Source organism: Glycine max, chromosome 1 (assembly GCF_000004515.6).
Source record: "Glycine max cultivar Williams 82 chromosome 1, Glycine_max_v4.0, whole genome shotgun sequence".
Taxonomy (NCBI): Eukaryota; Viridiplantae; Streptophyta; class Magnoliopsida; order Fabales; family Fabaceae; genus Glycine; species Glycine max.
This window is the reverse complement of record NC_016088.4, coordinates 52,698,283-52,770,371: the sequence shown is the minus strand read 5'-3', so window position 1 is coordinate 52,770,371 and position 72,089 is coordinate 52,698,283. Positions and strand designations below refer to the sequence as shown.

At 32.4% G+C, this 72,089-nt stretch overlaps 4 protein-coding genes across 7 annotated transcripts; 2 read left to right on the top strand and 2 right to left on the bottom strand.

Moving 5' to 3' along the window:
- Positions 1 to 3: 3 nt before the first annotated feature.
- On the bottom strand, positions 4 to 5,184 carry LOC100787311 (uncharacterized). The gene is made up of 12 exons (XM_006573549.4): positions 4,693 to 5,184; positions 4,500 to 4,575; positions 4,172 to 4,241; positions 3,683 to 3,766; positions 3,270 to 3,386; positions 2,641 to 3,105; positions 2,050 to 2,453; positions 1,847 to 1,946; positions 1,688 to 1,747; positions 1,522 to 1,608; positions 1,231 to 1,359; positions 4 to 537 (listed from the first exon to the last, which is right to left on the bottom strand). The coding sequence occupies exons 2-12, from the start codon at positions 4,571 to 4,573 to the stop codon at positions 235 to 237; spliced, it is 1,893 nt and encodes a 630-aa protein (XP_006573612.1). The 5' UTR covers positions 4,574 to 4,575; positions 4,693 to 5,184; the 3' UTR covers positions 4 to 234.
- Positions 5,185 to 11,823: 6,639 nt separating this feature from the next.
- LOC100786757 (histone-lysine N-methyltransferase SUVR5) lies at positions 11,824 to 26,052 on the top strand. Of its 3 annotated transcripts, none has more exons than XM_041016389.1 (12): positions 11,824 to 12,140; positions 15,758 to 16,271; positions 16,588 to 16,890; positions 17,010 to 17,120; positions 18,082 to 18,192; positions 20,199 to 22,991; positions 23,212 to 23,373; positions 23,832 to 23,948; positions 24,029 to 24,132; positions 24,215 to 24,352; positions 24,715 to 24,802; positions 25,249 to 26,052. In XM_041016389.1, exons 2-12 carry the CDS (start codon positions 15,828 to 15,830, stop codon positions 25,354 to 25,356), a joined length of 4,479 nt encoding a protein of 1,492 aa, XP_040872323.1. In that variant the 5' UTR covers positions 11,824 to 12,140; positions 15,758 to 15,827; the 3' UTR covers positions 25,357 to 26,052. The 3 variants fall into 3 exon arrangements, with proteins under 3 accessions (XP_040872323.1, XP_006573611.1, XP_003516586.1); XM_006573548.4 differs by lacking the exon at positions 11,824 to 12,140 and adding an exon at positions 12,153 to 12,582; XM_003516538.5 differs by lacking the exon at positions 11,824 to 12,140 and adding an exon at positions 12,679 to 12,874.
- An 8,974-nt stretch (positions 26,053 to 35,026) lies between these two features.
- On the top strand, positions 35,027 to 39,452 carry LOC100818853 (BTB/POZ domain-containing protein At3g50780). The gene is made up of 3 exons (XM_006573547.4): positions 35,027 to 35,568; positions 35,886 to 36,711; positions 38,269 to 39,452. The coding sequence occupies exons 2-3, from the start codon at positions 36,079 to 36,081 to the stop codon at positions 39,202 to 39,204; spliced, it is 1,569 nt and encodes a 522-aa protein (XP_006573610.1). The 5' UTR covers positions 35,027 to 35,568; positions 35,886 to 36,078; the 3' UTR covers positions 39,205 to 39,452.
- An 11,710-nt stretch (positions 39,453 to 51,162) lies between these two features.
- LOC100786231 (BEL1-like homeodomain protein 4) lies at positions 51,163 to 58,541 on the bottom strand. 2 transcript variants are annotated; one of them, XM_014776036.3, is made up of 5 exons: positions 58,136 to 58,541; positions 56,712 to 58,034; positions 55,058 to 55,446; positions 53,790 to 53,850; positions 51,163 to 52,131 (listed from the first exon to the last, which is right to left on the bottom strand). In XM_014776036.3, exons 2-5 carry the CDS (start codon positions 57,765 to 57,767, stop codon positions 51,505 to 51,507), a joined length of 2,133 nt encoding a protein of 710 aa, XP_014631522.1. In that variant the 5' UTR covers positions 57,768 to 58,034; positions 58,136 to 58,541; the 3' UTR covers positions 51,163 to 51,504. The 2 variants fall into 2 exon arrangements, with proteins under 2 accessions (XP_014631522.1, XP_014631523.1); XM_014776037.3 differs by having other exon boundaries at positions 56,712 to 57,967.
- Positions 58,542 to 72,089: the final 13,548 nt, after the last annotated feature.

Below are 72,089 nucleotides of genomic sequence, written 5' to 3'. Positions count from 1 at the left end.
ATGTTAGACAATCACCAAACATATGCATGTGCTGTGGGATTAGCGAGTGCAAGCACAGTAGCAACAAAGATTATTTACAGAGTTGCAATTACAGGTACCACAATGACATAACAATAATGTATCACTCTGCAATATTGTATTTCGCCGTACCGTTTCTACTTTGTACAAAAAGAATTACATAGATCAAACAAATGCACATCACTTGCCACAGTAAGAAGTAACGCTGCAAAGTAATCATTTTACCATATCCTTAGATATGAGGTATCGAAAAGTAAAGTTGTGTGGAATCCATTCTATGCACTTCCGGGATTTTGCAAGCCGACATTTCTTAACATTCTTTCTCAGGTATTCGGGTAGAGATTCTAGGATCATATCCATGACACCAATGGGGCACAAACCTGAGTCCTTGCTGAATGACTCAACAAGCTTTGGTAAGAGTATTTTTTGGTCCTTGCGTACGCCTAAGTTAGCTCGAATGTATTCGTCCTTTGCAACTTCTAGCTCTTGAAACACCCTCTTTGGTGTATATACACGTACCTGTCAAGGGTCATGTAAACAAATTAGTAGAGTTAAGCAAGTGAAAATTGAAAAATGATTATCGTACCTTAATCTGTTTGTCCATATATTTATTTCTTAATCCCCTGTGGACAACTTGTTTGATTAACATAACTAGTATATGGTGTTGTGTTTTACAACTAACATGAAATGGTCCATTTTATCTTCTTATAGAAAGCAAGGCATGTTTGAAATAAAATCTTTTGTCCTTTTTTTCACGCCTTTTCCACCCAAAAATAGTCTAATTAACGAGGGAAGTTATTGGCAATTAAGAAAGAGATCATTTTTCACTTGATTGTCAGATTTTAAATGGGGGATAACAAGAGGGGAGCATGAGGTGTGAAACCTGTGAGAACAGTTCACTTGTCAAAGTACATTCCATGTTAATTGTTAAACTCAGTTAAAAGTAATTTTCTTCCATGGATAGTAACACCTCCAAGGCAAGCATTACACATGGCACTGTCAAATGGTTGTGCAAGTGACACCTCCAAGTAACTCCTCCAAGGCATGGAAACAACTTTTGCAAGTGATTTAATTTCCATGCTATCCAAATGGTTGTGCTTGACTACTAGCCAATGTATAAGGAATTGCCCAAACAAATATAAATTATTCATATAATCAAGCTTTGCGAAAATGAGTAACGAAATTGCTCGCCAATGAGAATTGAGGGAATACCGCAGGATCAGAATGGTTTCCTGAACAGAGTGCAAAGTGTGAAAGAGGTTCAGCTTGCTCCAGTGCATAGGCTTGTCGTCTATCTCCAGCTTTGAATTTTGACCTTTGAGAAAATAACAAGCGCAGCCACTACAAGAGGAAGCAAGTTTAAAGAAGCAACCATGTAAATCACCAATGTCTAGAATGAAAAAAACAACAAATGCTTTGCATGAAAAAAGGTATATTTGAATGGCACTTCAAATGTATTTTTCTGTTTTTTTTAAGGGAAGTAATTGGGAACATAGGATTCACCTGTCCCGGGCGAGACATCCGGCACTTTAGTATTGTATTCTGTATTGTGTCTGCACTAATTGTATGACCCCCAACATTATATGCAGCCTGCATGAACCAAGCAAATATGGTTAAGAGTTTCATTCTTTAATTAATGACTTTATACTACTATTCTCTCAATGTTTACCTTCAATAGAAGAAAGACTCTTTTCACATTGTTTTGTGGAATCCCATAAGCCAAAAATGCCTATTAGAAACAAAAGAACAAATTATAACCCAACTAATCAAATGGGAATGGGAAAGTATTATACAGAAGCATATTCTTGATAGTAAAATAATAAATTACATGCATCACTAAAGCATTGTGTATGTTGATCCAAAAAGCTATCTTCTCCTCGTGTTTCAACCTGCCGGGGTCTACTTCTTCTAATCGACAAATAAGTGACCTAAAACAACATAAAAGGACAAGCTCATTAAAACTCCACATAGAACCAAAGAATTAATTCAACTCTACTATCTCAAACAAATATAAGTATATAGCAGCCTCACCTGAAATTCTGGAGCAGCTTCTCAGTATCAGCCGACTTCTGACTCTCTCTATAAAGCCATGATACTTCAACCATGGTGCTATATGGCCCACTAAACTCCTTAAGTCCTTCCACGTGGAAAGGATTATCTAAGCGCACTTCAAAAGAGGAATTATTCCTGAACCTTGGACTCCACATTTCACCTTGATCTCCAATGGAAAAGGCACTTGCCGAGGACAAGGATGAACTTGGAGATGAAAGTCCTGGTTGTGCCATAGGAGGGTCTGCAAGCTTGCAATATATAGCTGATATGCATTTGACCATATCCTCAGAAAGTTTATTAGGTGCCACTGGAACATGATCAGATATTCGTGTACCAAGATGTTCGGCGAGACTGATTATGTTTGATGAGGAGCTTTGAGCATACTGCATACAATCATGTACTCAGTCAAAATCCAATGAATGTCCATAGTATTTTATGATTGTTATGCAGCAACTCAATGCATAAGCTAATTTTAAGTTGAAAGAAACTTATTTCATTTTATATTCTTATTTTTTTTTCTCTTACAAGTGTTTATTGAAAAGTTTATCCAAATAAGACCTAGATAATTACCTCTAACATGGACAACGGCTGGGAATGACAGGCACGCAGAGATTTAGCTAAAGAATCTGCTGGAGGAGATTCTCTTGTAAATGCTGGACAATGGGATAAAGAGGAATGACAACGGTAAACTCCAGAATCTAAATGCTTTTCTTCTAGCAGATCTCTACTCTGTTCTTTCCTAAAAGTCTCAGGCTCATATCTGTCATACTCCTTTCTCAAAGTCTCAAGCTTATTATGCTCATTAGATTGTACTGTAGAACATTCTCTCTTGGTTAAGACCTCAGGCATAGAAAAATTGATGAATCGTGCGCTATGTGTTGTTAGAGGGAACTTTACACTTTCCTCCTTAGAAGTCGGAGATACAGAAGATAATTGTTGATCAAAAGCTTTACGGTACAAGGAGAGAAGGTGTTGCTCCAAATACACAACTTCCAACTCTAACACTGCAATTTCCCTAATTAATTCTGTGGCTGGCTGGAATACAAAAAGTAACAATTTTTTTTAAGACTAACAGAAATGTATAACAGTGTATAATCATGTATAGGCTGCACAAAAATCTTCTGATCCAAGACACATATATGACACTGTTTTTTCATATGCATATTTATTGGCCTGAAGTTTATTGAACTTGTTGCTACCTTGGGTATCATCATCTCATTTGAATTAACGAGAGATGAAGATCTGAATCCAAGTGCCTTTTCTAACGTGGATCTGACCTGAAATTGGTCTTGTAATCTTCTCTCAAGCTGTAGAATCTGTCACAGGGTAGTTTAACAATAAATAAATAGCTATTATGAACGAAATATACATAGTAATTTGGCAGAAGTATGATGAGTCACTATGCAAAGCAGAAGCATGATTAAAAGAATATGGTCCAAGTCACACTCGCGGGATGCATAAACTCAATAATAGATGTAATGTACCGAAAAAGAAAAAGAAAACAACCAAAAAGGACATGAATAAACGGGCCACAGTGCAATTAATATGATTGCAGCAAAATATATAGCAAAAGAATTATGATGGTTGATGAGCAGAAGTTCTGGTATTGTACCTCTTGCTTCGGAGTACTGTGGACTTCATTTGTAGGGCTTCGGTTTTTCCTAGCTTTATCACATTCCGCGAGGTATCCCATGTCCTGGAACCAAATCAAACCCAAACTTAGGCATAAAAGTTAATGAATTTTGTTGTGCGTGGGGGACTACAGGGAATAAAATCAAAATAGTCATCAATGTCCCAACAGTATGGATGTGATTAATGAAATCAAGCATACACTGTTGGCCAAAAACCAATTCTCTGTTTGTCCATTTTACATTAAACTTTTGGAAATATAGTTAGTTGCTATTAAATTTTGGGCCACCATTGACATCATTCATGATAAAGATTTGTCTGAAAAGTCAAAAGAAAAATGATGAAATTTCTTTTCAGCATCATACAAGCCTCTTCATGCCTAACTCCTAAGAATGTACTTTATCCACATGTAGTGTCTTCAATTTCTAAGCTTATTAAAAAGAAGAAGGAAGAAGTGATTTGAGTATACCACCTTAATTCGACCTGAGGCCTGAATGCGATTATCTGGTTTATCCTCCTCAATTCTTTTCTTATCAGGAAAACTGCCATGTAATACACAGTAAAGATAAGAAAAACAAGTCCTCTTGTATGGTTCCAAATCTGGATACTATAGATATACATGATTACGAATAACCAAAGAAGCCCTGTTTAAGCATGACCCTGTTGGATAAGTTTCTCCACAAACACTTACAGAAGAAAAAAAAGAAATAAGTTTCTCCCATAAACTAAAAATAGTTTTATACATAAGTTAAAAATCTGTTTTTTCTAGAGAAGCATAAGCATGAGAAAGAGATAGAAACCTCTTTGAACGTTTGTGCCTTGGAGTAAATTTCAGTCTCAGCATTCTATTTTCTCCTACGCCTTCAACCGCCATACCTGAAAGCCACCCAAATCAGAGTTGTTGACACAGTAAAGCAGATACAATTGACAATTCACAGAAACAACAACTGCAACTGTGGAAAAACCAAGCAACAATACCATGAACCATCCTACCTTGGAACTTCACAAGTCAGAACTCAGATGAAGCACACTTGAGAAATGATCCAAAAGCACTAGTCTAGACTCCAGAGTCCAAATACTTCACATCACATCACATGTCCCTTTGCATTTCAGCAGAGTAGAGCTTCCTTCCTGGAAGTTACCACAAAGTGATCATTGGCTGTTAAGTGTCTATGACATGAGCATGAATGTGGAGAAGATTAGTCTTCTCTATCAAGACACTCCTGCTAGTGCTAAGCCACTACTGGCCTTTGTAAAGGATGGCCTTTTTGCATTTGCATGAAAAGGAGTTGTTGGAGTGTGCTTTAACTCAAGAAGAAAGTCTTTATAGAATAACTTTGACACTGGTGAACGAGGGGAAAATGTCAAAGCATCAAAAAGTGGAGAAATCTCACTCTTAAAATCTCTTGAGATCCAAGGTGTGACCAACGAGAAGAAGAAAATAAATAGTGGCTGGAGTACTGTCAACTATGAAGTCCTGAGTGGAAATTATATATATGAATAGATATAAGATTGATTAGTAATTAGTTCGGGGTGAAGGGAGAAGAAAGGAAGAATAAGTCATTTGTTTAAATTATCCAATTATATTTTTAATAAAAATTAATAAATTAATATTTGCCTGTAAAAAAAAAAAGTGTGAACAGAAGCCTATTTATTTTCAACATTCTCTTCTCTTGTTAGAAAAAACAAGTGGGAGTTGGTGACCGTCCGTCCACCCTTTTGTCTCATTTTGCACCCTTCATTTAATTAAACCTTAGACATTAAGCCAGTTGATTTGATAGAACACAATGGAGACAAAAAAAATATAATGGGACTAATATTAGATAGTAGTTTATTTTTGGTTGAAAAGATAAATTATGATCTAAGTAAAATGGCTATTATTTATTTTTTAGGTGCATTGGAGCAATCTGTGTACAGTGTTAGGAAGCCTTAGTTAAATCTTCATACTTAGAGCGGTACTATTTTACTATAATTACTATATCATGTAAATTCCATGTGTATCACGAATCAAGCATTTTGTATAATAATTGTTTTTTCCTGCTTAAGTGCTTAATCATTGTCTTTTTCTTTTAATTTCATTTACGTACTTCTCTTGTTTTTAGGCCTACGGTCTTGGTTAAACTATACTCAAGTTTTACAGATTATAATCAATGATGAGAAAACAAGTGAGCGTAACAAAAATACTGGATTGCAAAAAAGAAAAGGCAAAGATTTACCTCAAAAGGGATGAAAGGTAAGGGATAAAAAACATTGGATGCTTGAAAGGAATAGAGGTTATACTGTGGGGTTTCTCTTTGTCTAAATGGCTTTTTGAGGGACGATGACTTGGGAGATACCCATATTGTCCTTCAGTATCAAAGAGACTAACGTTTGTCAACGAATCTACAAATGTAGTAAATATACTAATATACTAATGGGGCTTGACCTTTTTGGTTCCAAAACCAATACAAAAAATAAAAGTTTCTTGCTTATTGTAATCATACAGACCTATTGACAAAAAAAAGTTTATTTTTTAGCTGCACACTTGTTTAGACAGTTAGACGAAAGAAAAGGTAAAAAAAGAAAGGAAAAAAAAAAGGAGTTTATTGGTAGGAGACTCAAAAGAAGCTGAAGCTGGGAAAAGTTTAAAAAAAAATAACCATTGTTAAGAAATGTTCACATGCTATATTAATTATTATATCTAATGAAAATATTTTATATATTGACAATTGAGGAAAGGAGGGTAATTAACCGTGTTGATATTCAGTGCACAGAATTATCTTAACTTCTTTTATTTTTTGGCATAGAGGGTAGGTGGAAAGCAGAGAAAGCTACAGAAAAAGACTAGTAAACTTCTTTGATAGGCTAGTGAACAAACGTTTTGCTCAAACAACGTTATCTATTTTCCTGATGAAGGAGATCATGTCAAAACATATGGCATTACATGTAGGGAAAATGAATATTAACGTTTGAACTTTAATTTAATTTTTGCATATAATAAAAGTAAGTGACAAATTTGACATAAGCCTTCGGGAGCCATTCTCCCTATAGACTGAGTAACATCAAAACAAAATGCGGGGGTTCTTTTTTGGACGCATCATATATTATAAGCTTCACTGCAGAGTGGACATTTTCATTTCAGGTCCAAACAAATAAACAAATGAAACTTCTATTTTATCTTATTACGGAAATTGTATACATGTCAGAGGGACGATTTTCAATGCCAGAAAACACCAATATAACAAGAGAAATGTGTAGTGTAGTATATGGTTTTAGATCAAGTGATGGGTAAAATTTCAAATTAATCTGACAGACATGCTTCCTTGATCCATGTAATCATCGAAAAACATATATAGCAGCCTCTTTAATTGAGGAATAGGATTACAAAAGTACAAATTATGCCATCCCTATAATAAGGATCTAAGTTCACATATTTCTATATCACCGAGATTCTCCTTAGAAAAACCAGTTTATAAACACAAGATAAGGTTAGGTGAACATGCTTAAATGATAAAATTGTTGTTTTTACATAAACATCTTCAAATGATTTGGCTGTATTTTATGCATAGACGGTCAAACACTTATTTTAACACAAGAGGACGGTTATTTTTAGCTGAACCGGTAAAAGAAGACAAATTAGAAGTTTTTCCTAAGCAAGTTAATTCAAAAACAGCTCTGAGGGCTTCTAAGCTAGTGTGTAGAATGGTACTTGTTATTTGTGATCTTTTGTCTTTGTTGCCAGCTATATTATATTAGCTAGTGTTTGTTTGTTTTCTTATGAGAACCAAAATAATTTTGAACACACATAATTTAAAATAGAATTAAAGTTGGTCTTCATATGAACTTGCTACAGAAGCACATAGCGTACGTACCATGCCTGGCCCTAGCTAGTGGAACGATGGCATATTCATTATGTTAGTGATAATTTTGTATTTAGTCTTTAGTTTTTGACAAGGCTTTTCACTTGGCAAGTGATGGCACTCCATGATTGAACTTGGTATAGGAGAAAGGAAATTATAGATAAAATGAAAGTGACTTCTCCAACAAAGTTTACATATAATGAGACCACTAAGTGACCAAAACAAATCACAGGTGCTGTTTCCAAAATGTGAGTCATAAATTTGGCTAATGCAGCATCATGTATCTTCTAGGAGAGGGGTTTCTGATCTGATAAGCATGCTTCAAGTTAAAACATGTGGGAAAAGGGTGAAAGAGACAGTGAATAACTGTTTGTGTATTGCCTAGAGGGAAAGTGAAAAAGAGGCTAATATGGACACATACTGGTTTTGGTTTTGGGCTTGGGGAGGCCTAGTAGACTAGAATGTAGAATCCCATTTGTGGGTCAGAACAAGTGAACTTTCCAAATAGGTTTGGACGAACTAGTCAATTCCAATCATATACATCCATCAAAAGGCATATTCTCTCTCTCTCCCTCTCCCTCCCTCCCTCCCTAACTCGCTAGAAAACAAAAAAAATAATCAATATTTTGTAATAATTCTTTGAATCCAGATAACAAGTGGTTTAAGATGATGTTTAGAGACCTAATAAATAGAGTATTTTATTAAAAAAGCATAAGTACATTAATAATATTAGATATATTTTTCTATAATCTTTTCGCTTTTAATTCCTTTTATTAATGTTCTCATGGTGTTCCTTAGCATTCTCCCTAATATCTACAGCAAGTATCAAGGCATGTTGATCACTCTAAAACCAATTATTTCCTTACAGTACAGCTTATTTAACTTTATCAAATTAAAGTTTTTATTTTTAGATCACAAGTATTTTTTGCAAAAAATAATTTTATTTGCGTTAATATTTAACGTAATTAAATTTTAAATTTAAGATCACTAATTAAAATAAAAGAATTATATGTGCATCGGTTTATCCATGGACTTAATAGTATTAAAACTTATACTTTAGAATGGATATTAAACTTAAATTGTACTTTTGCTGAATGCCAACTCGTTCCTCTGCATGAACAAACTGCTCCAACATGGAGTTGGTATAGGCAAATGAATTTGCAGGCATGAGATCACATGTGAAGCAAGAAAAATTGGCAGAAAGGCCTTTTGCATATGGAGATTTTTGATAGAAGGGACTGACATCCTCCACAGGCTTTATCTTTAGTCTAATCCTATTGAAGAATTGAAGATCGATGGCGCATAACATCATCCAGGAACCACCTCATTGTCTTCACGTCCTTTTTCCTTTTCCTCTTTGCTTTTCTTAATTTCCATAACACTTCACTCCAAATTTTCCGGGTGCTTTGCCTACCCACATAACTTTAGTTCTTACATTGACACCATGCATTCATGCACATTCCCTATAAGCTATGATAATAATGTATTTATTTATCCGTGCAGTGAAGTTTTTAACTTCTACAGCTACCATCCTTCACATCAAAATATTAACTAGACTCATATATACAACTAAAAAAAAGTGATTTTGTATGTTGGAATTAAATATAAGTAAATATAATTTATTTTATTTTATTTTATTTTATTTAATGTTATCATTTATAAAATATTCTTAATTTAATTTTTTACTTTACATTAATAAAATTAAATAATGTCAACTAACTTTCTTAATTAGTTTAAATTTAATTATTTTTACTTATATATGAGTCTAAAGTGATTAGTCTATTACTAAAACTTAGAAATACATGATTTTTGAAGTTTTTACCCCAATCAATCACAGTGAAAAATAATAATTCATCTAATACAAAATATAAGAAATTTTGAACTAATTTTACTTTTTTTAACGCTAATATATCTTAAATATCCTTCATTTGATTGATGTTTTAGTTCCCATGACTCATTTTTATTCCTTGTACAAAGTTTTAATGAAGGATATGTTAAAAAATTAATTTTTAATTAAAATTTGTGCAATTAAATATGGTTAATTAACTTTTTTTAGTTAGTGTAAATCATTATTTTTCCATATATTTGAGACTAAGGGAGTGTTTGTTAAGTTAACGGCTTAAGATAGGGGAAACAACATTCATTCAACCAACTTTTTAAAAAAAAATTTAAACAAAAATGCTATCTAGAAAAGTAAAAATCATGTCTAAGAATATTATTCTCATTAATATTTTTTTTATTTGTATAAATTGAACTCAAATATAAGTTTATACACACACTATTCAATCAATTAAATTAGAGTCCTTAGTTTAGTTTCCATTTATATGTTTGGTTAACATTTAGTAATCAGGAAAAAATAACTAAAAATGAAATAAAAATAATAGAATGAAATAGAGGCATGTAATTATTGTAGAAAGTATCTTGTATTCTCATCAAAATGTAAAATATTCACCTTACACTAGTAACACTACTACTGAAAAATAAGAAGTACAACAAATATGAATATTTGATCATTTTTACTTGTCTTTTCAAAACTTGTACCAAATAAGATATGTGATATTCCTAAGTTTCCTTTATTCTTATAAGTAAAATCGTTCCATAATCCTTGGTTTCGAATGATAATAAAAATGACAAACATTAAACATCTTATAATAAATTTTTATATGCAATTGAGAAAATATAATATAGTAAAGTTGTAATAGTAAATTTCTTCTGTGTACTCAAATATTTACTTAATTTGTTCTTTCCACGATCAAATAAGTCTTAACCAAATTATCGGAATACGTTTTTCACAGGGTTTTTTTTCTCCATAAATATGCTTGGAAGGTTTGTTTTGCAATATTTGTTGAAAACAAATAGAGAGAAATAAAATTAACATTGACGTATGAAAGTGTAGTTTAATCATTCCAAGCAAATTTGTATTATGGATTTTCCAATTGTCTTAATATTCGAATGGTGTCACGCAATGTGTGGAGGTTTGTGGGTTGCATGGCAGTGGTTGAGTGAGGACACAATGGTGGGTATGGTGCGGTGTGAAGGTGGCATTAGGTGGTTACAAAGATGATGTTTGGGTGCGGTGATCATGGAGGTTTGGAGGAGAATGATAAGAAGGAAATATTAAGAATTTTGGATTATACAAAAAACAAAATGGAATGCCTTAAGTAATTTGTTTGAAGGAGATTCCTTTTGGGCTTAATTGTGTCCAGCTCAGTTGCACGCAGGAAGAGCAGGCTGACCAAACATACTAGGACCCGTGAAGGCCATTGCTTCCTGTAACTCATTTTTTACTTCCAACACCTCTATGATTTTTAATATTGCCAAATTACTTTTTTTTAATCCATGAAAATCAAAGATAGTATGGAGGTTTATAATAATTGAGGATTATTACCTTTTCTTTATTATAACTTCTTCTCTGCTCAAGTCTTGCGACTTCTTCCTCCGTCACTCTATATTATATGCAGTAAATAAAATAAAATCAACTATATTATATTTATAAAAAAATTTAAAAATTAAAATATGATTAGAGGAAATTAATTATTAACGTACAAAAAAATTAAGTAATTTTAAAATTACATCATATGTTTTTTAATTAATTTTTTATTTCTAAAAACAGTAATTAAAAATAATGATTTCTTAATTAAAGGGATTTTTTTTAAATTCCTTATAATTTATTTAAAAGAAAAATTAAAAATAGAATTAAGGAGTAAAATATTATTATATATTTTATCAATTTCTATATATTAGTATTAAAATACATTTAAATTTTTGTTTTTTAAGATGCTCTTTATAAGCTAATTTTTAAAATATTAATTAAATAACAATATTGTGTCACATTATACAAGAACAATTTATTTATTTATACATTTCTATAAATATTAAATAACATATTAATATATTTTAAAGTCTAATTTATTTATATATATATATATATATTAATAATATATGCTGAATGATATAAAAAGATTTGAGTAATACTTACTCCTCTTAAATAAGATATCAATCAAATGACTAGTTAAATTTATCCATATGATTAAAAAAATATATGCAAAATGATGCACAACTTTACAAGTCCACACGTAATCTAAAACTTTTTTATTTTTTTTGAATGCTAATCTAAATATACTGGCCCACGGTCCATGCCACAACTAATCCAAATCTAGTGGCCACAATACGACATCGTTTGGTTTGCGATGGCCATCGTTACAAACAAAGTCAAAGTGCATTGTTTTGGTGTGACCTTTCTCTTTAACCGAAAATTCAGCAAATTACCGCTCGCATCTCGATGCCCTCGATGCCCCAGCTTGCCCTTCCCTTCTCCGTCCAGATCTATTTTTTTTTTCTTTTTTTCATTTCTTTTCCTTATTTTGTTATTTGCTCAATTTATTATTTCCTAAATTCGCACATAAATAATCAAATCTAAAAACGGAAAATATCCATAGATCTTAGAAAAATAAAATTAGCGTGAAGAGTCGTGTCTCGTGACCATAGAGTATAGAGTCGTAGACACTTATCAGTTGTTATGTCTAATATAGAAAAACGCAGTTCCAGAAGGTGAAGGTCTTAAACTCACAACCCCAGCCCTTATTCATAGGACCCATCTTTGTAAGCTCTCAGTTGCTTTCTTCTACTTATATCCAATCATTCCTTATAACCTCCTCTATTCTGCCCTTTGATTTAATTTTAGCCCAAACCCAACCCTTTCCCTTATTTTTTTAAATTTAATTTAATATCCTTTTTGCTTGTTATTTAATTTGGGCACGGGACCTGACCCCATCATCCCCTCTTTCTTCCAATGTCTAAAACCTAGAGCCGCACTTGGTATAAATATATAATTATCAATATCAATATCATCTATCTAGCGATCACTAAGCAATAGCCCCAGTAAGTGTGTGCGAGGCATCGATTAGGGAAAAAGAAGGCACAACATTTTTCACATAAAAAAACCAAAAAACCAATTTCACCCACCCACCCACCTCCACCCCTCTAATAGACCCAGCAAAATACTCACCTTCGTGCGTAAACTTCCCCCACTCCTATTATTAAGGTACATTACCACTGCCACCCCTTTCCTAGTTCTCTTTTATTTTCTGAATTTTGCCTTAGCCAATGTCTATTCTATTTTATGTCACATTTTTTGCAGTCAAATTAGTTGTGCTCTCTGACCTAGCTCATCCCTTATATGTATATATATTTTTGTACCTTATGTATAATATAGCAAAAATAAATAAATAAAATCGCTATAGGTAACAGAAAAAAGACTTACTAGTAATGGCAGGAGGGGAGATCTTACCCCCTTTCCTTCAACGTTTTAAGGAGCACCTCTATTAAGTGTCAAGGTTATAACTGATTGATGTCCGTTATTTTTTTTTTTTTACTTCTATGATTCTGCACATCTTTTTCATTCTCGAGACATGCAGTTACATGTTCATCATATTATAGACTTTGGATTTGGTTAGGGTTTATTAATATCATCGTGTTACTACCATACCCACAATAATAATGCAGGGATTTAGGCTAATTTTACTATTGGGTCTTCGTCATTAAGGGTTTTGGTGGTGAATGTGATTTCATAAAGATCTAGAACCTTAATCGGGATGTGCCTGTGCTGTTTTGTGCTTGTGAAATTTGACAACTTCAAAGATTTTTTTGAACATTTTTATGCTGCTGTGGATTTACACTGCTGGGGACTGAGATCATTTGATTTCTACCCTAACTGGTTGAATAAATTTAAAAAAAAAAAAATTTTTGGGGGTGGGGCTTTAAGAGTTGGAGTTGGAAGGATGAACTAACGTTGTCAGATACAAATGATGCAATTGGCAATTGCTAGCTCTCTGTTTTGATTCTCGCAACTGCCATCGCAAAATCACCATCTTTACTGTTTCTCTCTGCTTGGATTTGTTTTTGGGAATCTTTTTTTGACATGAATTTTACGATGAAGATATTCAATTTTGGGCTTTAATTATTTCGTGAAGTCTTGATATAAAAATATTAATTTCTCTAATGCTAATATAGCATGAATCTACCTGAACTCAGCGTACTTACTTGGATTCATGTCATTTATGGCAGTGCGTGTATTAATTCAAATTTCCATAAAAAGGAATTCGTTATGGAGTTACGCATGAACTATTATTTGTCTTTTCAAAATTCATAAAAAATGCTGATTTTTTTTTAAACGATGCTTAACTTATTAAAGCCTCTTATTCATTAAACGGTTTCTGTCATTGGGGCATTAATAAAGAAACTATGGATTCTTCTGGTAGTTCACACTGAACTGATTGAAGCAGGGGTTAGATAAGCCAATTCAGAAAGTTAAGTGCCAACCCCCCGACCCGCACCCCCCAAGGGTCGGGGAGGATGGTGGAACATATTATATTATTTATGAAAAAGTTTATGCTGTTGATTCTCATTATAATTCTTTGCATTCACATTTTTATATGATGATAGTACTTTTTTTTTAGAAGTATCTTGGATATGGTTCTGTTTAACTAATTTGAACTTGTTCATTTTTGTTTTATAACTCATTAATGCCATTGCCTTATGCAGTCATAAAAAGAATCCATAAACAAGAATTGTAATTGATGAACAAATAATCTTTTATTGTACTTACTACTAGTTACATGAAACTCCGTCAAGAAATTTAAACAATCTAGAATGAAATGGAATTGAATTAAATCCTGGACTAAATGTGATGCATTTATTAAGCTCACTTTTAAAGCGTTTGTGCTGCATATTTTAACATCAATGATTTTTTTAAAAAAAATAATTATTAACAATTATAAAATATTATGACTATGAGGTTTCTTTCTCGACTTTAACTCTTTTTTCGTTAACAGTGTTATTCATGGCAGAATATTTATTTAGTCATAAGTTCAAATAATCTTGCTACTCCACCCTAGAATTAGGGATAGTGATGAATACACATACATGCGCACACTTGTCCATTGGACATTCAATTCCTTGATGCACTATTAGTACTACCAAAATTTGATTCTCCTTCAAAACTAAGAAATTTTATCAAGTTCTCCATGGCCCCTGATTTTAGTATGAGGTAGCAAGGTTATCCGAACTCTGATAAAAAAAAGGCAAGGTATTTTTATTTGTGTTCCTGAATAGACATCAGCAACAACAAGTAACCTGCAGAAACACTTGTCAACAGATTAAACTAATAATTGCAAACCTAATATAGTTTTAAATTTGCATTATTGGCAAGGTCTTCATGGTCCCTGATTCTAGTATGGACTGCTATGGAGAAGCAAGGTTATAACCTCTAGAAATATCTGTCAATAGGTGAAACTAATAATTAGTGATTTAATATAATTCTTGTTGAATTTAGAGGAATTGGGTGCTACTTCCTAAAATTCAATTCCTATGAAAACTAAATGCATCTAAATGTGATGTATGAACTCATTTAGTGTGTGATATGAACTGCACCTTATCCTACAACTATACTTGCATTCTTGACAAGGTAATCATGGCTGTCTCCCTGGTTCTACTATGAAGTAGCAAGGTTATTTGAACTTCGATTGAAAAATAAGGCATTTTGATTTATGTGCTCCAGAATAAACAAAAAAAATTAACATCCATACATTCGAGTCAGCAATCAACCTTTTCCTAGAAATGGTTATAATGACAAAGATTCATTGCTTCCATGCTACCAATTCATTAAGTCCATAATTTAATAAGGGAACTTGAATATGTTAATTCTTGTTTCTGTTTCCATCATGTTTACATTCCAATTCCATCATATGTATTCCGAAAGCACCGAAATCCTGAAATGGAATTTAAGCTCCGATGGTTTTTTTCTACTTTCTTTTTCCTGGAATTTTGGACTAATCTATATGAGTTTTAGTTTGGTTTTCTTCATGTCAAAGGACTTATACGGTGTTTTTACAAATTCTACAACATATTGTCTGAATATGTAATTTTTCTGTAATATCAAGGTTTGAGGGTGAGCCTTGGTGCAACTAAGGTTACTGTCTTGTCAGAACTAGATTCTAGTAGTAGAAACATTCTCTGTTTTTTGTGGGGTAAGGTTATGTACATCTAAGCTTCCTAGATCCCAAAAATTTATGAGTTTTGTGAACTGAGTTATCTTGTTTTTTAAAATAAATCTGACATGCTTGTACCATGAAGTTTCAATAGTCCTCTTTTTTTTTTTTCTTTTCTGAACTTAAAACTTTGTTGTCTGACTTTTCATGTAATGACATTTTCTTTAACAGGGTGGTGAGATACAGCGTCATCAGTCATAGCATGCATATCATATACCAAACTCTATTTTAGATTAGTCTCATGGAAGTGCTGCCTTGTTCTGGTGTTCAATATGCTGGGGAATCTGATTGCCCTCAGCAGAGTTCAGGAACAGCATTTGTATACCAGGAACAACCTAATTGCCCCGAAAATGGTGAACATGTCAACTTTGTAGCTGCTCAACTGAATGAATCATCACATAAGATGCAAGGGCCTCAGATAGAAAGACATTTGTCGACTAATTCAGATTGCCAATGCATTGGAACTTCATGTTGTGATTGTCAAGTGGATGACCAACATGAATATTGTGGTTTTCATGATTTTGAAGAAGACATGATTAATGAACCTTGCTTGACATCTGAGAACTTTATCTCTGTTGTGGATACAATTGAAATTGAATCACCAAACAACAGTAGGGAAGGAGACTTGTCATGTTCCGAACCCAAGTGGCTAGAGGGAGATGAATCTGTGGCATTGTGGGTCAAGGTAACCATAATTCTTTTAATGATGAATGTTTGCTATTCTCCCTACATTGGGATTTTTGGTTGCTCATGACTCTACCCTAGCTTCTTTAATGTTGTCTATGTATTAAACTCTGAATTCACTACTCTAACTGATCTGGAATGTGTGATCATGAGAAATTATTCATTAATATCTAGGATTACATTTTTCTTTATGCCGGAAACCTCTTCAGACATATTTCATTTAGAAACTTAGAAGGTTTCACTCTGTTAAAAAATGTAAAATCAAAATGAAAGCTTTTCTAATTTTCTATTCTTTGTGACTTCTCTGTCTTTTTTAGTGGAGAGGGAAGTGGCAGGCTGGTATCCGGTGTGCAAGGGCTGACTGGCCATTATCAACTTTGAAAGCAAAACCAACTCATGACAGAAAGAAATATTTTGTTATATTTTTTCCACACACAAGAATTTATTCTTGGGCAAACATGCTGCTTGTTAGATCAATTAATGAGTATCCCCATCCTATTGCATATAAGACTCATCAGGTGGGATTGAAAATGGTAAAAGACTTAACTGTTGCACGGCGCTTTATAATGCAAAAGCTAGTTGTTGGTTTGCTGAACATGGTCGATCAGTTTCATTTTAATGTATGTGGTGACTCTATTTCCTTTTCTCCACTGCTTTTCTTGCAGTTTCTCTCTCTCTCTCTCCACACACACACACACACATATTTACTTTTAACTAGAGACTTTTTCAATACATACAGGCTTTGACAGAAACTGCACGTGATGTGAAGGTCTGGAAGGAATTTGCCATGGAGGCTTCTCGTTGTAAGGGTTATTCCAATTTTGGAAGAATCCTTCTAAAGCTGCATAAAGTAAATTCCAATTCCTGATGATAGTTTATGGAGTAGGGAGTATCTTTTTGGTCTTTAACTTGGTGACTTCTCAATACTTGTTTTATTAATTTATGCAGTTGCTGAATATAGTTGTCTGTGTAGATTTTTCTGACCCTTGGCATTGTTTTGCTAAAACTGTAAGGAATTATAATTTTGCTAGGAAACTTAAATTGCTAAAATTTGTTTTGTCATAATGTTTGAACCCCTTGTAGCTATCTTTCTCTGTTGGGTTCATACACCAAGTGTCAGAAATATCCAAAAAATTGTCCAAGATTTCAACTAACATAATCAAATAATGAAATGTTTGTGATTGATTTGCAATAAGTTTGTCCATTATTATATATTTTAGATTCAATTAAAAGTGAAAAACTACTTGATGATATTGTAGTTTTGGAACTTTATGTACAAATAATTAATTGTGAACTGAAAACATTAATTGATACAGTTCCAATTCATTGAAAGTTGCTTTACTGGTTAAGATTTGGAGATATGTTGGAAATTGTAAGAATGAAAACTAAGCATTAATCATCCTCTTAATAGCAAAGATTGTTTCTGCAAGCTTCTGATTATTTTTCTCAAATAGTATTGTTTCTTGATTTGGTATGTTAGAGGATATCAGACCACTTTCCTCCTCTCCTTTGTATGATGTGCTTCGTCGGTCTAAGAGGCTAAGAGCACTTTTATTATCATGTCATACAACTAGTCATGACTTAATTTCTACTTTGCTTGGTATATTATATTTTTCATTATACCATTGTCAAATAAGGAGTATTTTAGTTTTTTGCCTCTGTTCTTATATTAGATATGCTTGGCCTTTTCTTACTATATTAACACTAAAGCCCATTATCCATTCTTATGGATAGATAGATTGTTTCCATGAATTTTTGTTTATGACTTTCTCCATGTGACTGAAGTAGTTCAACATTTTTTCTCCTTGCAGAGCATACTGCAGCACCATATAAATGCTGACTGGTTACAGCATTCTTATCTCTCTTGGGCTGAAAGATGTCAGAGTTCAAATAGCGCTGAATCAGTGGAGCTGCTGAAGGAGGTACCTTGTGATTTTGACTACCAATTCATTACAGCATTCTTATCCCTCTTGGTCTATAGTTTTCTCTTTGTGATTGGGATGCTGAAGGAGGTACCTTGTGATTTTGACTACCAATTCATTACAGCATTCTTATCCCTCTTGGTCTATAGTTTTCTTTTTGTGGTTGGGAATCTAGTTACATTCAGATCTATGGCTTCCTAATTCTTGCACTACAGCTTGTATTAGGACACCATAGCTCTACACATAGTCAATCAAGGATGTAAATACACCAGTACCACTTGTACTGATTTTACTATTATAATATACATTACTATTTTGCTGATAAAAAAAATAGAATAATGAAATGCTTAAAATTTCTGAGTGGGCAGAGTAGCTAAAGGACATTTCAGATTTTTTTTGCTTGTGTTATCTTGCTCCCTTTGTTTCATTAAGTGCTTTTGATGAAACGACATTCAAGCCCAGCTGCTTACCCAGTCCATAACCCATATTATCAATGGAGTTAACAGAAATAGATCTACAAATTTGGCATTAAAAGGTTTTGATCATTATTTATTTCTGTTGACATTTTGAATTTAGTAGTATTTTGACCTCCCCTAGCTGCCGCTATAAGCCAAAATGACTTTAGTGGATTTTGGATCTTTTCCTACTTCAACTAATAGGGTATGGTTATGTGTGTGTGTGTGAGAGAGAGAGAGAGATAGGCCTCAAATAAGGACCAACCGTGATTGGTTGTATGTCCTACTAATTAGCATAATGATCATATCCTATTATTCCTCTATAGGAGAGGATCCAAATCCAAATTCTTTCGTTCTGCTTCATTTCTACTGAAAATAAAAAGTTTCTCATTACTGTAGAATGTGCCTAGGTCATTGTCCTCTGCTTCTTTTGTATACATTTCACTAAATTATCTGAGCTCTAACTTATAAGTTATAACAAATAAAGAAAAGAAAATTGAAGTCTTCAACCTAACGAACCCAATAGACTGATGCCCTATAAAAAAATAATGTAATTAAATCATAAGACAAATACAATTTTCACAATGGTTTGTCTCCTAGGTTTCAACAAATCTCCATAAAATATACTTGCTCTGTTTCAAAATATTCGTCATTTCCCAGAATAAATTGTTTGATTTTATCTTTTGATATAGAAAGCCAAACTAATTATTTTTTTTCCAACTATATCCTACTCTATTGTTATCTCCACTAAATGGAGACGTTAATGAAGTGATAATGTTATGTTGAGTATTTCAATAGAGGTTAATTTTGTCAGATACAGTTATATTTTACTCCAATTGAGATTATTTAATAACTTTCTCAGTATGTCTGCAATGACCTTGAATGGCATATATTTTGAAATAGAGGTAGTATCATGTTAGCAAAAATATTTAAAGAAGGCATGAGATTTAAAGGGAGTGAAGTAGCAGTTTGTTTCATTCATTACCAAACCAAACCAAACAATTAGCAATAGAACTTGGTGTATTGCATGGAGTGACTTGTAATTTAGTGATATTTGGTACGGTACTACCCCAAAATTTTTTAAAATGAAAATATCCATACTGCTCTCCAAGGTCCATGTGGTTTTGCTTTTTTCCTCTCCTATCTTTCCCCTGCCTTATCACTAGCAGTACCTGTCCTTTGGATTCCTCTTTGATAAAAAAATTATGTAGTCTTGATGGTTTGTCTGGTTAGATTCAGTGAAAAATAAATTCTGTATACTCAGTTTCCTTGTTAGATTGACTGAGACTATCCCCTGCCATCTGGGGATTTCAGTTTGAATTCCTTCTTGAAATACTGTACTTAGCAGATATAGCCTCATTTATTTTTAGTGCTTTGTAATAATAGATGACATGCTAATGTGGTGCTTCTTTCAAGGTGCTTAGATTGAAATCACATGTCAAATTTTGAATACATGCAATGCAACAATGAATGCACATGCCCTGTTTCAAACAATGATCACTATCTTTTGGCTCAATATGTTTGGTTGATTTTATTCCTTTTCTTTTTCAGGAATTGTTTGATTCTATTTTGTGGAATGGGGTCAATACTCTCTGGGATGCAGTTGCACCAATGCAATCAACATTAGGTTCTGAATGGAAAACCTGGAAGCAGGATGTGATGAAATGGTTTTCTGCACCACCTTCCTTATCGAGCAGCAAAGACACCCAGCAACAGAGTTCTGATGATTTGTACCAAGCAAACCTTCAGGTTTGTAGAAAAAGGCCCAAACTTGAAGTTCGTCGTGCAGATACACATGCTTCACAAGTGGAAATCAAGGACCAAACTATTGCTCTTGAAGCTGACCCTGGCTTCTTTAAGAATCAGGACACGTTGAGCACAATAGCAGCTCAGTCTTGCAAACAGGAAGGTGTTAGGGAGGTGTCTATGACAACTTCACCTAGTAATTTGGCAAATAAATGGAATGAAATTGTAGTTGAGGCTACCGCTTCGGATTTCTTACATATCAAAGAAATGGAATCAACACCTACAAATGAAATGAGTGTTGCAAAATCTGTAGAACCTGGTAGTAAGAATCGACAATGTATAGCTTATATTGAAGCAAAGGGAAGACAGTGTGTGAGATGGGCAAATGATGGTGATGTATACTGTTGTGTACATTTGTCCTCTCGATTTTTGGGCAGCTCAACAAAATCCGAAAAGCCTGTTCCAGTTGATACTCCAATGTGTGAAGGTACAACTGTTCTGGGTACTAGATGTAAGCATCGTGCCCTACCTGACTCTTTATTCTGTAAGAAACACAGGCCACATGCTGAAACAGTGCAGACCTCAAATTTACCCCAGAATACACTAAAGAGGAAGCATGAAGAAAATTATACTGGTTCAAAGGACATGTATGCATTGGTAAATGTTGAGAGTCCACTGCAAGTGGATCCAGTGTCATCCATTGGTGGTGATTCTGTACATGTAGAAAGCAACTTTAATGAGAAGCCCAAGCATTCTGAAAATGATCATAATGCAGTGGTGTCAATGCACTGTATAGGTTCTCCTCCCTATGATTACAAGAATCCTTGTAGGGAAGGTCCTAAAAGGTATTGCTTGTACTGTGAAAGACACCTTCCAAGCTGGCTTAAGCGTGCTAGAAATGGGAAGAGTAGAATAGTATCAAAAGAAGTGTTCACAGAACTTTTGGGGGAATGTAGCTCGTGGGAGCAAAAGGTACATCTTCATAAAGCATGTGAACTTTTTTACAGGCTGTTCAAAAGCATTTTATCATTAAGAAATCCTGTTCCTAAGGATGTCCAATTCCAGTGGGCTTTGACTGAAGCCTCTAAAGATTCCAATGTAGGAGAGTTTTTTACAAAGTTAGTTCATAGTGAAAAGGCGAGAATCAAGTCAATATGGGGATTCAATGATGACATGGATATATCCTCTATCATGGAAGAACCACCTCTCTTGCCATCCACTATTAATGATAACTATGATGAGGAAAATGCCATCAAGTGTAAGATATGCTCTGCAGAATTTCCTGATGACCAAGCACTTGGTAACCATTGGATGGACAGTCATAAAAAGGAAGCACAGTGGCTGTTTAGAGGCTATGCATGTGCCATTTGTCTGGATTCATTTACTAACAAAAAACTATTGGAAACTCATGTTCAGGAGAGGCATCATGTGCAATTTGTTGAACAATGCATGCTTCTCCAATGCATTCCTTGTGGGAGTCATTTTGGAAATACTGAACAATTATGGCAGCATGTTTTACTAGTTCACCCTGTTGATTTTAAACCATCAACAGCTCCTAAGCAGCAAAATTTTTCTACTGGCGAAGATTCTCCTGTAAAACATGATCAGGGAAATTTAGCCCCCTTGGAGAATAATTCCGAGAATACGGGTGGTTTACGGAAATTTGTTTGCAGGTTTTGTGGATTGAAATTTGATTTACTACCTGACCTAGGTCGACATCACCAAGCTGCTCATATGGGGCCGAATCTGGCTAGCAGTCGCCCTGCAAAGAGGGGAGTTCGCTATTATGCATATAGATTAAAATCTGGCAGACTTAGCCGCCCTAAATTTAAAAAAACTTTGGCAGCAGCATCATACAGGCTCAGAAATAAGGCTAATGCTAATTTAAAGCGAGGCATTCAGGCATCAAACTCACTTGGCATGGGAGGAATAACCATACAACCTCATGTTACTGAAAGTGAAACAACAAATATTGGTAGATTGGCAGAACATCAATGCTCAGCTGTTTCAAAGATTTTGTTTTCAGAGATTCAGAAAATGAAACCTCGGCCTAACAATCTTGATATTTTATCAATTGCTCAGTCTGCTTGCTGCAAAGTTAGTCTTGCAGCCTCACTAGAGGAGAAATATGGAATCTTGCCTGAAAAGCTCTATTTGAAGGCAGCAAAACTTTGCAGTGAGAATAGTATTTTGGTAAATTGGCATCAGGAGGGGTTTATTTGTCCTAGAGCTTGTAATGTATCAAAGGATCAAGCTTTGCTCTCTCCTTTAGCTTCTCTTCCTAATAGTTCTGTAAGGCCCAAATCTGTGAATTTATCTGATCCTGCAAGTGATGAGTGGGAGGTGGATGAATTTCACTGCATCATCAATTCGCATACTTTAAAAATAGGTTCACTGCCAAAAGCTGTTATCTTGTACGATGACATTAGCTTTGGGAAGGAATCAGTTCCAGTGAGTTGTGTGGTAGATCAAGAACTTATGCATTCTCTTCATATGAATGGGTGTAACAGACAAAATATAAGCCCTTCTATGCCTTGGGAGACCTTTACCTATGTTACAAAGCCAATGCTTGATCAATCCCTTAGTCTTGACTCAGAGGTAGTTCACTGTGACTTAATTTGTTCTGTGATCATTCTACCAAGTTCTTGTAAAAGCTATATAGAGTCTAGACTGTTAAGTACTCAGGCACACACAATTGTTACTTTTCTAAATAATATCTTTTTCTTTTTTGAAATTGAAGGTATAAATATTTCTGTAAAATACACCCTTACTTTTAATTGATTTTTTAATATTCTGTAGCCTATATGTTTATTGACAGAGCCTGCAACTGGGATGTGCCTGCTTATGCAGTACTTGCTGTCCGGAAACTTGTGATCATGTATACCTTTTTGGCAATGACTATGATGATGCAAAAGACATATTTGGGAAACCAATGCGTGGCAGGTTCCCATATGATGAGAATGGCCGAATAATCTTAGAGGTAAATTAATTTTTATCAATCAAACTGTTCTATACAAAATCTGAGCTAAGAATTAGTTTTGGATTTGTTAGGCTTTACTTGGTGATGGTATATCTAGTACTAAAATATTGAATACTTATATCTCTTTCTGCTTACTTTCACTTGTATGCTTCTGTTTTCTTTGTTCCTTATTTTTATCATTGCAATTTTCAAAATATTTTGGTTAGTGTTATAGCTACTTTGAATGTGTTGACGTAGCTCTGTTGGCAATACCATGATGTAGGATCTTGTCGTGATTTTGGAGAATTACTTATATAGGATATTTTTAAACATCGTTATTACATGATGTTGCCTTTGAGTTCCCTTTATAAATCAGTGTCATATACAGAAGATTTCTGCCTTTATTCATTCAGATTTCTTTTATTTATTTACAAATTTTAATTTTGTTCCACTCCGGGAATTGTCCTAAAAAACTGCAGGAAGGTTATCTTGTCTATGAGTGTAATCATATGTGCAGATGCAATAAATCCTGTCCAAACAGAGTATTGCAGAATGGAGTACGAGTCAAATTGGAAGTCTTTAAAACAGAGAAAAAGGTTACTCTTTTTTTTTATTAACTTGATTGGTTCTCAAATCACAAGGCTTACTACATTGACTTTTATGATGTGATTTATAGGGATGGGCAGTAAGGGCTGGTGAAGCTATTCTACGTGGCACATTTGTGTGTGAATACATTGGAGAAGTTTTAGATGTGCAGGAGGCACGTGATAGGCGCAAGAGGTTTACATTTCTTCTGGATGTAATTTCTTTTAAATTAGCTAATTTCCCCCCTTTATACTGACTTGGTCTATATCAATACCAGATATGGCGCAGAGCATTGTAGTTATTTGTATGACATCGATGCTCGTGTTAATGATATGGGCAGATTGATTGAAGAACAAGCTCAATATGTAATTGATGCTACTAAGTTTGGAAATGTCTCAAGATTCATCAATCATAGGTGAGCATTTTGCTCCTTAGTTTGACATAGTTTTGGTTGCAACATGGTTCTTTAATCGATTTTTTGCTACACTAACTGTTTTAAAATGCCAGTTGGTAAAATTTTATGATTTCCTTCCAAGGAATGTTCTTCAACCAAACTTGCATTACTGCACAGCAATTGTATGTTCCAAGTTAGTTTTTGGCAACGGATTTTGCCTATTCCACCATCCATGAATCCATGCTAATAATGAGCTGTTCAAAATGCCCAGGACAGACAAATGCATAAACTTTTGTGACTAGCAACTATACTACATTCTGATTTTTACATCCTAAGTGTATGTTATGTTGGCTTCCTCTTACAATTTGTTGTTGTTGTTGTAGCTGCTCACCAAATCTTGTCAATCACCAAGTTCTTGTAGAGAGCATGGATTGTGAACGTGCACATATTGGTTTTTATGCAAGTCGAGATGTAAGTATTCTCCTCTTTAGGACTATTTCCCTTAAAATAACCCAACATCTATGATGCTTGGCAATTTCTATATGCAAACTTTTTTCTTGATTTGTTATATGATATATCCGAGAGGTATGGAAGGATACTCACAAGCCAGAGAAAGAAACATGAGATGTGAAAAGAGTGTTTCATAAAATATTGATGGCACAGCTCTATTAGATTGTTGCCCTGCTATGACAAAGAAAGAAACATTTGGAAAGAAAGGCTGCCTGCTTGTTGGCAAATATGTTGTTAGAAATTTGCTTTCCATATTATGGTTGATGGAAGTTTTATGGTATGCATGGATATAATGAACATTGCACGACACTCCAATGTCCTTTGTTTGTGAAGAACATTCAGTCCTGCATGTTATGTTGTGAACATTGCACGACACTCCAATGTTACATTTTGTTTCTTGTTGACAGATTGCTTTGGGTGAAGAGCTAACATATGACTATCAGTACGAGCTTATGCCTGGAGAAGGATCTCCTTGTCTTTGCGAATCCTTGAAGTGCAGGGGACGCCTTTATTAGAACCTAAATCTGTGTGTTGTTGCAACCATATTTTCTGATTTTCAATTTGGAACACAAATGATCTGCTCAACATTAAAAGATTCCAACATGGAATGGCCCAACTCTGAAGGATTCCATTAGCCTTGATGTCTTCCAACAGATGATAACAAATCAATCACATGAGGCAGGCAACTTGTGAGGGAGTCAGCTGTAATTTGTTGGCTGTCTGGTAAATTCACTGGATTCAAGTGATTTGGATTGTTTGCCATGTACAATCTGCCGTTATCCCCATCTGGTAGAGTAGGCATGTTTTTTGCAGCTTACTGCACAAATGTTCTCCTTTCTCTTTTGCTTTATTCTCCAATTTTTCACTTTAGTGCCTGATGTCATGAAATAATTTGGCAATCCCCCACTCCTTTTCTTCCGCCTTCACCCTTCCACCCACTACCAAAGAAAGAAATCCCCAAGAGAAGTTCAGCAAAAAAACATATATGCAATTAAAGCTGTCTGGATTAGCAATTGTTACGATTTTCCAAAATTTTTTTCCTCCGGATCATGGTTCTCAATTTCTTTCGCCAGTGTTTCGGGAATGTAAATATGTTAAGTTTTAACTTATTCGTTCCTCCTTTTCTATGTTAAGTAACTTATTCATAGAAATAGCTTCCTTGTAAATTGTGTCATTTAAAGATGAGTGCAGCTTTTGCTCCTTTTAATTTATACTAGTAGTGCCTTTTATGATGAGATGCCTGAATTAATCACCTTTTATAATATGAATGCATGATTAAATCGGACATGTACATAGTATCAATCGAATGTAAACCTTCGAACTTAATTCCCATGGTGAATAAATAAAGTGGATACCCTCCAAAAAAATTATTTATTTTCCTACTTATAATTTATATAATTCTAATCCTTTATACTAAATACTAATGTTATTCATATACTTTTGTATCACTTTACTATTTACATTTATAAAGTTTCCACCATTTTTTCGTAACTTATACACTTCTGCAATTTGATGGTGCCATCGATGTTGAATGTATGAAACCCCATGTAATGTGCTGCTAACATTATTCTAATAGAAAATGAAGAACGAATTCTCAAGTAGGCAATGCCTACATTTATTTCATTCAGTAGTTAACAAGAAATAATTTTAATATTGTTGTATTCTTAACTATACATATGTTTGATATTAAATGGAGTGTACATGATAGACAAACCTGACGGAAGTTTGCTTCTATTCTAGCCTTTTAACAAAAATTTGAATGTTAAACTAAGAGGAAATTTAGTTTTGATTGAAGTAAAAGCTCTTAAAAATATTAAGGTCCACAATTCACTTACATGTTAACTTGAGTTGATAACTTAACCATACTTACGGTACATTTGGATCTGCTGTGAATGTACTTTAAGGTGCTAAATGCACTTTTGAAGGACTCCCTTTATATCGTTTTATCGTATTTTTGGAAGAAATTGAACAATAATCTAAACATATCCTTAGTTGTTAGGATCAGCATTTATTTGCTCTCAACTTGAAATTCAAATTAAATGTATATGATGTGTACTAATCACGAGGAGTTATGACGTATGACTGACATATTAACATCACTTTTGCCTAGATTTAAGAATAAAAAATGGAATTTTTTTGAACATGGTGCTTCTATATGTAATATCATGGAATTTACATTTAATATGCTTCCAGTTTTCTCCCTTACAACTGTCTCTTAGATTCCGTGTCCAATACTCTGCTATACCATATATCAAGTCTTCGAGTACAACTTTGAAATACAATACTAATATCTCACCCACCCAGTAGACCAATTATGCCAATTTGTCGGTTCAGTTTGGATGGGATGATGCAGTTAGTGAGATTAATGATGATAGGCATGTGAATATTGTGAAAAGCAAAAATATCAATAACTGCTGCTTAGTAAAAATGACTGACATCCAGAAAAGTTAGCTTGGAAATTCCATAAGAGGAGAAACAGATACAATTTGATACAGTATCAAGGTCACTTAACTGAACAGAATGGGAAGGCCATTAGTGGGGACACAAACTGAGTAACCATGTGGCTGATGCTGCCATTATCTATTCCTTGACCGTGAGAGCCTAAAGACGAGTCCAAGTGCGCGAGGGCCTTTCCAAATCGTAATTCAAGTAAAAGGAAGAAAATTATAACATTCAACTGCTATTAAAACAACATAATGATGATATATTCTCTGTATAATTAAAATATAGTATTATACTTCAACTCGAGGTATATGATATGTGACTGATGTCATGGCATGTCCATTAGGTTTAGTAGTAACTAGCACACTAAACTATTGCAAGTGTACAAATTATTAGAGAAATCTATATTTAGAGATTCTTCATCATGGGTGCCAAAGTTCATTTGCTGAATTTACCTCTTAAAATACATAAAGATAAAATGAGAAAAAAAAACAGATTTTGAATTCCATACATGAGTCTAAAATTTATAAATGTAAAGCAAATTAATTACAATTCATGTCAGACTTTTAAGTTATTTATTATAAAAATTAACAAGATGATCATATATGACGATCTTTGATTGATTAACACTATAAAAATTTTTTACATTATCGGTATATATTTTATTTTTTCTTAAGCCTTTATGAAATAGTACCATATAAAGCAAAAAAATAAGGTCACTCATTAGTTTTATTTCTATGGTTTTATTTGATTTAAAATATTTTTTTGGTAAAAAGAGGGGGCATCATGCAATCTAGCTTCCTGAGGTGCTGCTTTCAAAGGTGCAACATATGCAGAGGAAAGGAACCCATCCAAAATGGAAAAACAGGAGGTCGGTCAGGACAGGGATTGGGGCCCACATGGACCTCTAGTTGATAGACAATATTGAGAGAGATTACAGGCAAGGTGCATGTCAATACCAAACCAATATGTCGGTCACTCTTCTTTCATTCATGTACTCAAAAAATTTATAACCAATACCTTGTCTCCTTAGGCCATAGCTCCATGTTTCTCCAATTGTTTCTCATGGAGGAGAGCTTCTTATAGATTATTATGATTGATGAATGGCCTAGATTCTCATCTATCTTTGTTGGACATATTTCACTTATATATATATTTTTTAAATTACGATTTATATGATTCATGGTATCCCCTAATTAGCTTGTGAGCTGTGCTTAACCTACAAATATTTGTTGGTACTAATAATAGGTTAGGTGCATATAATTAACTGTAATCTCTATAATAAAATGGCGTGTTAGTTGGGCTAAAAAAACTTTAGAGCACATGGCGGAAGGTTTATTAGTAACATCAAATTTTGGGAGCACTGAATCTTGGGTGGGCCAAAAAGCCAACAATTCCAGGCCAGCAGAGGCCACTTATCATGTGATTGGAATTTCTGATTTCTGATGACGAAAACACGTTTCTATCTTTCTATCCTCTCTTGAATAGAAATTAGATGGAATCATTGCAAAGCTCTATGATTGCACTAAAGTCACGGCACGCACAGCTATGTTTAATTGCATAAAAGATATCAAAAGAACGAAAAAAAAATGTTAATATCACCTTATGGAAATTGCTAGAGCTGTGAATTTGCTCACTTTTGCACCCAAAACAAAAGTAAACAGCATCTTCACAATGAAATGTTTCACCATGGAGCGGCATGGGAAAAGTTTATAACTAAGACATTTCTGTCATACCTTACATTATAAAGGGCCCAAGAAAAATCGAGAAATGGCATGTTAATAATGCTTGAGGATAAACTCGTATTGTAAATTAAGGGTTTCGAGAATGAAAATATGTCCTTGCCTTAATTCAATTAAAATAAAAGTTAATAGATTCATCTAAATTCTAATACTAAATAAGTTTTCGTATATATAATAAATTGTATATTAATGTAATTAAAAGGAGATGCCAGTTAACCATTTTTCTTTGTTTTTTAAAAGTTGTAGTGCTAAAAAGAAGAGGTAGTAGTACCAATATAAGGTGACAAAACTATTCTTTTTTGGTCACTGGATCCCATGAACATAGAAACCCTGCAAACTTGAGACTATCGAATTATTACAAAAGAATAAATAACATTGTCATAAATTTAGCTCAGGTCTGTCACTATGTGAAAATCTTCTTAAAATTTCAAGTTGACTTGTAGAACGCCTTTGACAACGTTGATGTAATTACATTAGTCATTCATCTTATTACAATTTTAGTTATTTGACGTCCAAAACGTTCTCAAAGGTGTTCTAAAATACTAACATAATCACTTTTTTGATATACAACCGTTCCTTTACCATCAAAAGTGGACCAAACTTTTACTTTGTACGGTGGTGATCCAAGGCTGCATTTATGAGGCCAAAATCCATAGAACAAGAGGGATTAACCAAAGACAAAGTAATTCAGAAGCATTCATGGAGGTGATCGGTCCCATCACACCCCAAAAAAATCATGCTGCATGCATGTGATGATGAAGTACTAGTTTCATGTGGTTTCACACTAAAGGCACAAAAAAGAGAAATCTACTGCTCTAGGTAGTGTTGGAGCACCATTCTTTTGCGATTTCAGTATTGGAAAATGATCCGTGGACATCTAGAAGGAGAAAGAGAGCGAAGTATGATAAGTGATAATGGTATGATTGAAAGAAAGAAATAGAAAAAAAAAATAATATATGTTAATGAATTGTTAGCATTGGTAAATAAGAATGTTATATCATTACCCTTCATTATTTATTGGTAGCATCAGTTTTTGGGTCTCTCGCTACAATAGTGTAAAACTGGATATTTTCAATAATGATAATTAAAAAAAATTCTGGACCTCTTTGTAGAGAGTTTGAGCTCAATTTTACAAATTAACTCACTTCGTTGACTCCATAACCAAAATCTAATAACTTTTTTTTTTATCAGTAACCAAAATCTAATAACTAGGTCTCGAAAAACATGTGTATAGAGAATCTTTCGATAGTGGTTGAACCTCGATATATGTGTGAATCACTAAAGCATAACAAAAATATTGTTAGAAGTAGCGATTCTTGTAAGGTTTTGCTTAAAGAGACATTTCTTACGCACCACCTTACGTAAGGAAGGCCAAAATAATCAAACCACGAATAATATAAATTGATCCAATAGAGTATTTTTCTAACTTTTTTCCTCCATTTTTATTTCGAATATATAGTGATTTGAGCGTTAGAGTTCTGACATGTATGCTGCCAGAGTTTGTCTGACAAGAACTCATGGAAGTTTTGTTCGAATATTTCTCTCTAAGATTGATACTAAAAAGATTAAAACACTTTTTTAGACTTAATTAAAATCAAATTCTTAGATAAGTTTAGAGTGTACAATTAAAATTTAAAGATAGAAACAAATTGTAAATGGTGAAATTAAGAATACAAATTAAAAATTAAGATTGTCAAAAGAACTGGACAACAAGAAATGAGTACGAAGATGGGCGGTTAATGATTATATTTGGTAAATTCATATTTTATAAAAAAGAACTAGTATAGAGTGTCCAAATTTCGGCTTTTAAGAGAATATGTTTGAATTATGTCATAAAAAAAAGAGAATGGATTGAATAATATTTTTTTTCTTCTTTTTGTTGTAGGAGAGCTCAGTATTGAATAAACAAAAAGAGAGAGTTGAAGAAATTTTATTTTGTTCGCATAGTAGTCGAACGCATCAGAAATTGTATGGAAGAAATTAAAAGAGATAGTTAAAGAAACTTAAAATGGTGTTAAAGCTTCGTGATGGTGAGAACGTAATACTCTTGAAATCTAATGCCAATAGTGAAGAACGACAAGAAAAAAAACGATAAAACAGAAAGGGAGTAAAGAAGAGATGGGTAGGAACTTAGGAAGCAACAGAGAAGTAACCTCTACGTCCATCTCATGCTCCGACAAAGAAAAGAAGTATTAGGGATCACACAAAAAGATAATCGCAAAGAGGGAACACAGAGAGAAAAAAGAGTAAAGAGCCAAAGATCGAGCAAACGAAAGTAAGAGAGACAAATATAGTAGATTAGAGAGGGAAGCACTGCATGTGATGATGTGAATCACTTGTACATACGTGAATTCTTGACATTTGATTTTTATTATAGACTCTTGCTTCTCACATAAAATAAAGTTGGCATATATATGTTTTTAGCAAGTATAAAATAAACGAATTTTTATTGTGGTCTCAATAATTATTTTATTTGATTTTTCTAAAATTTGAAATCATTGTTTTTTTCTTTCAAATAAGCATACTTTGATTTTAATCTTTGTAAAAAAAATATTTTATTTCATCTCTCCAAAATCTGAGATAACTATTCTAAAGTAGGCAAATGACATTTATTTTGAAACCTAAAATTCTTTTAGAATTATCACATTCTACCACAAATACTAATAAGTGTAACTTAAGATTGTCAGTTAACTTATCATTAAACACATAACAATCTAACAAGTACCACATGTAATGCGTGTTGTATCCCCCATTTAACTTGAGTGGTTGAATTCTAAAATTTATCTTTGCCAACACGAAAGCGATCCACGCCAAATCTTAGGGTTGGTTTTCACTTTTCATAAGAGAAAAGGAAGGAAAAAATGTTTCATAGTTTGGACTCATCTTTTCACGGTAAACTAATTTATTTTGTGAAGATGAGATATCAAATTAAGTATGAGTGCATCATAAACAATCAAACCCATCTTTTATTTAGAATGTGGATGAATTGATGTAAATTTGTTTAAGTTTAACTAAAGATTTTATATTTGAGCCTTAGTTAAATATTTAAAAAAAGAACTTTACAACTCATAATGATCCTATATAGTTTGGTATGATTGTCTCAAGTAAAAAATATCTTTTCTCTTAAAAACAAAAAATCCATCTTCTATTTATTCTTGCTAGCGAGGTTAATTCAGCTTTAAAGTGAGTTCAAGAGGGCAAAGTAATTTAGTAATTGTAACATCTTATTTTTTTTTTAAAATAAATCAAAACTATTTTATTTAAAAAATTAATAGAGTTTTTATAAATAAAATAAATGAGAGAAAAATATTTTTGTTAATTAAAATAAGGGTTTCATAGTATTAGAAAATAAATAGAGTAAAATGATGTTTTAGAAAATAAAGAGATGTTTTGATTGGTTATTTACTTAATGAAAGTATATTATAGAGTTTTTTTTTATAAAATAATAAAATAAAAAAATAATAAACTTAGAGTACCTTAACTATAAATAGAGACATATTAATCATATTTTTTTTTTTGCATTTACGATATGTTTTTACATTCTCTTTTTCTTCCAACTTCGTTCTACTTTCTTCATCCCCAAAACTCTTTTTTTTCCTCGCATACACTCAAATATGTCTCAATAAAATTATGATTTCGGATTCGTTAACCATTGGATCATACTGAAATGTGGACACCACCTTAGAAACTCATTTTCTTATATTCTAACCGTTGGAATTTGCAAAATAACACATATAGAGGGAGAAATCCACTCGAATGGAGATAATGAAATTGAGATTTCAATCATTTTTCCTTTTTTCTAACACTTGGAAACTCTAGCAGAGCAATCAAAGAAAAAGTTTGAGGAATCTTAGGGAACCACTAGAGATGTTGTTATCACTTTCAAACTACACACATGAGCTCGCTTAGGGATAAGAGATGAGTTACTTACACTTGGGGATTATAATGAACATGTGTAGGGATCCCTAGAGAATAAATTTTGGATTGTTTAATGAATTTCAATTCTTCTTATATTTTTATTCGCGAATTGACTGTGTTTGACAGACCAGTTGATGTTTCGATGCAAAATTATTGTGAAATTGATATGTTCTTGTGTTGAGTGTGAAACCTAGAAACTGAGTCTTTTCTAATTAGTGTGAATTAATAAAATTAAGTAAGGAGATATTTACCATAAGATGGAGTGAGATATCGATTTTGTATTTTTCTCCTTTTTGTGATTTTTTAGGGTTTTTTATATATAGTTTGGAATTAATATTATAATTTGAAATTATAATAGGCTAATAGAATGACATTCTCGATTATTGTTTTAGTTTTAATATTTAGTATGAGTTTATATATTATTTCATATTGTTATTCTTTATAATTGACCAAAGTCTATTTAGCTATAAAGTTCTCCGAAAGTTTTAATCCTTGGTGCAGTTTTGTTTGATTATATTTCATTTTGTAAATTCATGATAAGAATATTTGTGTGTTTAGTTATTTATATATTGTGTGTGTTTATATATGTAATACTATTTGTATATTATGAATTGTGATTGAGATTGAGTATAACTGGTAAGTTGAGCGTGTTTTAATTTCTGAGATACACATGAATATGTAATGGTGGATTGTGACATTGGGAGGTGTTAAATTGTGGACATAGGATATGCTTGTGAATAAATGTGTGGTTAATACTTGATATGATACTACTTGTGTTTTGAGTTGTGAATTATACAATAATCCGACTAGTGTTTACCTTGAGAAAAATGTTTATGTGCGAGGTGTTAAAAGGAAAGTGTGAGGTTCCAAGTTAGGAACTTGAGGTGTTAAATTGTAGTGCAATGTGTTGAGTGTTAAAAGAAAAGTGTAAGGTTCCAAGTTAGGAAGGTGTTAAATTGTAGCGCAATGCGAGAGGTGTTAAAAGAAAAGTGTAGGATTCCAAGTTAAGAACCTAAGGTGTTAAATTGTAACACATTGTGTAAAACGTGTTTGAAAATAAGTGTGAGGTCGTGAATATTGTATAATTCATGAACAATGTCTACATGCAAAAGTTATTTTAGGGGTTGGACCTGAATTAGGAAGGTGAGACCCTAACGGATTCTTCGGAGTCTAAGTTTTGGGGGTAAATACACTCGGTTTGAATGTTCACTTAGTAAGAGTGACTTGACATATCCATTGTATGACATGTCTTGTTATGTACTCTTAAGTGTCATGGTGTTATTTTTCACTAACATGATATCACGTTGTATATATGATTGAGTTTTAGTGTATCCGTTGCATAATGTCTATATAATGATCATTGTGTCTTGTTTTAGACCGGAGATGTTTTCATATCATTATTTGATAAGTTTTTAATTTAATGATTAATGTGAATGTGAACCTTTTATCTACATGAACTTTTTTATACTTAAAAAATAAAATTTATTTTATGTAATTCAATATTTTCATATATTTTATTATATAAATATGCATATCTTGGTAAATCTAATGACTCACAGATATAATTTAAAAAAAAATTGGTTGCTTTTACAAATTTTATTTTACTCGAAACATCAATTTGCAACCGAAAAATAAACATGCACATGGCTATGAAACTTGTAAGTAAAATGCATCCAAGCAAAAAGAGGTCAATTAAAAAGGAAGCACCGCCGTCTGTTATTGGAAGATCCATATTTTTGGGTTTGGATTTTAGGACCATCCATCGCTTTCATGTTTATATCCTACTACTACTACAATTCCACGGGTAACTGCCTCTTTCAAAAATAAAAAACAACCAAAAGAGAGAAACTACTTAACACCTTTCTGACAGACACCAATCTGCTATCAATATCAAGATTCCTCTTTAGCTCTTCTACTTTAATTTGGCATTAAACATTTGCACCCTGCACCTTAACTCAACTAGAGCTCCAGGGACGTACTTGTAATTACACCATGTAACAAGCAAGCATACATACTTTAGCTTTACTCTACTCTACATGAGTACATGATAAAAGCCACAGTGACATACGTAAAGAATCAACAAAACAATATCTTAATAAATAAAGAAATAAAACAAAACAATAAAATGAGAGGCGTGCTTCTTGTCTGTTTGATTGCTGCTGAGTTGTGTATAGGAGAAACAGGATAAATAAAAGAAAGGTACTAATACTTTATTTTTATTTTATCTCGTAAAATTCTCTTTTTAATTAGAGAGAAGAGAAATGGTTGAATCCTGGAGGTGATGCAAATTCTGAGACCCAAATCATCAAAAGCATGGAACCGGTAAAGTGGAAAGTAAGAAAACACAGCCCATAAACCATCATCATCTCGTTCCATATCATTTCATTTGGTTGCTCCCTTTTCTCTTTTTTTCGGGTCTCGTGGTGTTCTCTATTCTTCACAAATTAAAGAGGGTCTTAACTAAACTCATTATTCCTCCCTGCAACTCTTTCTTCACCGGTTCCCTTGATGGTCAACACTTCAGCTCCTCTTCAATCATTTATAACGCTATGAGCTTAAACAAAACATTGGATACGACATGGGTTTTCACTTTTCATAGGCTTCTCATAATATGACCAATGTTTGGTAAGTTTTCTGCTTTTCCGTTTACTAGTTACTAGTGTCCAAAGAGAGACAAGGGTCATTTTCTATGTGCTGATCTGTAGTTACTTTGATGAGGTCAGATATAGAACTTCTTGGTTATACTTTTGAAAATGCTCCAACCATTTTTCTATTAAAATTTTGAAAAAATAAATATTTTTACACACTTCTGCTGCTCTGCATATGTTCCTGCCGTTCTGCTTGGGTTTCAGTTCAAATCTTTTTTCCCATTTGAGAAAAAAATCAAATTTTTAGTCCATTGAACATTCCTCATGTTCCATGCACTTTGTGTGAAACTGCAGTGGCACCGGTTCTTTTGGGGGAAGTAGATCAGCTTCAAAGACTGCAGCTTTTCTTTTTGCTTATTTTCCATATTTTATGAGGGCAAATTAAGAAATTGGTTGTTAAATAGGGAAACAAAGATTTGTCTCCACTGCATCATTTTCACTGTGATGCTATATCTTGTTTTATATTAGCTGAGAATCCTTGTCACTTATGGGGGATATTAGGCATTCACGGGTAGAGCAAGGTCAAACAAAGATTAAAAATGTTCCAATTGCTGTCACCCCTGAAGGGTTTTGGTGTTGCCCTACTCCTGTTGGGTTTCAGAAAAGCCTCAAGCCTCAAAACCCTTTGAATAAACTCAAACCCTCTTCACCACCCCCAAAGACCAGTTCCCAGAAAAAGGCTGTCTCAGTGAGTGAGAGAAAAACAGTGCCTGCCCCATCAAGATTGGTGGTTTCAGATGCTCAACAATGTAATGATGATCCAGAAAGACCTCCACCTAGCACTTCTGTGCCTGCACAGAGAACACCCAAGCCCAAACTTGAATCTTTGCCCAAAAAGGTAGCTATTGAGTTTGGTGAACCTGGAACTTGTGACATGAAGCTGCTTCTCCTTGGAAAGCAGGGATTTTGTGTGAAGTTAAGTGTGCACAGGGATGTTCTAATAGAGAAAAGTAGTTTCTTTGCTGATAAACTTTCTGAGCAATCTGGTTTATCATGTCTCCAAGTTGATGACTGTGAGGATGTTGAAATATATGTTGAGACTGTTGGACTTATGTACTGCAAAGAAATGAAACAGCGGCTAATGAAGCAAAGTGTTTCTCGCATTCTTCGAATACTCAAGGTAATTTGCTAACTCTGTCATGCTTTTTTGCTAATTCTGTTTAGTAAGGCATTTCTGGGAAAGAAGAAATATGTTCTTTGCTATTACTCTTTTGTTCTCACATCTAGTAGTACGATTATATTTTTCAGATTATTTCTGTGGTGCTGTCTATTTGTTTGTCTGAAATACTATGCTTCCTTGGAGGCTTGTGTTTATATCTCCACTAATATTTAAACTCCTCATTAATTATAATTCTTATCGAGTTAATTCAGGCTCCACTATGATAAATATTTTCAGCATGGTTTTTTCTTCCCCAATATATACTAATATATCTTGAATTTAAACAATGCTATTTAGATTCTTAATGCTGCAATCAACTGCAGTTTTATCTTTCATGGAATAAGCCAAAATATAAACTCAATAAGGATAGAGTAATGCCATATTCTCTTCATCTTTATAAAGAAACTATTAAATAAAAAGGAAATGCATTTAATATTTTAGGAACATAAAAGGCATTCAAAACTTTTTTTCCATTTAATAATTAGGAGGATGACGTGAGAGTATATAGAATTATGGATTTTGTTTTTTTTTTTTTACAAGAAATTATGGGCTTTGTTAACTAATAGTAGTATTCTAAGGACCATTAAATACGCTCTATTAGGAAATGATTTTTGTGTTTGCAATATGTTCCCTTTGTTAAATGCTTTAAACTTTTGTTTCCTTAACTAATACTACCTCAAGGGCACTCATTAGCATTTGACTAGAATTATTCTGGAAGAAAAAATATTTTGTACTGCTTTGTGATATTGTAAACTAGCGTGCCAACATCATGATTATCATATAATATGGAACTGCTGTACTGTAATGAAAACCGGTGCATTACGGTTGAGTAAGGAGTTATTATTTTTAAGACAATTTACAGAATACAGATGCATTGTTCTTGAGAGGTCTTGAATCACTTCAATGCATCATCTTTTCTCCATCTTCATCTTAAAGGTGGATGGGAACTAGAAATTTCTTGTATTGTGCCATTTTTCTTATACATACTCAATCACTCATATACTAACTACTGTTGATGGAAATCAGTAGTTAAAATGTGCAATGAATGCTAACTATAGTGATGATGTTAAAATAATCAATGTATCATATGGTGGTCATTTTTATAAAATTATTGTGATCAACTAGTAGATACATTGTAACTCTCAACAAGTATACAAATAAGTAGCCTGAAACGATGATCATACGATATAACCACGGTGTCACATGAGTTCCTCCCACCCACCCTCATATAAAAATAGTAAGATTACCTAGTATATGGTAATTCTTATGCCCAGTTCCCTGTAAGATCATAGTATTTTATCATGGGCCACAATATTTCTGACCTGTTCTCTATAAGGCTTCATTATGAAAGATAGAGCCTAAAACCTCAGTAATAACTTCTTGCTAAATATTGTCTTCATTTCAAATCTTTCTCGTCCTTGTTTCACCATTTTATCATTTGCTAGGAATGAGCCACTGAATATTTGATGGATTATGCACCATTGCTAGACATGTAATCTAAAAGAAACAATTTTGCAGGTCACAGAATTCCTTGGCTTCAGCTCATGTATCCAATCATGTTTGGAGTACTTGGAGGCAGTCCCTTGGAATGGAGAGGAAGAAGAAGAAAAGGTGATCTCAACCATCCTACGACTCCAAGGAGAAGGAATTGGGGTAAATCCGGTGCTAAAACGAGTTTCTCCTGATTTTTCTAATGCCCCAAAAGATACCCTCTCCCACATTGTTGAACTTGTTCTCAAAAGCAATGAGGAGAGAGGTCGCCGAGAGATGAAATCCATAGTTCTAAAGCTCCTTAGGGAGAATAACAGTCTTCCAAGTTCTTCAGGCTCAGCTGACCTCTGTAATGACATGATTAATAAGTCATGCAGAAATTGCATGGATTCTTTATTGTGTCTGTTCAACCAGGTGGCAGAGCCAAGCTTTAGTGATAACAAAGAACCTGTAGTAAAACATATAGCTCTTGAAGCTGATAACTTGTCATGGTTGCTTGAGATTTTAGTTGACAAACAAGCTGCTGAAGATTTTGCGCTGATGTGGGCAAACCAGCAGGAATTGGCAGCCCTCCATGGAAAGCTTCCGATTGCATTTCGTTATCATGTCAGTTGCATTTCAGGAAGACTATATGTTGGCATTGGAAGAGGGGAGGTTTTGCCATCAAAGAACACGCGCCAGCTGTTGTTGCAGACATGGCTACAGCCTCTAATCAATGACTATAACTGGTTGCAGCACGGGTGCAGGTCATTTGATAGGAAACTTGTGGAGGAAGGAATTGGAAGGACAATTCTCACCTTGCCTTTGGAGGATCAGCAGAGTATTTTGCTTTCATGGGTTGGAAGTTTCTTGAAAACTGGTGATGGCTGTCCCAATCTTCAGAGAGCTTTTGAGGTGTGGTGGCGGAGGACTTTCATTAGGCCATATGTGGAAGGCCAAAGTAATGCCATGCCAGATAGTTGAATGTTGTCAAAGCACCATGTGATGATATGTTCTTGAATATATCTTAGAATGGTTTTGGAATTAGAATTTCTCTTTTGAGGTGACTATTCTAAGCAATTATAAATGATATGTTGATTTGCCAATGTGGTTTACCTCCAGCTGCTAACTGGTACTGAGTTCTGTATATATGGCCGTTTCATGTATACAATCACTCGTTGAATTGTAACTTTCAGTAATTATACAAATACCAAGGATTTAGTTTTTCTAAATTGAAATTTATTTTATTATACAAGTGGATACATTCAATTATAATTTTAATAGCAATTTTTTCAATTAATAGTTAGATTATAGCTTCTTACTTTAGTGGAAGCAAACCCCACTATTCAATACAAGGTATGGGGATACTTCATTTCAAAACATTAAAAATAAAGAAGTGAATATTTTTTAACCACTATTTGGTGTACTGTTTAAACCCTTTCAAAAGTATATTGAGGGCGAAAGATACAAACTCCTTTAAAAATACGTTTGGCACCCTTCAACGGTAATCCAAACATAGCTTAATATGTCGTACTTTTAAGATATAATTAATAACTGGCGTCATAGTAGTTGACATGACTGCAGAAATGATGATTTATATTAGCTATTTATACTCAAGAAAATTCACAAAGTCTAGTTAAGTCGCGATAGCAGTTTTTTTTTCTTTTTTTTTCCGTATTGCACAATATTTTTCATAAATTTACATTTGATTGAGTACCTCTTACATAAGACGAGATTGTCTTCTACCGTACTAACCGTGTACTATTAAATTAACTAACATTTTTATTAAGTAGAATCTAAATAGGCTAATTTAACTTGCATTCTTTCTGTATGTCTTTTGTGTCACCGGGTTGCAACCTTTTTCTTTTCTAGGCCCAGTATAGAAAACAAACACTCTCAATCATCCAAAGATATCGAAACAGAGACCCAACCAGCACTTTAGAACAAACAACAAAGCCTAGTAGTCAAGTACAAAACAAAATGGGAGCTACTATTGTCACTATCAATACTACTATTGGTATTGAACTTTAAATATTTTTTCTTCAGAAAAATACTTTTTTCACCAAAACATGTTTTTGTTAGCAAAATACACAATGAAATCATATTTCCGTTGTATAAGAGGGAATGCAAAAAATAAAAATACACAACAGAAATATGATTTTGTTTTGTATTTTGCCAATGGAATCATGTTTGGATTGTGTATTTTTTTGCATCCCTTTTTACAAAATAAAAACATGTTTTCATTGTCTATTTTTTATAATTTTTTTAATTAATTATAAATGCAAGTTACCTTTTTTAAAAGCAATAAAATTATGGTGATATAATTTATCATTTTTAATAGTAATCAATATATTTTTCTTAATTAAAATTGAATTAATTGGATAGAAGGTATCCTTTATAAACGTAATCAAATTAATTATTATATGAATTATCTTTATTAACAATAATCAAATCAATTTATGATATTAATTTGTATAAAATTAAAAATGATAACTTATGCAATCATTAATTTAAATTTAAATAGAAAAATAAATTATATCAATTAATTTGATTATTGTTTAAAAAAGTCATGTGTGTTGTCATTAATATAATTTGTATTGTAACTAGTTCAAGTAAAAAGGGTAACTTATATCTAAATTAATTAAAATTTTATAATAAAAATTTAATGAAAAAAAAAATGTTTCCATTGAATAAAAGGGGAGGCAAAAAACTTACACAGCAGAAACAATGATTTCGTTGGCAAAAAATACACAACATAATCATATTTTTGTTGTGTGGTTTTTTTTTCACTCCCTCTTACACAACAAAAACATAACTCCATTGTGTATTTTGTCCACAAAATCAAGTTTCCATGAAAAAGGCATTTTTAAAAGAAAAAAATTTAAAGCCAACGGTTGATAGTACCAATAGCAGTATTGATAGTGCCAATAGTAGCTTCCAACAAAACAGACAAAACCTTGTTATGATCTTTCTCAAATGGGCTTAAGCCTTTTAACTCCTATTTCATCTTTTGCACATGAGCATGCCATAAACAGTCTTTTATAAAGGAGAAAAAGTAATGATAGTGCACGGAACATATTTGGTTGTTGCTAGGTGCACCAGGTATATTGTTTGTGCACCCAGCATTAAAATAAAATTCCAAAAATGCCCTTAAGTATTTTTTGTTTTTATAAATTATGTAATCCGTATAACTCATACGGAGTCAAACCTATGACTTTCGCATTATCAACATGATATTCTAACCAATTGAGTTAATATGTTAATTATATTATAAAATAAATAATGTAGTTATATATAACACTAAAATTTCTAATATATATTTAATGCGCATGTAAATTTAAATAATTAATTTTGTGATAATTAATTTTGATATAACTCATACAATTAGCTAATCCATATGTTTTTTTAATTTATTAATAATTTTTTTAATAGTGAATGCTTTTTTATTTATAAAAAAACATAGGGATTAACTAATCCATATGAGTTATATCAAAATTAATTGTCACAAAATTTATAATTTAAATTTACATGTGCATTAAATATACATTAGAAATTTTATTGTTATATATAATAACATTATTTATTTTATAACATAATTAGTCTATTAACTTAGTTGATTAGAGTATTGTGTTAATAACGTGACCTACCAGTGATGAATAATCACCATTAGTGATCACCATATTCATGCAATTCAAGAAATGTCTGAGAGAGTTGATCTATCGTAGACGATAAAAAAATATATTTTAGAATAGTTATTCTGAAATAGGATAAATAATTCGAAAATCTTTTCCAAAATTCCTACTTCAAAATTTGAAATTTTATATTTTGCAATAAGATACTCTTTCAAAATAGACATTTTGAAATAGGAGTGTCTAGTGAGAGGGGCATTCTTGTCCATTGGAGTCTTTTAGGAGGTGCAATAAGCAAAATAAGAGGTGCATGAAGTAAAGGCCCAAAGTCTATCCTATTAAGTGTCATCAGGCTTATCAGACCGTTATTGGACTATCAATATCAATAGATGTCCCATTTTGTAAACTTCACACAAGATGTTCAATTCTTAGCATGAGAAAGTGTATTTGAGTTCTTAAAATTAATTAGGGATATGACCAAATAAAAGTATATAAGTGTAAATTTCTCATTTTACAAAACTAGTTTTATAGGATTGAGTTAAACATTATCTAAATTTTAAGATAATATCAAAATCTATTATAAAAAAAGTTATTATTAGATCTATTAAATCACTCACAAATATTTAGTCTTGTTAATTTTACGTTCAAGATTTTCAGTTCTTGAGGTGAGGGGTGTGTGTTAGAGATAGACCTCACAATGACTATTGATATAATCTAATTAAACTATGTAAGTAAGGAATGATTATCAACTTGCAAGCCAATTTTATAAAATTTATTTAGGTACAAAATGAAATTATAAGACAAAGTAGTACAGAAAGAAAAGAGAAAAAATGTAAAATAAAATCATTGTTGTAATAAAAAAAAATAGTACGGAAAAAATAGATGAACAACTATGTACATGATTCCGTTTTGAAATTATTTAGAAACATGATGAGATAAAGTCATAAAACCCAATCCACAAATTATATAGAAAGGATTTTCTTCAGCCAAGTATTTGAATGCCTAGGTGGTCCTGACCTGACTCATGATAAGTGATGATTGCTAGATAAATGTGCCCTTGATAAATACCCCCCACTGCCAACTTGTAGCTCGGCTCCAACCTTATCCACCGTTCGTGACGCTGTTTTTTCGAAGAATTAATTATGATTATTCATTTTTAAAAATTAACTTTACCAAAAAAAAAAAATCTACGATCTATACTCTTTGAATTTGGTGTAGTTGATGTGGAACATTAGTACTTCACCCACCAAATAAAAATTGGTATTCAAACCATCTAACCGCGCGAGACTCTATATGTTCCCAATGCTTGAAAAATAAAAAATTTAAGCAACTAACTCACATCACATCTCCCATGCCATGACTTTTTAGAATATTTACCAATCAAGAGACACACTCCATGCCTAGCACTATGGCCATGGTTACATTCGAATATTAGGGCCACGATTCATTCACATCTCCTGCCTTATATAAATGGGACACTTTTCACATCACTATACACTGTTGCACGATTGAAATAAATTTTAACTTGGACGATCAAGTGTCTTTTCGTTGATACTCCCTATCTTTACTTGTTTATTGGACTAATATCTCTACCTTCTTCCACTTATTTAGTAAACTAACATATGCACCTTGTTTACTGTTGCAAATTCCTCTTATGGCATCACATTCAACAAATATTGATAACATCAGATTTATGGAAAATAAAAAGGTAGAGATTCGAAGACTTTGAAATTTTATTTTTGATTGTTGATGATATCACATTTATCTTAAAAAAATCGACATAATATTTTCAAGAATTTTGGAAAATATGAAAATTAATTTATATCTATTTATTACTCTTGGGAGAAGTCACATTCATCTACTATATATAAATGGGGACTTGTGAGGAGTTGTTGCAAAGAAGCAAATGAGATCCCTCACGAAAGATAGAGTGAGAGAGTTTTTGTAATTCTTTTTAAGAAAAGAGAGTTATATATTTTCACCATACTTAATGAGTGTTTGAGAAATATTATAAACCATCTTATTGTGTGATATTGAAATCATTATAATTTTATATGATGATGGAGATATTTTTCTCTTGATGCTAAAAGAAAAACAATTATAAAAAAATTGAAAAATTAAAAAAGGACTTGTAATTTTAGAGACAAATATTCTTTCGAACAAAATAACTTATGATAGCAAAAGGGTAGAATTCAAAAAAAAAAATATAAACATTCCAGAGAAGAAATGCTCGATTAACCTGTAAATCACATTTTTAAAAACAAATTTCATAAAAAGGATATGCAGAACATACAACTTTTTCTTGAATTAACAATTTTTTTAAAATAAATCCATTTATGATAATAAATCAAATGCATAAAGAATTTATAAAACAAATCAAAGTATAATTCATTTTATTTTAATTTCACACAAATATTTTCATACAAGAAATTCGAATTCACATAATTCTTGTAACATCTCCTTTTTGTCACAAGCAAATGTATTTTTTTAATTTATTACACACCTTAGTTCTATGATTTTTCCCTTTCATATTGAAGGGATTTTCACATTAATTTTTTTTTGATATTCTTCTTCTTCTTCTCTTACTCTCTTAATTTACTTTTCTTATTGTTCATCTTAATCACATAAATAGGGAAATTTATTATTAATATTTCTCAATATTTACTTACCTAAAAGAGATTCGTCACGAGATGAAAAGTCCACCCATAATTAACCCTAAAAAAGATTAATAATGATTTTTTTTCTTGATGTAAATTGATTATTCATAAATAGATAAATTATGAAAGAAACAATATAAAGGTTGACAAATTATAACTCCAGAACCAAAAAAGTTCATAAAAGAATAAATAATTTAAATATTTTTTCTTTTCGTCTTATATGAGTCAATTAACATGTATTATCTCTCACTACCAAGTACCAGCATTATGTTTTAGGATATAATCTATAAATATCATGGTATATATATGATCTCGATCTTGGGAAGTGTGAGCATCATTTCACATCCCTCCTAAAAAATACTCCAATTCTTCATTTCTCTTTAAACTTTTCTAACATGATTTTTTTTTTAAGAAAAAAAAGCAGCCAAGATTTTCTGACTTGCATGGACCATCTACTAATTAATATTTACAGCATAATGTTAAGTAATTGGGGGAAGGCGTGAGGAGTGAGCTCTGAAGATGGGCCATGCAACGCAAAGAGGGGTTTTTAGCTTTATCAAAATGAGGGTATTTTTTTTTTTTTTTTCACTTTTGGAATTGCTTCATGCACTTCCTATATTGCTTATGGAATGAGGGTGGTTAGCCTAGGACATACAGGAGAAATTATATTATTGTCCGGGACTACCAGGTCATTTGGGATTTCGGGCAATAAATGAAGGACACGTGTTCAACCTACTAAATCACGAACAACATTACAGCTTAAAGGCGTAAGCATTAACGGCAATTTTAAATCAACGCTTAATGCATAGTCGTGGTTATCTGGTTTTGAATATCATGCACAAATTCTTATAACGGAGTAGGAAAGGAAATACCATAAAAAAGTAAACGCCGATCGAGCCACACCGCGCCGCCATATGCATGATTTTCTTCTCCCTGTATCTTTTTCTTTTCACTTTGAACTAATAGGTTTGTGTTTCTACTTGTTCTATAGGGGATGAATTTTCTAGAGATGTATATAATATAGGCACTGTTATATATTTCTTCTACAAAGCACCTAATAGAGTTATATATAATATAACCGATTAGAATCTGTTTCTTGTTTGCTAATTCTTCTAAGTTCTAACCATGACTCTTATACCAACGGATGATATCAAATTCCATTGAAACTTTTGATCAATTAACAAATTGGCCAACAAAGTCATATTTGCAGAGAGGCAGGACATTACTTTTCTCTCTTAGAAGCAAACAAGGATTGTTATTGATATCAATCAACAAGATAAAATTTTCTGGCGTTCAGGAAGAGAGACGACAACAACAATTATTTTTGGAAGAAGATATTTATAATTATTTTGATTAAGAATAAGAAGAAAGAAAATACGATTTGGCTGTTATTCATTTATTTGTTGGATATTGATAGTAAACAACTAACCGTAGCGTGATTTGCGTTAAATTGATAATTTTGTTTTTTAAATTTTAAACCTCCGTAATTGAAAATGCCGGTAACCCTCGTCCATATATCATTACATCTCTCTAACAAGAACCTTGTCATCCATTTATTGGTTGGGACCACAAGGCATGGTGGTTCCAGACCATAGTTAACTTTTTTCCAGGAATATTTGGATTGATGGTGAAAAAATTGATTTGAAATAAAATTAATTTTACTGATTTTGATAAAAAAAAATATAAGATACTTCTACTTAGAGAATCTCAAGTGGAGGTGCTTCTATGATTTTTTAGGCTAAGGAACGATTTCTTGTGAGTTCTTCTGCATTGGAACATAATGATGACGTGGCAAAGTGAGTTCCTTTGTTGTGTTAAGGATAGTTTCTTATCTAATGTTTGAATTTCTTGTGATTTCTTACTATTTCTTACATTGGAGTAAAATTTTATATGAATTTTTGATAAATGAAATGACATGACGGGAATCACAAAAAATGATATGGGGACCATAAAAAGATAATTAAGAAACCCAAATGAGTTTTTTGTTTTAGAGATGCTCTTACATCATAATTGATTCTACCATAATTTTAAAAACAATCCAAACATTCAAATTTAATCAAAATCAAGATTGATTTATTATAATTTATCATAATTTTAGAAGTTATCCAAGTACATAAAATTTTTTCTCGGTACCCTGTCATCCTATGACAATGGGCAATGGTAGCACTACACGGGCTGATTATTCCATAATCTGTATCAACCTATACAGTATATAAGCCCTTTTCTACAGTCCCATTTATTTTAGCTACCTAAAATTTTCAGTGGGTCAAAGATAGACACTGGCCCAAGACTGAATGAATCCAATTAATCGATCAGCACCAATATAAAAATAACTTGTCAAATCATAATTATAAGAATTTAGTAATAAGCGTCTTTGATTAAAAATATCAAATATAAAGTTAAAGCATTGATATTTTAGAAAGTAGAAACTTAAACAATGTCTAATATTTTACTTGTTAAAATTATTAAAAACATTGAATGATTCAATGTAGGTCTCAGTCTCATGACCCTCCTCATATTATCATCTTTGTTAGAATTTTCTTTTGGGGCCCATCGATGGGGTTCTGACGGGTGACGGGTACCTGTTCTTTCTGTACTGTCACATTGCAAAATGGTGGGCCCGGCCCAATTTGCTGTCAATCTGAGCATCTCATCCCTTGTTGGTGATGGCAACAGTGGGCTCCTTCATTCATTAAATGGAATCGAATTCAAAGCCCTCGTATCGACTTTTCGTCAGCTTCTTTCCCTATTCAATGTGTAAGTTATGTTGTACCTATACAAGACAAACTAAAAATTCTACGGTGGGGATTCCCTCCATCATCCACTAGGCTGCAGAGATCCCTTCTATTGTCTCTGTTGCTGTTAAATGTTAATGAATTGTCTCTTCAGAGGACGCCTAGTTACTTCCTCTCCTCTTAATGCTAATGAATCACCAATTTTATGTTCCAAGGAGACGAGTATATATATTAGATCCTTATATATGTAAACTTTTTACTCACATTGATTCTTTGTAAGTTATATTAAATATTAAGTAGCATGCAAATATTTGCCAAAACCTATTCAATATAGAGCATATTCGCTGGTTGATATTATTTCCAAACAGTAATATTTCATGTTATAACTGGACTGAACACAAAAATAATCTTACATATATACACATTTGGTAGGTAGGAACTATAATAAGAAGTTAAATTAAATTTAGAAAAATGATAACAAGACAAATTAGGAAGTGGTCCATACAACATATTCACAATCAGACCGACTACGTAACGACTGACCTACTTTTAATAACATGTTCTTTTCATAATAAATTTAAATTACCAAATAATTATCTGTTACAATCTATTGATGACATCATAATGACTCATCAATTCACACAAATCCTTATATAATGCGTCGGGTGTCTAATTGGTTACTAAGTTTGGCTGTTAAAGATATTCGAGGAATTATAAGAATTCGATAGTTTAGAACTTTTATGGTATCCATTAATTTTTACATCACATACAATTATGTGTTATTATTTTTTTTTAAAAAAAATTAATTATTTATCGCATAAAAATTAGTCGGAACATAAACGCCTAATAATTTCAAACTACCTAATAATTTTTCCTAAAAAATGTGATGAAAGACTACTATCCCCATAGACATTGATCTTCTACCTTTAGAGTACTTACTAATATTCTAATTAGAGCAAGAAGCTAATTAATAAGAAGAAACATATTGACTCCAATAATTCCAGTGACAACGTAATTATTATATTATTAGTAATGCAAGTCATTGGATCGGTATAGTGGTGAGAATTGGGGTAGTACATAAGTCGTATATTAATTCAATCCTCATAGTCAAAATTGTACACAAAAAAATTTAACAGTAATGCAGTTTTAATTGGTTTCACAACCCAATTAAAGGACAGCCGGAAAAGAGTATGCAATTTCAGTGGCTCAAAGGAGTCTTTGCCATGCAAAGGCAATTATCCATTATTGGACTATCTGACCAAGACTACGTACATTTCAATTCACAAATATATATATTTTTGGTAAAAACGCTGTACCTATATATAGCCCCGTGATTTCCTAAATAATAATAGGAAAAACAGTACACAATGGTTCATTGATCAGAAACCCGTATATTACATTACTTTGTTCTTGAAGACCAATTATGGTGGTGTTTTGAAACGTCTTTTGTTAGGAAGGAAATAATATTATTTTCATAAAATGAAGTAATCTAAGCATATATTGAATGTCTATCTCAGATTATGTTTAAAGATTTCCTATGGAGCTTTGAAGCCAAATACTAACGACAGTGACATTACTGTAAACTAAGTGAATATTGTTCAAACCTGAAAAAAGTGAATCACACAACTCTATCAGATCTGTGTTTTTAGTGCGGCCGCATATGTAACTAGCTTCTAACACTATCCAGCTAACTATTGCCACATCTTAACGTAAATCCCAAAACTTTACTTATGTTACTATATATAAAAGAAAAACTCATGAAAAATCACATATAGTTGAATATTCAAAAAGCATCATTGATCGTTGCAGCAGAACAACCTTGAAAAAATCATCTGGACGTGGAGAAGCGCTCTCTTTCTGTTAGTAATATGCGGTGTTTCTCAAACAACAAGAAAGATATTAGGTGAGAAGTGCTTGTTGCTTTGCAAGTTCTTTGTTTTGGTTTTTACGGAAGAAACGTGTGGCTTTTGTTTTACATACCACAACAAATTCCCGTTGATCTATTCTCTACCCACATTAATTACATATAACAGAAACGGAATTGACAAGCCTGTAGGTGTGTAGAAATTATCCAAACACTTCCAATCAAGAAATGTAGTACGGTTTCAACTTTCAAGGACGTCGCATTGAAATTTGGTTTTCTCTATATGCATAAGCCACGAATGCTTAGTTTTTTAGCTTAAGGCAATTGATCAGAAGTATATACTTATAGTTTTGTTGATCATAGTTTCATTGTTTTTTCATAGACACGTTAAAATCTATTTCAACATTATTGTGCATTGTAACTTACTCTTTTGCATGAATTAATGACTTTCTTCATTGCTAATTAAATTAATCAATATAGAAAACGCCTTCTGGTTATATACATTTTCTTATATCCAATTATTCAATAACAATTAGAACACCTACTATTTTAGTTAAAGTATAATTGCATTTAGATACACGGTCAATTTTCTTGTCATTGATTAATTGCATTTAGATACATTGTCTAAACTAATAATAATTTAATTGGCAAATTAATCAATGACAAATTTTTTTGGTAGCCAATGACAGTAAATTTTTAGAAAACGGGGATGATGGAAGTCTTTTCCCTTTCGTCTATCACTTAAAAAATGAAAGTTAAGTGTAATGGGAAATAGTTCTTTTCTATATATCGTAGAAATAATTATTATTCACCATTTAAAGGTTAAATGAGTTCGCCAAAGAATTGTTTTAAGTTACAAGTTTGTATATTATAATTTTTTTAATTACTGTGATTAAGATATTCAATTCTTTGGTGGGATAGCAAAATATTCCTACAAAGTTTAAATTTTTAGACTAGTTTTGAAGCTAATACTCGATTAGAGATTTAATCGCATTTAAAACTTATCACCCATTCTCCAAAAGATGTATTATATAAGAATGGAAACATGATTTTTGGTCTTTCCCAACAACACCATTAGTTATGCTAATAAAAAAACCTTTAATAAAATATTAGGTTAAGCCAAATCTTAATTTTTTATAAGATCAAGCTTATTTATGTAAAGTTTGACCTGTCCAATTCCTACCATTTGGCTTTTCCAACAACACCCAACGATTATTTCTGTTATTTTGACCATTTTAGTTTTTGTTCTCATGTAAATGAAAGAAGTTGATGTAAGAATTTGAGTACCCCTTATATTCAAAATCTCAATATTCATTATGCTTAGCGGGGAAAAGAAAGTTTGCCAAAGAGGCAAAGAGGGTCACTTTGTCGAGTTTTCAATTTCAAAGACTCCATAACTTGCATTCAACTTTAAATTCCCTTATTGGTAGATGATATGTGGTCCCATTGTAAATTTAAGGCTCATACACATGCATGATTGAGATAACCTGTCCTTCATTACAATAATTTAGAAACATTCATTACAATAATTAGAAGGGTACGTAAGTGGACAATATGTAATGAAAGAATGTCCATTCGACTCTATTAAAAGTATATGAGCACTGAGGTTGTTGTCAAAGTGTCTCTTGGCAGCACTGAGAGGACTGGTATATGAAGAACAAGATATATATGCTCATCAAGTGGAGTTAGAATTGGACTGTGAAAATTAACCGCATCTTTCATTAAAGGAACAAGTGTTTTAATTGATTTCAAGGCAGCAAGAGTTGTTCTTAACCGTCTGGGACATGACTCACATCCTATCAATATTGATCAGTTATTGCTGTTATACTTATGATTCAATGAGAGTCTATATTCCCAAACTTTTTCATGTATAATGTGATCTTTTTGTTTGAAATTAATACAGCCCCGTTTATTTACCAAAGGAACAAAAAAAATAAAAAATCAACAATCGCACAAGGACAATGGTAGGTATAACATTTCATTATCTTAAAAGTTAAAAAAAAAAGGAACAGTTATTATTTCAGTCATTGACTAGATCAAGTCCTATCAAACTAAACTACAAACCTTAAAAATAATAAAGTACATATATCGGGAAAAATAATCATGAAAAACAATCTGCTATACAGTTATACAATAGATACCATATTAATGTTGCGCCTAATTAATAGCTACCTTCAGACTACCTTTCTCATATCGTATTGCCTTTTTTATTCTCCTGTCCTTCCACAATGCAAATAAGACAGATCGAGGAATAACTGAGAAACAATAAAGGGGGGAAAAATGTTTTCTTTTGATGATATGATATACATAATAATATGATAAAGCATCTTCCTATATAATATTTATTATTATTTTGATTATTATTATGTGAAGTAGTACTATATAATATATATTGAAGTTTAAATGGCTCCAAAGTCTCTAACAGAGAAAGGAGATTTCTCGGGCATGTTCCCGGCGTGGCGAAGCCCTAGGGTGAGTGACACGTCACCGGGTGTGGTCCCAAACCTAATGAGTGTGGATCCAATGTCAGCACTTGCAGATGCGGTCCCAAAATCTGCTGTGACCAAATGACACGTGTCATCAGAGGCCATTAATCTGTGTGCGGGCAGGTCTGAGTCGTCGAAGCACTGAGACACGGGTGGCGCCACCTCAGAGGCGATGGTGGTGGTGGTGGTGGATGCGGTGGACTTCTTTGCTTGGTTTTCCGAGAAGCCTTGTCTGTTATTCATTGCAAGGTGCTGTGAAGGGTCGCTTTCGGGGGCATTGATGGTATCGGATCTTTTGCCTGTCGGTTTTGTTGTTTTTGTCGTTGTTGATGGTGGTGGTGGTGGCGCTGTTGCTGTTGCTGTTGATGTTGTGGCCGCTGATGGTGTTGTTGGAATTTGTGCTTGGTTGCCACTAATGTTGTTGCTTTGGTCCTTTTCTCTCTCTTCTGCACTCTCTGCTTCTTTAAGTTCTTGTTGGTACATCTCTTCCACCATGGGTTTCCACAACCGAACCCTGGCATTAATGAACCAGTTTGATACCTGAAAACCAACGTGTTCCATCCATTCACCCAACCCATCAATATACACACACGGATGCAATTTTTATAGTAAATGTGGCTCAAAAAGGTTAAAAAGAAAAAACAAACTAAATACTACTATAATGCATTAATGCTTGAATTTGTCACGTTAAAGCAACATTTAGTTTAGTATAAACTAGTAATATGCATGGAAAGGATTAACTGATTTAGATTAGCAATAGCAATAGCAGCATATAACGTTCATGTCAATAGCTAAATAATTAATGTTGACCTGCACTATTTGTTTTCACCGAATACGTTTATAATTTCAGTTCAATTATTTAATTAATAATATTATCAGCACAAAAGAAAAGGGACACAGAAGAGCTTCCTTTCTTCTGGCTCATTGTTGTTTGTCCCTTTGTGCTAAAGTGTGATTAGACACCGAGGTATCTTCTCTATGGTGTGACACAAAGGACAGTGAAAATGACAGATTTAAAAATAATAATAACGTGATTAGTTACTACAACAGATGACACTATTCATCACCAGTTTGTTCTAAGAAGGGACAGTGATTTAGTTGAATGAGTCTAGCCCTCCCCAAAATTAACAGGCCTTTTCTTTCTCTACAGAACTGTGGTTTGATTATGGGGCTAACTCCAAGGAGACAGTGAAATAAAAACAAAGTAGAAGAAAAGCAAATAAAAATAGTTTTCTGAGGAAAAAGAAGTAAGAAAATAATTCATTTTCTACTTTTTTTATTGAGAAAAAAATTAATAAACACACACATATATATATATATATATATATATGTTAAAAAAAAGAAAAATAATCCATTTTATATTTCTATCCATATATATATCAAATAAAATATGAGGAGGGGCATGGTTTTTTGCAGCTTGATGTCGCTGATAGATATATACTAATATAGGTTATAGAAAAGAAGGGATTAACGTTTAATATAAAACGTGCAAAATTCTAGCATAGATTATATCTTATGTGGATATTAATACAGAGGAAATAAACAAACAAACAAAAAAATTCCGAGCCAGGCAGCCAGCAGACGAAGTTGCATGAATACGTAATACTATGGCATTAGCAGAGGCATTAACATCTTGAAAACACACATTTATTCCCCATATTTATGGTTCCTATATTGTGTAGTTGGCGAAGCCATTTGATATGAGAGAGAAAAAAGAAAAGGAGTAACTAGGAGGGTGAGCTCGATTGAAAGCTAACAAATTTACAAGTCTCATTGCTTCTGTACTTACCTCTGCTCATTTAATTTCAGAATTAATTGTGTCGTGAAGTAAAAGATTCCAAAAGTAAATTAAAACTAGACCAAAAGATAAGCATTTCTTCAGATTCAGAGAGGAGAAAACGAAATTTTTGACTCGAGAACAAAAAGAAGAAAAAGGTAGCATTAAACAAAATAAAACACACATTGCCGAGAGAGAGAGAGACAGAAGAAACCAGAGAAACAAAACTCAAAAACATGTAAGTTGCATCTGAATTCAGTACTGGTCCCTCTTCTTTTTCCATTCATGACTTTCTCTTTTCTTTTCTACTTAAACGTGGTCCATGTGTCTAATTAACTAATAATTACTCCACTTCTTATGCGTTAATTAATAATTATTATATTGTAGAAATTAAAGGTAATTAAGAAAGAAGTGAACGAACCTGATTTCGCGATAGGCCAGTCTGTCGTGCCAACAGATGCTTATCTGCATCGCTTGGATACCTGAGAAAGAGACCAGAAAATGACATCAGAAAGAAAAAAAAAAGGGACACGGAGCTTTCTGTATCTGTACCCCTAGCTAGCTGAGTTTGAAACCTTTCTTATTTTCTTTCCTTTCGTGGGCGTGAGAATCTAAGAGAAAGAAAGAAAGATCTATGTCCTAACTGCCATAGCAGAAACTAAAGCAGATTACTGATTTCTGTACACACTGATCACTGTCTCTCTCCCCAACCCCTTCCCCCCTTAATCAGTTCATCTAATTAGGTATTGAACGAGATCACAAAAAAAGATACCAAGAAATATTCATCGTAATTAAAGCATCGATCGATGATGCTGTGTGCATCTTTTTCCACCTTTTTGCTGCCGAGACAACATCCAAGGACACTGCAACATTACTGCTTACTGTTCCTCTAAACGATCATACGCATACGGCACATAAATAATGGCTTTTATTTTAGATTCTCTCTTTCCCATCTGCCACCCCTCCTCTTCCCTTTCTTTGTCTCTTTATTATTTTTAAATAAACACAAGCGCTGTGGCTTTTCTTCTACTTAATGATCACAGTATCTTCCGTATTGTGTGTTATCCTTTTTTATATAATTTGCTTACTCTCAAAGATCTATAATGACAGATTATCCCAACATCCTCCTTTGTTCTACGTCTCTCTCTCTCTCTATATATATATATAGTACTTATATTTGAAAGGAAATTAGTAATCACCTAATATAAAAATGCAATAATAACAGTAATATGTAGATATGATTTTTATGTTTGGAAAAGTACTGTTAGGTGGTGTGAAAGTATGACGTGTTTAGTTAGAGATATGTGAGGATTATAATTTTGGAACATCATAATATTGTATTGATGTATTTATTAACTTTATTTATTAATTTTTATAAAAAAATTAACAGATAATCATATTTTAATATATATAAAACTTAATTAAATATGAAACCTTAATGAATAAGAATCTAATTCTATTTGGAGCAAGACATCTTTCTGTACTGATGAGGACCATAATGAAATTTGATAATGTTTTTTTATCAATAAATATTAATAGTTAGTATTTATTAGCAGAAAACTGAATTCAAATTTTTTTTCCCTCAGCTTCTTTATTAATCATCCAACGTCCTCAAAATTTTACCATCTAATAATTTATCATCGTGTTATATTAAGTATGAAGTGATAAAGAAATAGAAGGAATTCGTACGGGTGGAGAAAATGCTCGAAAAGCCAGGCTCTCAAAATGTTGACAGAACGTTCAGGCAAGCCTCTCTGGGGTCTCCAAGCTTCTTGTTCCATCATGCCCATCTGGTGGAAGGCTCTCTGCTGTCTTAGGCTTTGTTCTAACATCTTAAGCCTTGGGGTCTCACCCTTGGTCAAACCTCCTGAGCTTCCCGCCCCATCTTTGTCTCCAAGTACTTCACAACTTTGCTTCAGCTGCGCTGTTATCGCCTCCTTCAGACACCGGAAATGCCGAGACATTGCTTTCTGCGCCAGTGCTGTGTATGGCACTGCCGCCCCAAATCCCATCATCAGGTCAAATGAGTTCACTACCATTTGCATTTGCTCGCAGTAGTGGTTGTATCTCCTGTCCACCTGCATCCAACAAAATTATTATAATTCACTATTAACTTGCTATATCAATGAATGAATGAAATGTTGAAGACACCAATTAAAAATAAAAAGGAAAGCTAGCTAGAAGGTAATGTCGTTCGTGCATGTTCTCATTTACTCATCCATTGTGCCGTTTGTTAAAAGCCATAGATGAACCAACTTTAGCATTAATAAAAGAAAGCAACTCATATGCGAAATAAATGTGGATAGTTATTAGTTAGATATATCGCCACTAGCCCATGCAAATAGTGAAAGACAAACACACATATTAAATACGTATTAGTTTATAGTTGTTAATTAAATGGATGGATTAGACTGGGCAGAAAGAAAAATTCTAACTAAGTATTGAAATTTGGTTAATTTGTGAGACTATGTTAGTACTTCTGAAAGAAAAAATAGAAAATCAAAGATCCACGAGATCTAACGAATTGTATAAAGGTTTGATTTTTCCAAGGAATAATAGGGATGCAATGAAATAGTATTAATTGTAAAAGAGTATGAAGAATATCCCCTGGGTTTCTTTTCCGGAGTACTCTTCACCAATTGATAAGGCTCGTGCACATAAATAAAATTAAAAAAAAAAGGCTGAATTTCTTTCATAAGAAAAGAAAAAAGGAACCCTGTGGATCCGTTCTGGTCAACTGAGATATGATAACAATGGCTTTTACTGTAATATTTCCATGATAGGTGTGGATCTGTAAGGTGGGAGTGGCATTGATAACAACTTGGTACGTAATATATATGGTGAGTGAGTGTCTTTCTTCCTTCTGTTGGGGTCTATCTTACACTAATTATAATGAGAAGGAACGTCGCTTCTTGATGGACGTGTTCTCCTAATAGTTAGTCTCATGCTTTTACAACAAACCAAGAAATCAATTAAAATAATATAAAATCATCTCACCAATCAAATCGAAGGATTAAAAAACCGGGTTCCATATTAAAATTAAAATAAGGAACACTTACCTACCAACTGATCCTATGCAAAAGGAGCCCTATTATACCAGCCGGCCTTTTCCTTTTTATATATATATATAAAATATATTAATTGAAGATACCGGCCGGAGAGAAGAAACGTGTGCTTTATTATCCCCGTTGTTAATTTGGAAGACAAATAATGCAGTATTAATTAATGGATTAAATTAAACAAATAATTAAGAAGAAAAAGATATTGGGGGACCTTGACTCTTGATGGGGGAGAGAAGGTAAGAGGGGAACAGAAAGAAAGAGAGAGAGATTACAATACATGCCTCGTCAAGCATAGATAGTAGTTTGACCTTCCTTCTCTGATGCTCAATCCTATCAGCCGCTGACAAAGGAGGAGGAGGAGGAGGCGCATCTTTTGATGAAGGCGAAGAACCACCACCACCGGGATTTGAATTAGGGTTTGAATTCTGTCTATTGAACTTGCTCTTCTTAAACTGACCCCTCCCAACACTGCAAAACTCTTCCAGCAACTCTTGTGCAGCCTTCACATACTTTGAATTTCTCAGAACATTAACTACACCTAACGAGGATGACCCAAACCCAACATGTCCCTGGTGGTTGTTGTCGTGTCCCATCGCCCCTTGTAAATGCAATGCTTGATGATGATGGCTATTATTATTCTTGTACTGAAACTGAACCGCCGAAGAAGAAGAAGAAGGACCACCACCTCCACCACCACCACCACCACCTTGTTGGTGATTGTAATATAGAAAACCACTATCGCCCATCCTCAATTCCTCGGCTTTCGCTGCCTCCAACGAAGAAGACAGCGATAACGAAAGACCTTGCCCTTCCACCACGCCTCCTTGTTGGTGAGCACCCTCAGGAACCCATGTGAATTGACCAAAAGACCCTCCCGCGGCCGAACCAGTAAATCCTTGGAGGGAATTGGAAGAAGGATTTGGAAGCAACATGTGAAGAGTTGAAGAAGGAGTAGTGTGGCTTTGAGGAGGAGAAGGCGACCTCGTTTGAGGGTTCATCAGAAAAAGTTGCATGGCTGCTGCTGAGTCAGCATTAATGCCTGAAATCTGTTGCTGTTGCTGCTGTCTGTTTCCGTACCACTCTCCGGCTTGCCTCGCCGCCCGGAACGTCGCCGTGGCGTGCTGCTGCTCCAGCAATTCCGTCGCCGGCGGAAAATTGAACATCTCCGACAACATTCCGGCGGTCTCGTACACTGGTTCCTCCTCCTCTATCCCTACCAATGGCGCCGCCTCGAACCTTACCTTGTCCCGCCGGATCTGCTGCTGCGGACTCATCACCCTTCCTCTCTCCAACCCATTCGGGAAGCTGAAGATTCCTTGTTGAAAATCTTGGGACATAGAATTGCAGGAATTAATACAAGATCCAAGAGAAAACCAATGGTGTGTAGCACTAGTATTATTGTTGAATGTGACGGTGTTGCTGTTCTTCCCATATTAAAACCATCATCTTCATCTCTTTTTCCTTTCCCAGCAAGAAGTAGCAACAACCACTAATCCCGGCCCTAGCCTCCTCAGCTAGCTTATTCTAATTATTACCACTGTCCAATAGTTGAATTATCGATCAGTTATAATAAGGAGAACAAGCATATCCAACATCAACAAACACTACATAATAGAAAAAGACAGTGTGTTAAAGTTTCAGCTTTGCTAATATCTCATGGGGGGGGGGGGGGGGGGGGGGGGTATATATTCACACATATATGTACCTCTTAGAGTTGCAGGGTATGAAAGGATGTAAAGCTCTCAGACATCGTTTTCCCCTCGGTGGTTTTGATAGCTTCTACAGTTTCTTCTCTCTCTCTCTCTATATCTCACACACACTCACTCACTTTCTCTCTCTATACGTTGTCGCCTATCGTCTCTTTCTCTCCTTTTCTTTCTTTTGTTGCTCTCCGCGGTAAGTGTTTTTCTGCAATCACCTTCTCTAAAAAGAAAGTGCGGGTTTCACAACAATATAAAATTAAAGATGGAGGGTTTGGGGAACTGATATCATACTTGTCTCAAATAAACAGAGAGAGAGAGAGTGTGTGTGAAAGAGAAGAAGAGAGAGGAAAGGGAAGCGGTCGCTCTCACTCTTCGGTCTTCACCTCTTCCTTTCGTTTTTTTTTCCCCGCCAATAATGTCCTTTTATATATACTTTTTTATCTTCATATTCTTGAATTTGACACCATTTTTTTCATATTTATATAAATGGTAATGAACTGTACGCAAAAGAAATATTCATCGTTTTGGAATGACGATACTAACCCTATCTTATCTACATTCTACACACCAAAAATTACGAGCATAATAATGCTTGGAATTACAAGTCAAAGCTAAGGATTATTCCAAACTGACTACGACGAATTTAACAGACTAAGGATTTGTGCGTGTCATTTTTGTTCCCTTTCGAAATATGAGTCGACAAAAGAGAAAGATACACAAATTCTAAATATAGAGGGCTTGTTTGTACGATAAAAATCCTCCAATGTTTAAGAATATATATATGAGACTATGAGAGGATCAAGATCCTTTTTTTTATCACACTAGCTTAGTTTTATATATGCATGGTGTTTAGGAAATTAGCACACTGTCATCACAAGTATTTGGATTTTATTGTCATTTGAATACGTCCTTTGGAGACCAACGCAAACTACGGAATAAAATAAAGATAAGGTGAGTACAAAGTCATCTCAGTGATCCAAACTACCACCATCTTTTTAGATATGTTGAAATGACCATAGTGCCCTACATAATCATTGCCGATGGAGCTGAGCCCCCTTAGTTGGTAAGGACATGTAGGTCATCTTAAGCGCTGCAAATTCATTAATAGCACAAGTGAAGTAAGACGGGGAAATAGAGATTTTAGAAATAAGAAATGCTACACGAAGTGAATGAATGGCACGTGCGAGTGGATGGGTAAAACAGACAAGTTAGGTTTGTGTGGGATAAATAGGGTCTGAAAAGTACCCATAACTGCTTTAAGGTTTGGCTCTGTCACCATGGCCATGTTCATTTCCCTTTTGGTGTACCCTTATTTTTTTACAGGTGTTTTTCATGTTTTACCTTCTTTTACCTATGATTAAGGTTTAAATATATTTTAATATTTCATGTTATATTTAGTTTAAAATTATTTTTTATTTTGATAATTTTTTAATTTAATTTTTCATGTGTAATTCTTTTTATCGCATGCATATTTATTTGCAGCATCCTAGAAATCATACAAAGTTATTATCAAATATAGAAACAATAGAAATTTCATTAAAGTAATTTTTTCTTATACACCCAGGACATTGTTAATTTGCTTTTCAAATTTTATTGTGTTATGAATTTGAAAGACGGTATTATAATAACAACAGATAATAAAAATTAAATTTATAACGAAAATTCAATTCATTATATGAGACTTTTTATGGTGTCCTAATAATTTGAAATATTTTTAATACTGTTATTTTTTTAATCAATAGAATTACATGTTCTCTTCTCATTAATTATATTTTTGTTTTTTAAAATTAGTCCTTGATTATTATCTTTTAAAATTTTAAAATTACAATTTTTTTAAATTAATAAATATTATTATAGATAATTTTAGAAGACTGAAACTTAAAATCATTTAAATTACTTTTAAAACTTTTTTATATAACCTGTTTAAAGAAATAATAATAAGAAATTTTTAAACCCTAAGCCCCAAAAAACTTTTTATAAAAAATATTGAAAGTAACTAAAAAGATTATAGGGTTCAAACTTCTAAGGTTATCTTTAATCATACTTTCTTATTTTAAAAAGTTACAATTGAAGCACCATACTTTAATGTTAACGGTTTCATCTCTCTCTCTCTCACACACACACATAAATCTCCCACAAATCTTAACGTCAACCATTTCATCTCACTCATAACGAAATGCACACACATACAATCTTCACTAACAAATCTACCTTCACCACTCTCTAATCTTCCACAAATTTTAATGTCAACCGTTTCATCTCACTCATAACGAAATGCAGATCAGGTGTCATTTTGAAGGATAGACACACATTTCAAGAGAAGTAATCTTCACTAACAAATCTACCTTCATCATTGTCTAATCTCCCATAAACCTTAATGTTAATTGTTTCATCTCACTGATAACTAAATGCATGTTAGGTGTCATGTCGAAGGACACACACACACATGCCACGAGAAGTAATCTCCACTAACAAATCTACCTTCGCCACTCTTTAATCTCCCAAAAACCTTAATGTTAACCGTTTCATCTCACTAATAACGAAATGCAGGTCAGGTATCATCTCCAAGGAGGAGGATGATGTGGCAGTGTGGTGGGTGTGGGAGCACTTGGCATTTTTTTGGCTACCATTGCCGACAGGGATGTCATGGAGGGTGCTACCATGAGTTGAGTACCAGCGATACAACCTACAACCTCACCCTAAAACTTTTTGAAGTCACCCACAACTCAATCAATCACTACAAGGTCCTAGTTTTCTAGGTTTTGGTTTTGGGATGAAAGGAAAAAGATGAAAAAAAATTCAAAACACCAACCAAAAATTACCTCCCACAGCAGCAAATGGTGGTTGAACCAAGTTGTTTGGTGGAGAATAAAAGGGATAATATTTCAATGTGGAGAGTCTATTGTAATATTATGAACTTGAGATCAATTTGATGGTCATTATTTATGGTGTACAATGAACTACGTATTAGATAGTTCATCGTAGCCTTACCTTAAAGTTAATGTAAAAGAGTTTTGAAATTGAGTTAAATATTAGTTTAACTACAATTTATCGAAACATGTTTTCTTCTAAAATTTGAGTTTGAGACTTAAAAATCAGAAAATTGCAACCATCTCAAATGGACTCTTTAATATTTTGTTTTCAAATTTTAGTTCTCATCTTTATAAGGGTTACGATCAAGTTATTCTATTATTTTTTTACCTTATTTTTTAAAAAATTCATTTTTATATTTTGTTTTCAAATTTAATTTTAAATTATTCTAAACTCTATTATATTCAAGATTAATTAATCAAAATTATATTGAAAGAATTTTCTATAAAAAAAAAATACTATATCCATGATGAGAAGAAAAATCACCTAAGTTTGGATTCAATTAGGGTAGCCATAAATTTATAGAGATGCTACATATACTTTATTGACCCTATAATACATGCATATTAAATTCTATAACAAAATTACAACTCACATTCCTATTCATGCCTTCATGTCTCAATTATAATTTTAAGTCCTAATTGTCGCCATTAATTAATACCTTCACTTCTTTGTGACGGTGAACTTTCATATGTTTGTTAGGTTGGGTTTGAATTTAGTTAAATTATTGCAGTTACATGTATTAGATGTATATGTTTTTATAATGATTTTTTTAATATGTCAAATTACAATTTGATTAAGTATTATATTTTTAAAAATATATGGATAATGAAATATAAGTAATTAGATATCCAAAATGTATAAAAATATATATCGCCATTAATGAGTTCAAAGGTAAGTATTTTTAAAGGCAAATATTGATTAATACCTTATAGAAACTAGATAAAGAATCAACAATAGAAAATTACTAATAAGAATATCATTTCCATGTCTCTATGTAATTTTCAATGCATTCTTATTATATTTTTTATGATCAATTTTTTAACCAATACCCGAAAATATCAACAAGCTAGGGTGGGCCCTGTTAAGAGTACAAGAATAAAAATGATACACTACGCAATATCTTCGCATTACCATCCCTAGCTATGAGCCTATAAAGGATCAACACAGGCCGGTTTGCGACATGTTAGCATATGTCTCCATTTGATTTCAGTATTTTTTATTTTCTTTAAGAATCTTTTAATGTTGGTAGAGGAAAGGTAAAGTGACTAATATTATTGTTTTTTATTGAATTCAGAAAAAAAAATTGTATTTGTTTGATTTTCTCTGAAATAATGAATTGTAATAACGTATTATTTTTTTATTATAAAAATAAAAAACAGACAAAAAAGATTATAATAATTCATAAATATCTTATTCAAAATTAAATATTTTACGAAACTAATAACATTTACCATTTAATAACGAGAGTACGAGACTCGGCACTCGGCAGGTACCAATTTGAACTACCGTCATAACAAGTATTATTTGGAATTCATACCCGGATATGCTCCAGTAAGTGTTACTATAATTTTATATCTAATTTATGGTAACATAACATAGGGCTCGCTCTCTTATCATTTTTAGTAAGTATACATTAGAATTTGTACAGTCTCAAGTTTGACTTTTGCAAATTATATATGCAATATTATGCACGTCTTTTGATGTTCATAGCAGCCCCACCCGATCAAAGAAAACAAAAAGGAGGAAAGAATAGCTTAACGACTCTCATCATCAATTTTATTAAAGAAACATCAACTCAACTACTTTGATTATTAAAATACTGAAACTTACCTATTTTGTGAATCCAAAAAGGGTAATACAAAGTAATTTAATTTGTACGTACTCAAATAATTTATTTTCTTTAAATGCACAAAAATAATTCTTGAACAATTTAAAATTAATCTATCAATAAACATGCGATTGTTCTACCTTAACTAATAATTCGAGTATAAATCTTAAGTTTACAATTATCTTAAATTGTGTTCTATCATTTATAGTAATCCTATATAATTTTAGCAGGATGGTCTCGATGGATGGTACCTATAAACTTTAAAAGAAAAAAAATAAAAAATTAATCTGTTTTTTTTTCAAAAGTATTTAATGATTTTAAAAAAACTCTCTAAGGTTATGATTATCTTTTTTTGGATTAGTACGTTTTTTAACTTTAGATATTTTTCGATCAAGAGTGAAAGGTTAATTAATCTTTTAAGATATTAAGATTCATTAAAAAGGTTTACATTGAGATCATGAATACTTTATTCACTCTTATAGTAATTTAAAAAAAATTATTTAATCTTTCAAAAAAAGTATTTACTCTTGTCTTAATATTTAATTTAATTTTATTAAATAATTAATCATGCCACTGTTAATTATGTATATTACTTTTTTATAATTTAAAATGATTTATATTTAATGCATGCTGTTAAAATTTATCTGAATTAATTTTTTTATAATTTAGAAATGTGTTCTTAAATACTTTATCTAATTTATATTTTTTTAACTTTGTTTAAGTTCTAAAATATCTTTATGATGGTCATCATAAAAAAAAAAACCTTTATGATGGACATGATAATTAATAGTTGAAAACATGTTTCCGTATACGTGCCAAAGGAAAGAAGCTAGCAATTTTCTTTTAATAGCATAGGCAGTTAGGGTACACGCATGTGCTATTTTTCCATGAGAAAATAAGGTGATGTTGCCACCCAAAATTCTTGTAAGCCTGTATACAAAAACGACCATCGGTTGGTACTTGGTAGTTATATTCCCATATTCTGTTTACCACAAAGCTGGGAAACCCGTTCAAATATAATTTGTTAATCCCTACAGTATAATATGGCTATCTCCGCTTAGATTTGAATTTATAGAAACACAACACTTATAAGAATTAATTTGGATAATTTTTTATTAAATATTTATAAATAAAAATATAATAATCAATCATACTTTTTTATAAATCAAAATCAACTTATATTTTTCAACTAGAAAAGATGCTACAAGAGGAAGAATTTTTTTTATAAAAATGAAGTACATAAACTGATTTTAATTTATGATAAAAAAATATTTTACATTTATTTATTTATTATTTTATTTTCTTATGAGTTCTTATTCAAAAGTTTGTTTAAACTCAAATAAATATAGATATATGTCTTGAAAATTTTAATTAGACCGAAATATAACTGAGGCATAAATGTTAATTAACTCAACAATTTGTAATATTTAGCTACAACCAAATATAGTCAATAATTTATGTCTTAAAAATCCTTTAGATAGGATTCCAACTGTTACAAACAATCAACCAGGCAAAGAAAAATTCGTCTCTTTTTTTTAAAATATATTATCAGTGTTTTTAGAAACACGGATTTATATTGTTTATGGTCTAAATTCTCTCTATATATAGAGAGGAAGTGAGAAAATATCTTATGAGAGAAAGTATTATAGAAAAGGGTTTAAGAAAATTAAATCTAGATTGCATATTTAATTTAAAACTTAATGAAAAATCACATGAATTTTTAAAAAACTCACAGTTGTTCTACATTATTTAACAAATCATATATATATATATATATATTCTCACTTGTCCTACATCACCGATACGACTTCTTGTTCACAAGAAGATTTTAAAGACTTAATTGAAAACAATAATATGGTGGACAATTTACAAGAGACGAGCCATCATTTAATATAATGATATTACAAGCAAGAAGAAAATCACATGATTTGAATATTATTTCTAACAAACACGCATATTTATATATCAATTAATTAAAGTCATTGACGTGTACAGACAACCTTAAATATAAGTGTAGGCTTCCACCAAATTATAATATAGCTCAGTTTACTATCTCTCTTCTACACACATATAGCATAAACACATAGGAACCGTCAAATCTCTATCCCTTGGCTTATAGCGTTAACCAAACCTAGTTTTGAGAGTAGAGAAAATATTGATTTTTTAGAAGGCTCAATTAAATTTAAATATTTAATTGCCAATAGTAATTGACGTTTGTTTGTTTCCTTGAGATATAGGTAGGATTTTGACATACGGAAATGAGAGAAAGTGGGAATTGATGAATTGTCATATTTGAAATGCAATTAACTAGCAGGTAGCTATGCCTAGCTAGGTTGAGCAATCTTAAACTCGAATTTACTACTCATTACTCAAACACTCAATTGAGAGGAGGAAAACGAAACACTTTGCATTTGATCTTTCTCCAACTGCAAACCGGAAGAACAATTGACAGCTCAACTTCTTCTCAAGTTCTAAACTATATAGTCTTTTGTGATGTCACGTGATTCCCACACTCCCCTTACACGTACGCTTGGTCCCTTTGCTTTGGCCGGGACCATTTCATCATTGCGAGAACCTAATTATCCCTTATATCCTCCACTCACGTGCCAAAGTCGGCTACGCACGTGTCTTTAATTTATGCATGCTAGTATTGGTTAAACATTTATTTTGTCCTCTCTCCTACTTTTTCAAGTTTGATTACTTTTCTATGCTATAAACATTTTTAAAGTTCACGTTCCGAGATGCAAGTGCCGCACTGCTTTGGGAAAGTTAGAAGGAACAATAGCCACCCCCTTTGCTTTAATTAGGTGGCTAAACTTCTAAAGCCTAAACACCACAAAAATATTGGCTCACCCCTTAATTTGCCTTTTTGGCATCACTATGTGATTTTGATTCAAACAAAAAGAAAACCTCACCATCCCAGCACTTTTTATCTGTACCACACGCTCGACCACCCCTAGAGATGTACTTTGAAGTAAAAAATTCAACACCAATGATCATTTTTCTTATATTCCCAAATTAAAAAAAAATGATTATGATATTTTAGATGGAGAGATAAACCAGTAATGTATCAATCAATTGACATACAAAATATCATGCAATTCACCCAGCGCCGTTGTCATTACCATGTTCACTTATTTAAATATTCGTGTAGCTAGACTTAGATATGGGAAATATGTACGTGGGACCAAAAGCGGATGTTTGCTCGATTTCAAGCACATTCTGATAGCGCTGTCTTTAATTTCACAGCACTAGTTTTGATCGCTTTGTTTTATGGATGACGGGGATAGCAGCAGATATAGGAGCATCGTGCATAGTGCACGCGTCAATATTACTGTAATGTACATGATAATTATTGGGGAAGTTTGATGGCACCTTCCCATGATATATTTACATCTTGTCAATTAAATGAGTAATGAAGTGAGGTAGATCTTTTAATTCTAAGCCCGCATTTTTCTTTTTATACTGTATAATTGATATTACCCCATTGACTAACTGGTCTAGAGCCCACATGTTCATCATCAACTTCATTTGTTAATTGTTGACAAATTATTGGTTCTTAATTATTGCTACTATCTAGTTCGCAGTTGTTATACTCAATAATTCAATATATCTATAACTAGTGTTTTGCGTTTTCATTTCATTTTGCTTTCCCTTCTAATTTTCCCCCAGAAACATGTATACCTTGTTAACTAATTGCTTATTTTCCTATATGTTAGTTACAACTGCTCCCTAATTAAGGCTAATCGAAAGGAGAAGAAGTACTTGAATGGAAACGAGGAAAATTCGTTTAAAGCATCAACATGTACTGCATTCTTAATTTTTATGGGTGCAGTGTAAAAGTTAGCTTTGTTAATAAATCAGTATACCATTTTGTGTACTTTCATTCTTTTGCTCCTTTTGGGAAAGAAAAAAAACTAAGAACAAAGAACATCGATCCTTGATATGTTTTTATATATATGCATTGGTTAAAGCATAATACAAAATCAGCTAATGATTTCCAAATGCTGCTAGTCTGCAAAGCCAGTTTCTTGTTTTATTAGCAGGTAATGCAGCAAAAGGTTAAGGGTCAGAATCTGATGTAGCCTTCAGTTTACATATCTGACCCTATCACATACAAGATTTTCGAGTATATAATGGTCCTAATCCCTTGCATACGTGTGCAGTAGTAACGCCTTAGTACGTTAATTAACATCATGTCGCTAATTTGTTGGCAAGATCTATCATTCCAATTTTATATTTTTACATTCGCCATCCTTCAATCCAACTTATCTGATAATGATAACTAAATTTGGTAATATTTATGTGCCATTTGATTAACGGATATTGTAATTAGTCCATTAATCTATAATAAATTTCTCTTTTTTACAAGTTTATATGTATTTTTCATGAGAGATAATTTTGATCAAGTCAATTATGAACGATGAAGCTCTTTGATTATATATAATGTCCACTTTAAAATATTTTTATTAGTAATATAACATTTAGTATTACCCTATAAAAACATGTATTATTAATAATTTTTCATAAGCTAAATATTTATAATCAAATAAATGTTTAAAGGAGAGCACAATGAGTAACACACCAAAACTATTATTAATATATTAAATATCGTGGTTTTTATTAGTAAAAGTTTATGCTTATTAGTTATTTAATTGCTGTCTAATGCAAAACTTTAACTAAAATAGTTAATTAATAATTGATTTATTATTAATAGGTGTATTTTTTTTACTATTGGACACAAGCCCCAAATAATTCCCCTCACCATCAGCTTCAAAGAAAAACCCTCATCTATGTACGTGCATGTGGAGGATATATATTACGAGCTGTAATAAATTACTCTAACTTTTCTTATTTGTTTATTTTGAAGCGGTTTAAAAAGAATTCATACTCTTTATTATATTAAAAAAAATCCTAATAGGACCTTTATAATTATTTTTCTCTTATCAATTATGAGTATAAAATATTTAATAATTAAGTATATATAAGAACATATTACTTTTGTATTTTTTTTCACTTTTGAAGATAAAGATTATTTTTTATTTTAAAATTTAAAAATACAATTATTATTTGCTCAGTCATATCCTTATAAAAATTGAAGGAAAACAATAGTGTATAATAGTCATAATAGAAATAAAAGGCTAAGAAAATACAAACAATTTTAATAAAAATTAGGAGATTAATTATTTTTCTTAATCTATGTGCATGCTATCATCTTTAAAGATAGGATAAACAAATGAAAGAATTAAAAATTCTAATAATGAATGTTTTCTTTAAATTTATAAATAAACACATAAATAGAAACATAATTTTCTCTAAAAATCATCAAATAAAATAAGGGAGTAATATATATTAGCTAGCTCAAATCATCTATGTAAATTGAAACCAAAGAGTAGCTGCGGTGTCTTTCATATATCACTTGCTACCTATACACGCACGTTCCACCTTTCTCTTGTTGTTTAACAAGAGATGCTACGCACTTGTCCTTCAATTTCAATGTGTTCACATATTTTACAGTTTAGCTGCACCTTATCTATATATACACGTGCTTTTCACTACCGTACTAATCAATACCACCACCAACAAGGAGTGTTGTGGTCATGCATGGGGGCAGCAAAATGTGGTAGTAACGGAATCTCGAATATCGAGGAGAAATATTAACATTGAGGGGGTGCATGCATTTAACCAAAAAAGACAGTGATGAAGTTGTTTGAGGTTTAAGAGTTAGAGCTAGCTATAGTGTGGTACCTGTCGGGCCACTGTTCCTTTAATGCAATGGGCTCGAGTGTACCTATTCGGATTTTTTTATTTTTTTTTTGCGATGTTTATGGTATCTGCTAGCTTCATATCTAGTATAGTTTACACTTTAACTGCACCGAAAAGTTTAATTATAGATTCTTAAAGGCTCTTTGCGTTGTTTTCAAGTCACGTGTTGACTAAATATATTACAAACACAGAACAACGAAACTAGTATGACTTATTACGATTCTTATGTACGTACATTCATGCTCTGTCGTCTTTTTTCGCTTCCAGGTTCAATTAAAAGTGGACCTAAAGGTTCAAATGCACAAACATGCTCGTAAAGCTATTTAATGCATGCAATGTATAGCAAGTGCAGGAATTTCATGAATACCATATCAAACCTCACGTGAAGTGATCACATGAGATTAAGCCAATTGTGATATATATATGCAACATATATATCTTATTTTATTTATATATATTATTCTTTCACCTTTCCCTATCAATATATACTCTTATTCTTTTCTTAATCCTGTGCATAAACGATAAACTTCATATATAAAAGGATTCTGAGTCCATCTGTCTAGTTTAAACGAATTGTACTATCCTCTCTCTGTGCATGCTCATCACCAAGATATGTCTTTATTTGTTGGAAAAAAATGTTGTATATCGCTGTTATGTTATAGCAAATTGCAAGTGTAGATGGCGACCTTACGGGACCAGCTAGCGTGTCCTCGGATCTGCAATCACAACTACGTTTTAGTTGATCATGTCTTGATGAACTCCCCGGAGCAGCTTAATTAATTTCAAGCTAAAAAGGAGTTTGGTGCAAAATTATTCTCATCATATTTGCAACAACGATTATCTACTCATATACTCTAAATTAAAATACTTAATTTAGAGAGTAAAACTATCATAGTCTCTACTCTTTCAATGAGATATTCGCAACAATTTTTTCCTTCTATCCTAGCTAACAAGCCCAAAAAATATCTCTCCTAACCATATCAAATTTTCTACTTTTTATCTTTATTTATATTTATATACTTATTTTTATTTTAACTTTTTATCCATTTCAATTTAAAAATAATCTCATATTATAATTTATATTATTCATTTCTAAATTAAAATATAATTTACATATTTAAAAATATTTATTTAATATTGTTCGGTACCAATTTTTAGAATAAAATATTTGAACAAAATAGTTTTCAAAGAGTCTCCCGTAAGCTGGAGTTAGATAGTATACCTAAAAAAAATTCGATATATATATTAGAAAGAGTACCCCATACACTATTTGGACCTAGTTATTATAAATTTTAATTATATAAAACTAGGGTGTGTGTCTCTCTATTTTTTAAATAAAAATAAAATAAAAGAATAAGATCGATAAGGAAAAAAGTTTGGAGGTTAAATAAAAAAAAAATAAGGGTGAAAGGAAAGAAAGAAACTGAAAATAACGATAGTTTAAAATAGAATATATTAGAATTTAAGAAATCGTTCAAATATAAAATCGCCTGATCAATTGTGTACACAAATGTCAATATTTTCATTATTATTAGTATAGATTAAATATTTATTTTATAAAATACACAGACAAAAATATTAGTTACATATCACTTATATTTTTTTCAGAAGATAATCCACAAATTAAAGAATGTAATTAATAGTTTTTTATATTAAAATTATGATAAATAACATTGATTAAGGAATTAAAATTTAAATTTTATCAAAAAAATATTACCAATGCATCCTATTATATTTTTTTAATATGTCTCTTAACATATTTTTAAATTTAATAAAAATATTTCAAATTTTTACTATAATATTTTTAATAAAAACTTATTTTCTTAATTTTATTTTATATAATGCATTATTTAACATTAAATATCATTAAAACAAAAAAAAGTCCTCTTGTTTCGTTAGAACTAATGAGAAAAGACATATGAAGATGAGACTTTGAATAAAATACTAGATTTTTGCTACTTGTAGAGGTTGAAACAACATAAGACCAATGTCAAAATTTTAAGAAGAAGGAAATTTAAAAAATGTGTGAATTGTTATAAATTTATAGATATATATATTTGTCTTTGATTCATAAAAGAAAGTCAAAATTTTAAAGACATATTTCTGTTTAATTTTTATGTTGACATGCACCTAAAGTCAAATAAACTATTTGAGGGGTCTAATAATTCATGGATAGAGGTAAACATATTTGGCATGATTCTCTACTAGAATTTATGTGATTAATTATAATAAACTAGATTTAATGAAATCATCACTTGGGTAGAGACTTTATTTAACTTAAGGAGACTTTATATAAAATGTTTCTTTAGAACCAAGAAGGAACGACACATGATTAGTTTTGAATTGACACTAGTTCCCGTTAAGATTTTATTTTCTTCCAGCTATCTTACTTTTGTTACTCCTCATATACCTTGCAATTTCTTTTATATGTAAAGCCACATTGGAAGGATAAACACTTTTAAATCAATATATTAGTATCCTCTAAAAAAATCAATTTATTAGTATAAGAATTTGTACATTTTTTTGGGAAGAAAATGGAAAAAAAAAACCCTAAAAAAACTAAAAATCGCACGGAAAGGGACAATTGAAGAAACACTAACCCTTACCGCAAGGGAAATATGAGGAGGAATCACATCAAAAACACCAACTTGACCATCTAAGGACATGTCACAGCTTGGCATCCTGTCAGATAGTTGATTAGTTTCCCTTAGAACATGAACTCATAAGAATTTCTACTATAGATCTAGAGATTTGGTTTTATTTTAATTCTAATTCCTGGTTTTCTTTCTTTTCCCCTTAATTAATCATTCTTCTTTCTCTTCAATCATGATTTGTAAATTCTTAAATTTTGGGTTGGTGTTTTATCATTGAAATTCGAATTTAGATTCTTGAGAGAAATATGTTAAATGTTTAATTTGCCACGATGCCTAATTATAGGTTTGTTTGAATTTCAAATTTTAATTAGTTCATAGACTCAAATCATACTTAACTAATCTTTAACCTAACTTGGTTATATTTTGAATGCTTGATTCAGTAAGTCACACTCTAAAATTGATTGGTGCCTAATTAGTTAATTTTAGAATCAAACAAAAATTAAATCTATAATTGGGATAAATTGTTAGAAATCCATGATAAACCCGAGTAGAATCCTACCTAGTGGATTGACTAATTTTAATGATTTGATTTCCTTCCTTTTTAATTGTGATTTGTTTTCTTTAATCACCAATCAAATTTTAACACTCTTTCTAATAACCCTAGTTGAGATACAATCAAATATCTTTATCAGATAATAACCCATCCTCGTATAACAAGTTTCATAACTTATGCACAACCTTTTTAAAGGCTAAAACGTTATGGCATCAGGGCATTTCCGAACCTCAAGAGGCAAAAGCTTGGGCTCTCTTTCTGGAGTGGCTTGAAGGATCTTAGTCTTCAAAATGTATTACTTGAGATTGATTGAAAATCAGTGGTGTAGGGTCTCTATAGCT

Coding starts and splice junctions, on each gene's coding strand:
- LOC100787311 (XM_006573549.4), bottom strand. CDS start 4,573: ATGGCGGTTGAAGGCGTAGGAGAAAATAGAATGCTGAGACTGAAATTT. Junction 1,360..1,521: donor GGATGTCTCGCCCGGGACAG/GTGAATCCTATG, acceptor TTCCTCTTGTAG/TGGCTGCGCTTGTTATTTTC. Junction 538..1,230: donor GAAACCATTCTGATCCTGCG/GTATTCCCTCAA, acceptor GACCCTTGACAG/GTACGTGTATATACACCAAA.
- LOC100786757 (XM_041016389.1), top strand. CDS start 15,828: ATGGAAGTGCTGCCTTGTTCTGGTGTTCAATATGCTGGGGAATCTGAT. Junction 23,374..23,831: donor ATGGCCGAATAATCTTAGAG/GTAAATTAATTT, acceptor AAAAAACTGCAG/GAAGGTTATCTTGTCTATGA. Junction 23,949..24,028: donor TCTTTAAAACAGAGAAAAAG/GTTACTCTTTTT, acceptor TGTGATTTATAG/GGATGGGCAGTAAGGGCTGG.
- LOC100818853 (XM_006573547.4), top strand. CDS start 36,079: ATGGGGGATATTAGGCATTCACGGGTAGAGCAAGGTCAAACAAAGATT. Junction 36,712..38,268: donor GCATTCTTCGAATACTCAAG/GTAATTTGCTAA, acceptor ACAATTTTGCAG/GTCACAGAATTCCTTGGCTT.
- LOC100786231 (XM_014776036.3), bottom strand. CDS start 57,767: ATGTCCCAAGATTTTCAACAAGGAATCTTCAGCTTCCCGAATGGGTTG. Junction 53,851..55,057: donor TTCGAGCATTTTCTCCACCC/GTACGAATTCCT, acceptor TCTCTTTCTCAG/GTATCCAAGCGATGCAGATA. Junction 52,132..53,789: donor CTGGCCTATCGCGAAATCAG/GTTCGTTCACTT, acceptor GTTGGTTTTCAG/GTATCAAACTGGTTCATTAA.